Source organism: Microtus pennsylvanicus, chromosome 16 (genome assembly GCF_037038515.1).
Source record: "Microtus pennsylvanicus isolate mMicPen1 chromosome 16, mMicPen1.hap1, whole genome shotgun sequence".
Lineage (NCBI taxonomy): Eukaryota > Metazoa > Chordata > Mammalia > Rodentia > Cricetidae > Microtus > Microtus pennsylvanicus.
In genome coordinates, this window is record NC_134594.1 from 19,983,513 (window position 1) to 20,055,601 (window position 72,089).

The following is a 72,089-nucleotide window of genomic DNA, read 5'->3' on the forward strand; positions in this document are numbered from 1 at the left end:
TGGAGAGCCAAACTGAATATTTTTTCATACTTTTTATTGATTTTTATTGAGCTATACATTTTTCTCTGCTCCCCCCCCCCCCCCGCCTCTCTCCTTTCCCCTTCAAACCTGCCCCAAGGACCCATGCTCTCAATTTACTGAGGAGATCTTGTCTTTTTCTAGTTCCCATGTAGATTAGATATATGTAAGTCTCCCTTATTGTCCTCATTGTTGTCTGGTGTAGGAGATCCTTCTGTATTTGTGCTGTTTCAATGGTTAAATAAAGAAACTGCCTTGGCCTTTTGATAGGGCAGTACTTAGATAGGCGGGAAGACAGAACAGAATGCTGGGAATAAGGAAACTGTGGCAGATGCCTGAAATGCCTGAGACAAACATAGGTTAGAATCTTGCCAATAAGCCACAGTCATGTGGTAATACACAGATTTAATAGAAATGGGTTAATCAAGATGTGAGTTAGCCAATAAGAGGCTAGAGCTAATGGTCAAGACAGTAATTTAATTAATACAATTTCTGTGTGGTTATTTCTAGAGTAAACTAGCTTGGTGGGATGAAAAGCAGGCCCTCCCTCCTACTACAGTTGTCTAAATTCTGTGGAATTGTGTTTTGTAGGCTGTTTTTTTTTTGTTTTATGTTTTAAAACCACCTATGAGTGAGTACATGTGATAATTGTCTTTCTGTGTCTGAGTTACCTCACTTAATATTTTCTAGTTCCATCCATTTTCCTGAAAATTCAAAATGTCGTTATTTTTTTCTGCTGTATAGTATTCCATTGTGTAAATGTGCCACATTTTCCTTATTTTTTCTTCAGTCAAGGGGCATTTAGGTTGTTTCCAAGTTCTGGCTATGACAAACAATGCTACTCTGAACATAGTTGAGCACATGTCCTTGTGGCATGATTGAGTATCTTTTGGATATATACGCAAACATGGGATTACTGGGTCTTGAGGAAGATTGTTTCCTAATTTTCTGAGAAATAACCACACTGACATCCAAAAGAGCTGTACCAGCTTTCATTCCCACCAGCAATGCAGGAATGTTCCCTTTTCCCCACAACCCCTCCAGCATAAGTTGTCATCAGTGTGTTTAATCTTGACCATTCTTACAGGGGTATAAGATGGAATCTCAGAGTTGTTTTGATTTACATTTCTCTGATGACTACAGTTGTTGAACATTTCCTTAAGTGTCCTTCAGCCATTTTAGATTCCTCTATCATTTATAGCTTTCCCCAAGACATTTACCATTTCTGTGCTGATATTATCCTTTATATCCTTATATTTTGATAAACATTCTGTAACAGCTAAGGCATCATCTGCATGGTCTTTTCCAACAGTAAATAAACTGTTACATCCTCATTACAAACAAGGGTAAAGTCCTTTCCAAATATATCTCTTTTTATATTTTGGACCTGATTAATTTTGCAACCTCTATGTCTTTGTGTTTGAACAAATCATCAAAAATGATTATGTATTTCCTGAGTCCCTATTGTCCCTTCAATGGGTTACTCTTGAAGGATGCCACTCCCATATGATGTGGAAGAGTTCTACAGCAATCTCCATGGAACTAAGCAATTCAGTCTCCACCTCCTTGAAAAAACAAATAATTTTATACCGCTGATGATTTCCTAATGTAGAAAAAATATTTATCAGCTTCCAATATCCGATTATTCCCATGTTGCCCTGCCATTTAGAAGATTCCTTATCCTCTTTTCAAAACAGCATTGTACTATGTAGACCTAGCTGGTCTTGTACTCACACAAATCCTCAGTCTCATGAATGCCAGGATTACACCTGCCTCCCCACACCTAATGAAGCCACTCTTTCTTAGTCATTTTTGATTGCTGTCCATTACTCCCTCTAATTTCTGTTGTTTAAAAGGCTAAGATGTATTCCTCGACCTGATGATTTTCCTGGCTATAGACACTTAACTGGTGATACTTTTCAACATCATAGTTTTAAATATTTTTGTACTCAACATCAACATTTCTTTTCATTTTGTATTTTTGCTTACAGATTGCTATGTTAGATATTCTTCTTGATAGTAACAACATTAAATATTAAATGGGTCAACTGATCTGAAAGTGAACATTCTACCATCTCTTTTATATTACTTACATTTCAACCAATTGGGACTTCAGTTTTGAGTTCTACTGTCAGAAGAATTCAGAAATGTCCATGATTTTATTCTCAGAACTTACATACTGTCTTTTCACCAACCAACTTAAAAATATATCTAATGATTAATGTTGCCTGTAACTGTTCTTTCTTTAATTCCTCTGATAAACAGTGACTGTCTCTACTGTTCTTCTTAATACATTTAACAAAGTGGTCAGAGTGGTCCTGTAGCAATTATGAATTCAACTTCATCAATCATCTGCCCATATCCTCTCAAAAGTTCCTGGAACCTTAAAAATAAAAGAAAAGACCCTCAGTTTTTATGCCAAAGATCCACATGATGAACTGAACCAGTTCTTGCAGGTTGTCTTTAAGTTCTCCTTTTTCACTGTAACTCTTAGCCATGTGTACAAACAGACATGAAAACACACACAGAAACACTCATGCACACACAATAACACTAACACAACACACATATAAACACACATCGAGACACAAACACATGTGTGTGTATGCACATACACACAAACATATAATTCACCCACAATATTGTAATTTTAAAAATGAAAGAATAGGAATAAAGTAGTGTTTAAATTCATAGTTAGTTAATCTATCAAATCTTTCCCTCAGGACCACCTGTCAAATCTCATTGACTATTGTTAAGTATAAGGTGGTGATATGCAAATAGCTGTTTATTGTTTTCTGCCCTTGCTACAATAAATTAAGGGCATGTAGTAAAATGTTGCTTGTTGTTTCCCGGCAGCTTAGCCCCAGAATTATCACACAGAAAGTGAATTAAATCACTGCTTTGCCCATTAGCTTTAGCTTCTTATTGGGTAACTCTTACATTAATTTAACCTATATCTATTGATCTGTGCAGCTCCAGGAGGTCATGGCATACCAGCAAAGTTTCAGCACATCTGTCCAGCAGTGGCTCCATGGCTTCTCTCTGACTCCACCTTCTTCCTCACAGCATTCAGCTTAGTTTTTCCTGGCTATGTAATTTCTGACCTACTATTGGTCCAAAGCAGTTCTTTTATTCATTAATGGTAATCACAGCAAATAGAGGAGAATCACACATCACTTCCTCTTTTCTGTTTAAATAAAAAGAAGGTTTTAACTTTAACACAGTAAAATTACATATAACAAAATACGTATCAAGCAAGAATTACAGCCACAACATTTATATCTACTTTATTCTCTAAAATAACTAAGGAAAACTATAATTATTACTATATTTATAATTATAACTATAGTTATTACTCTTCAACACCATCAAAGCCTCCAGAAGGATATAATATTACCTAAGTAAACAGGAAATGCATTGTAATCAACTTCCAATACTCTAGAATTGATAAAGATATGTTGCTACTGGAAAGTCACCCAAACTTCATCTGTATTGTTTGGGCATCCATCTTCAACCAACAGGCCCATCGTAACCAAATGACTTTCTATGAAGCAGAAAAAACAGTTCCACCTATATTGGCAGCTTGTTAATCACTTTCTTCTGTGTCCTGCAGAATGTCTAGGAGACTCTATTCTTTCATGAAGCAGGAACACCAAAGAACTGTCAAACTTTTAGGCAAGTTCAGCAGTCATTTCTCTGTGGGTCCTGCATGTCCAGTTCACATAGCATATCAGCAAGCTCTGTAGGCAAGAGCAGTTTCTTGCACAAATGGCTAACCAACTCTATAAGGAGCCTCATTGATGCCCATCTTCCTCTTGAAGTAGATTGGTGCTGCCAGGAACAAATGTGTCTCACTGTCATGAAAAGTCCCAAGTCCTTAAAACATTTTAAATGCCATATTCTGTAGGTCTTTGAAAGATTTGAAGAATTCCTTTCCATCTGAAATATATCTCTATACTTCTAGAAAACCTAACTATCATGACTAAAAGCTTAACTATTATAGATATTACATATTAACCTATATTTCTTAATTATACATTATATTTTTAATGAGCTGCACAACCAAAATACCTTAGTCAAAATCAAAAATATGTATATATATTGTAACAAATTGATCTTAAATTTATATCAATAAACCAAGATCCATACCATTGCAAATCTTTATAGCATACAACCCTTTAAATGTAAACAAACTTTTATAAACAATGTTGTGTGGAGGCTTCTTGCTGGTTCCCAGCTGTGCAGCCCTAAAATAATCACACAGAAACTATATTATTTAAAACACTGCTTGGCCCTTTAACTCTAGCTTCTTATTGGCTAACTCTTACATGTTAATTTAACCCATTCCTATTAATCTGCGTATCACCATGTAGCTGTGGCTTACAAGGTAAAGTTCCACCTGGCTCTGGCAGAGCTACATGGCTTCTCTCTGACTCTGCCTCTGCCTCCTTTCTCCCAGCATTCCATTTAGCTTTCCCTACCTTGCTCTGTTCCTCTATAGCTCTGCTACAGGCCCAAAGCAGTTTCTTTATTAACAAACAATATTCATAGCATACTGACAGGAATTCCACATCATCTCTTCTTTTCTGTTTAAATAAAAAGGAAGGCTTAATCTTCAACATAGTAAAATTACATATAACAAAGCAGGTATCACATAAGAATTACAGTTACAATTTTATATCTACTTTATCTTTTATCATAACTAAGGAAAATTATATCAATTCTTCAACTCCATCAAAGGCTCCAGAAGGATATAATATTACCTAAATAAAATAGAATTGCTTTGTAAACCACTTCCAAAACACTAGAATTGACAGAGACATCTTGCTACTGGAAAGTCACTCAAGTTTCTTCTGTACGTTGGGGCATCAATTTTCTGCCTAAAGGCCCATGGTATCGAGCAGTCGTTTTCAGGAATCAGGAAATTTCAAAGACATATCTACCTATATTCGCAGTTTGTCAGTGACTTTTTTTCTGTGTCCTGTAGAATGTCTAGCAAACTCTTTCATTAATCAGGAACCCTGAAGGATTGTTTCACTTTTAGGCAAGTTTAGCAGTCATTTCACTGTGGGTCCTGCATGTCCAGTTCATCAAGCAGTCCAGGCAAGAGCAGTTTTCTGAACAAATGCCTATCAAATGCCATAAGGAGACTCTTTGAAACACATCATCTTCTTGAAGTAGCTTGGTGCTGTCAGAAACAGATGTGTCTCACTGATATGAAAAATCCCAAATTTTTAAGCATTTTAAATGCAATATTCTATAGTCTTTGAAAGGTTTAAAGAATGCCTATCCACCTGACATATATCCCTGTACATCTAGAAAATCTAACTAACATGACTATAAACTTGACTATTATAGATGACTATCTATTGCATTACATTTTTAAATGAGCTAGAAAACATAATACCTTAATCAATATCAGAAATATGTATATAACAAACCTGACCTTAAATCTGCATCAATAAACCATGATCCATACCAAAGAAATCTCTATAGCATATCCCCTTTTAAATAAAAAGAACATTTATAGATAGTATTTTTGGATATGGGTGTAGTTCAGTCCAAATTGCTTTCTGCTTTTTGTTTCCCACAGTAAATTTTAGGGATGTTCACAGCAACTTTTCAGGAGGTCTTTATCCATCAAACCATATTATTCTGGAAGCAAGGCACAGTTTTTTTCCTCTGTGGAAACAAAAAAAGAACCTCTTTTCCAAAGCAACATATCCTTAGACCCATAATTTTGAAGACAAAATACCTTTAAAGTATATATGTTGGTTACTTAGATCCCTCACAGTCAAAAAGTTTGAAGAAAATACAATAATATACATAATCCGGACTTGCTTTACATATTCCATCTTCATGTGGGTCTTATTTTTCTTTACTTCATGGCTTCTCTCTGACTCTGCCTTCTTTCTTCCAGCATTCATCTTAATTTTCCCTGCCTACCTATGTTTTGCCCTGCTATTGGTCCAAAGCAGTTTCTTTACTCATTAACTGTAATCACAGCATATAGAGGGGAATCCCACATCAAAGGGCAGAGACAGGATAGGGGTGAGATATTTTCAACATTATTATTTACAAAGTCTTTGTTAATTTTGTGAGAAAATTTTCTGGATAAACATTTTAATCAGCTTAAGTTATCTCCATAAAAGTAGAAAACTATTCTTAGATTGGAGAATTTCTCACTGTAGTGAATTCCAGCATTCACTAATTCCTGAGTAAAATGTAGATCCCATTTTCATGGAAAACTTGAGAGCATGAACTGATACATTTATGCAGCTTACTGTGTCTTCAAGACACATACTGATTAAAAGAGATAGAGTGAGTTTGCATTTTCTACTTTCAAAATTAACCATGTGGAAATCATGGTGATCACAGTAATTAAAAGTAAATGAATATATTTTAACATTAATTTGTATCTCTCATAAATGATATTCAGAGCCTTGGGCATTTCAGTGAAATAAAAAGTAGTATTTCAAAATCATATTTCATAGCATTTAAATAAATGTGCTTTTTAGAACACAGTAAAATCCAAATTTTATATAAATGAGGATATGCTTTCCTGAAATGAAGTAATAGTTTTGCAGAAAACAAAAAGAGATCTGCAATGTTTTGCAGAAGAAACTGGGATTACAGGCGTGGCATGCTAACCCTTGCTTTTTATGTGGTAGAAATCTGAACTCAGCTCCTCATACTTCTGCAAGTGATTATATTACTGAGTGAGCTCTATCTCGAGCATCTATCTTGAAATGTTGCAATGTCACAGAAAATATTACAACATTTCTTTATCTCTGATGTCATCTACCTATATTCACCTACTTAGTCTTAGAAACATTTATACTGGAAAAAATTTTGTATATGTGTGTATCTGTGTATCATCTTATGCTGTGTGTGTATGTGTGTTGCATATTTCTTTTTAATTAAGTTATTGCCCATGAATTCCTAATCTCTACCTCTTCCCATACTTGTGGAAATTCTGCCGTCATAAACCAAAAGGACGTTCACTCAGCTGTGTTCATAACAACATTATTCATAATAGTCTGAACACAGAAGCAACCTAGATGCACCTCTACCAAAGAATGAATAAAGAAAATGCACATTTAGTTGTTAGAGTACTACTCAGAAATTAAAAAAAAATTACATCTTGAAATTTGCAGGCAAATGGATAGAACTAGAAAAAAAGCCATAGGGAGTGAGGTAAACCAGACCCAGAAAGACAAATACAGTATGTAGTCATTCATAAGTGGATAGTAGATGTCAAGCAAAGAATAACAAGCATACATCCTACAACCACAGAAAAGCCTAGAAACAAGGAGGACCCTAAAAGAAACATACAAGAATTCCCCTGGAAAGGGGAAATAGACAAGATATCCTGAATAAAGTGTGTGTGGAGGGATCATAGATGGTAGGAAGGGAGTGGGAAGGGGAGGAGAAGAGAGGGGAATAGAGCATGAGGGATCAAGAAGGTCATGTTGGCAGGAGAACAGAGGGAGAGCAAGGAAAGCAGTATCTTGATAGAGGAAACCATTATGGGGATAGGGAGAAACCTCCCCTTAGGGAAATTCCTAGGAATCCACGAGAATGACCCCAGCAAAGAATCTAAGCAGTAGTGAAGAGGGTGCCTTAACTGTCGTTCCCTTTTAAGCACACTGACGACTACCTCCGCTATTATCATATATCGCAGAGCTCTTTTCTTATCAAGGGACATCTTGCTCAGTCCAGATAGGAGGGAGGACCTTGGCCGTGTCTCAAGTGATGTGACAGACTTTCTTGACTTCACATGGAAGGCCTTACTCTAAGGAATGGATGGGTGTGGGGTAGGTGAAAATTGGGGGAAACTGAAGGAGAGAAGGAATTGGAACTGGGATTGCTATATAAAATAAAAAATGCTTTAAAAATAAAATCAAATATAAGAAAACAAAAGAGAAAAAACTAATTGTTTTGAAAAATCTGAAAATTGAATTTTTATATAAACCTATTGATAGATAATTTTAATATTTTAAGTATATGATCTTATGTGCTACAGAAGATTAACTATTTAATCTTATATTTACATATGTATGTGTTCCTTTATATCATATATGGATATGTATGTGTGTGCTTATGAGAGCTCTTCCATCTACAAATTACATATAGTCACAGACCTTTTAAAATAATTATAGTCACAGACAGTTTTAAATGATTACGTGGTGTTAGCATTAAAACAATTTTGGATAAATGAATTCCTTTCAGCTGAAACAGCAGGTACAGACTCAATTATCATTTCTCCACAAATATCATGCTATAAAAGAATACGCTTCAAAATGTAATACATTTGTCATAAAAAGTTGAAAAATTGTGTTAATATAAGCAAAACAGCATGAAGGACAGGCCCATTATATTAAAGACCATTTACATAATCTGATGCATTTTGTATGTGAAGAGCAATTTTAGTGTGTACTAAAGGGTACAAACTTCCCTATTTGAACAAAGTGTCTTTACAAATCAGACCGAGTGCTTAGGAATAAAGGAAAATCATGGGGACTGAATTGCAATTTTTTTTTTTTAGTAAGCTTTCTGATCACTTTAAAGTACCTGTGTCTATTTATTTTTACTTAGGAAATATCACAAGAATTCATTGACACTATCAGATACAAGGCTCTTCTTATCTCTGAGTTTTAGAAGATTTAATTACAGCATGTGATGACAGCTAACCTTTTCTAATAGCAGGTTCATGTAATTGAACGAAACTAATTGAAGGTATAAAACCATGTCAGCATACTGGCTAATATAAAGAGGTTAAGACCCCATGGAAAATTAAGGCAAAATTGAATTCAAAGTGGCATTACATAATTAATCAAACCTCAGATTATTTTCCTACTAACAAGTATAAGTGGAAGGCACATTTTTATACTCATGAAATACCCTGCAAACTAATATTTGTGTAATGAAGTTTTTATCTACTTTACACGCCATCCACTTTTTTATATGCAATACATTGTTTCAATCAATATGTTCAACAATAAAATATGAAAAAATGATATTTATGACAGGTATCTCTGTATATATACACACTATCTATAACAGAATTTTAACAGTTTCCTGAATGTATATGTGTGTGTCTTCTTTGGGTGTGAATTTGTGTGTGTGTGGTTCTCTAGAACACTTTATTTTCATTCATTGGTAGATGGAACAACTTCCTTCAATGACAGAAGTGGAAGCCAATGGCCCACAACCTTATAGACATGCCTGCAATTCCATTTGATTTTTTGGCAAACTCTGGTTTCCGGTGTATTTGGGCTACTGGTGATAGTAACATATCTTTAACATGGATAAGTCAGATGACAACAGCTTAAACCCAACAATAGTGAAGAGGAAGCCTGAACTGGCCTTGCCTTGAAGTCAGATTGATGACTATCTTAAATGACATCATAGAACTATCATCTTACAACTGATGGAAGCAGATGCAGAGAGCTACAGCCAAGCATTGGGCTAAGCTCCCAAAGTACAATCAAAGAATGGGAGAAGTGAGAAAACCAGCAAAGAGGTCAAGACCGTGATGGGGATCCCCACTGAAACAGTTTATTTGAGCCTTCCAACTTTGGCCTGACAGAGTGGGAACCTGCGTAGGGCCAAACTAGCCCTCTGAATATGGGTGACAATTAGTTGTATGGCTGGGGCAGATTGTGGGGCCACTGGATTTATCCCTGTTGCTTGTTCTGTCTTTTTGGAACCCATTCTCTCTGGAATGATACTTTGTTCAGTCTAGATATAATGGGGGAGGGGGCTTGGTCCTGCCTCAAAGCAATGTGCTAGATAGACTTTGTTGACTCCCCCTGGGAAACTACTCACTGTGGAGTGCACGGAGGGTGGGAGTGTTGTGGGAGGGGGGAAGGTGTATTCAAAAGAAAATTTATATGAGTCGGTTCTGTGTCTACTATTTGAATCCTAGAGATTTAGTTCTCAGGTTTGGTGGAAAACTCCTCAGTTCATTGAACTAGCTTGCTGATGCTGTTCATGTTTTATAAGGAGGGATCTGAAAATAATTAATTGTATACAGTTGACTTTTTAGAAAAAAATATAATATATATAGTTCATAAAAATTTTTAATTGTTTTTTCTATTTGAATATATTATTAAAATTCAATCCATTTAGAGTTAGTTCACAAGGTTTTAAGGTTAGAAATTTGAGCTGGTGTGTGGTTTAGGGTAAGCACCCTTGTGGGATTCAGAATAACATGTGTAAGGTGATTGATCAATGTGTGAGTCCAAAAGACCATTTCTCAAGCATAGCTACACCAGGAATGGGAACAACTTTACACTTTTTTTTCTCTCTCTCAGAAAAAAAAAAAAAAAAAACACCAGATTTTCATTGTTTTCTTTTATGTCCAGACAGAGAATTGTTTTGAGATAATAGTCCATGTCATTTGCTAACATTTATTTACCTTTAAATTTTTCTTAATAAAATGTTTAAAAAGATAGAGGAGAGAGTTTACCCACTAAGACTCATTGAGCTAGCAAACTTGTCAAATCTACCACAGCAACAACGAAGGCCAAGAGTTTGAGGCAGAGCTCAAGTCCCATCAAGGAAACTGAATTGTTATTTATGGGCTCTGAAAACAGTAGTTTAAGAGTCACCTAGGAATATGAAAAGGATGAGATGAAATGCTATGCACAGGATGTATGTTTGTGAGTATAGTGAACTTGCACAGTGAGCTCTGTCATCTGGAAGCACACATTCCAAGACTCCTCAATGTCCTCAAAGGATGTCTGAAACAGCAAACATCACCAAATCTTAAGTATACTATTGTGTTTTTTTTTCACTCATATGTACCTACAACATTTAATTTATAAATTAGGTACAGTAAGATATTGCCAATATTAAATAAAGCAGAAAAGTCACAAGAATGCATTATAATGAAGTCATATCACTGTGACCTCTCTTCTTCAAAAGATCTTATATTTTATATAAAATACCAATATGTTTGGGTTCTAGTTCACCTAGGGTAGCTGAGACCAAAGATGATTTATACTTAGATAAAATCAATCAAAAATGATCACTTTGACAAAATGATCACTGTACAAATAGGCATCAAATTTCATTAATCCTTCTTAAAATGTTGAGTTTTCAAAGAAAAAAAAACTCAAGAGAGCATATCAAAAGAAAACATGGATATAAGAACACAGCTCACTGTGACAGGGTAGAAAAGATTCTTACTATTTTCCTAAAATATTAAAGTAAAAAGACAAAAATGAGTAAAAATGGATACCCAACACAACAGAAAAAGGATTTTTTTTTTTTTTTTTTGGAGGAGAAACCTGGAAACTGGTTTCCAATGATTCTATCATAGTCGCTTGACCCATTTGTTATGAACTGTTGCTGAGGTAGAAAATCTTGGGTATTTTGGGTTGGTGATGCAGAAGTGACTGCTCTAGCCCCGAAAGAGGATGTCACGTTAAGTGGAGGTCATTATGAAAGGCTCTAACCAATATTATTGTCTTCCTTTTAAAGAGGGGAAAATTAAAGTCAGACACATTAAGAGAAATATGTGAACACGGAAACCACGAACTATTAGTCAAAGAAAGAAATTCCTAACATGTCCTTCATGTTTAGCAAACAGAGATAGTCAGCCTTCCCTTCTCTAATTTCAGATATGTAAGATCCTTTTAGACACTGTGAACTTTGAGGAGTCAATTCTAAACCAGTAAGATCTCCAGTTTAAGACTGCTAAGACACACTTGAGATTGTATCACACAACATACTTTCACCTGGTATTAAACCTTTCTCTTCAGGGTTCAGAAGCCTGAACAAACATTTGTGTTAAGTCTCACCATTACTTTCCCTGCAGCTGTGTTCAGCTTTGCAAGGATCTTTCTCACAAAGACTTACTGAAAATGGTCTCTTTCCATCTTTCATTAAAGCCAAAGTCTTATGCATGACAAATACTATGTACAATAACATCTTTACATCTTTTTTGACCTTAGTATACTACAATATAATTCATATAGAATCGAATTAAATAATATGTTTGTTCTACCTTTGTGAGGTGGTAGAGGTAAAAAAAAATAAAGTCTAGCATATTTAATTATCATACAGAAACAACTCTTATTTTGTCACAGATCATAAAATGCAGTAAAATTAACAATACACATATTATAATCTTATTTTTAATGATAGAGTATTGTTAAATGAAATCATTAGCTATTTAAAATTCAGTGATGCATAAAATTTTATACATTTATATTTCTATATAAATATATTGCAAGAAAATTAATTTTATTGATAATTTGCATTTTAAGATAACGTCACATTTCAGTGTAATTTAATGAATGACGTAAAGAATTCTTGTATACCTCTAACTCAGGATTGCATTTGCTTTTCTATTGAGGAAATACCTGTTCATTCAGACAGGATTCAAAGAATACACCAAAGTAACAATTGGAATTATGTCCAGTTTGGAGAATCAAATAGTCCTTACTTACTGCACCATGGGTTAGACTTACTTATCAGAATGTCAATGATCAATAACTGCCATATTGCTTACAAGCATAACCCCAGGTTAAATAACACTATCCCTAACACTCTATTAGCATTTTTCTATTTATGCACTGTCTAGAAATTCCTGAGACCATGTGTATCTGAGACTGTATTACCAAAAAGAGGGAGAGAGTTGGAGGAGGGACTGCCTGTAACCTCAGGTGAGGAGCTAATAATGCTACTTTCTTTTTTTGTTTGATTATTTGTTTGTTTGTTTTCTGAGACATGGTTTCTCTGCAACAGACCCAACTTTCCTGGAACTAGCTCTATAGACCAGGCTGGACTCAAACTCACAGAGATCCACCTGCCTCTGCCTCCTTAGTGCTAGGAATAAAGGCGTGTGCCAAGCCTCCCGGCTCACCTTTCTTTTTTGAGTGATTGTTGAGAAGCCTAAATATGAGCATCTCTTGATATAAGTCACACTTGCTCTAATTCAGATGGAAAAGTCTCAAAGACAGAGCTCAAAACATCAATAATAAGCATGCACACTTTCTAATATATGTAAATATGTATTTACCACTTCTATGTAAAACATTATCCTGCTAGGGACTTACCAGAGAACTTCTTGGGAGCTGCCAGAGACTCCTTACTAATTCTTGAGCCATTGTATTTTATATAACCTTGAAATTACACACTAATTTTTTCATGTAGAGTTTGGCATTACCTTATAGACATTCAGTATTCTATATTGAATTACATTCTTCATGGACAGTTCAAAGAATATGGGATATAGTTATTGGCCAAATGTAAACATGTATTATTGTAAAACCACAGAAATTAGAAAAAATATCTGTGGGAAATGACTACTCATACCTTGTCATCAATCCTGGCAGTTTCTTTTTTTCTTTTTCTTTTTCTTTTTTCTTGAGAAAAGGAGAAAAAAAAAAAACAAGTTTCCACCTCCTCCCAGCCTCCCATTTCCTCTCCCTCCTCCCACCCTTCTCCCCCTCCTCCCACCCTTCTCAGTTTCTACCCTGGCAACACACTGCAGGTGTCTTTGTGGCTTGTTTTCCCAATTGTATTTAGAATATGAGTGAGCTGAAATATAAGCAAGCATTTGGGAAAAGGCAAATTTGATCAACAGTGAGTTCAATGAAATTCTAAGATGGTTTTATGACTCAAACTTAATGAACTTATTACTCAAACTTGGAATGAAAATAAACCAAGACTAAAATAAAACAAAGAGAAATTATTGTCATAAATTTGAGTACAGAAAAATGGAATTTTAGAATCTTAGGATGATAGTTATTGTCAAATTCTGGACACATAATGCTTGATATGAGCAATTTAGATTTGATGATCTGACAGTTAGATAGCCAAGCTCTTATTCATTTTCATGTTGATTGCATATTCTATTAAATTCAGAGTATGCAAAGAGCACTGGGATTCTTACAGGTCTGCCATTTGTCTCTGGACTGAAAGCCTTTTGTCAGAAATTTTATTTTAAGAAACATTTTTTGGACTTTGGTTAAGAAAATTGTTTTAGTTTTTAAATGATTTTCCCACTTTAAACTTTTCAATCCATACGAAAGTTATCCAAATATTTCCATTAAAGAAATATTATTTTATGGAGCTATATAGTTTCTGCAGCAAAATATTTTTTTCTATAAAATAATAACTAAATAAAATAAGTTTGAATATTTTGTTAAAGGTTTATATGAAACATTGTTCTACACTGATTATTCTGTAATATGTTTAAATGTATAATATTAAGAATATTATTATTTTGTATATTTCTTAACTATGTTCTATAAGTGTTATAATTAAAATTAGTAATGATACTAGGTCTTATCAATAGAGATATGTATTTAACATATATTAAAATATTTAATAAATTTGAATTTGCATTAGTCAAAATGATGAGAAGTGTATATTTTATAAAATTATCTAAAGCATATTATTTTTGTTTATATAACTACTTAGTCTCAAACATTTTACATTTTTTAGATTTTAAATAGAATAGCTTTACATTTTTTGAAGCAAGATTGAAGCTTACTAACAAAAATTAAAAGGTAATTTTTGGTGTTGAGAGAAAAGACAGTGCCCACCTTAGTATGGAGTCTCGTTATCATTTTTCTATTTTGATTAAACATATGGCCAAAGTAAAGTTTCTAATTTCAGATTTATTCTTGTGTCTATTTTCATATCACAATTTTATATATATATATATAGTAATCAATTTAAAGATCACAGTTTAAGATGCAATTATAGCAGTCTAATTTTTTTACTAATGTAAACGATATTGTTAGCATTTCTTAGTGGATCAAGTTTATCTTACACTCAGGGATAACAATGAAATCAATATTCATTGACAACATGCAATACATTTGTATCTTTACCATGTTCCTTTACCATGTTCAGTGTTAGTCAGTATTATATGACAAAATTTTCCTGGAAAATTTTTAAAGAAAAAATATGCATTGACCTCAGTTAAAATAATGGCTTTTTTATATTTCATAGTAACACTATATTAACTTTCTTATTTTTACTTATTGAATTTGCAAACTGCATGGCTGTTAAATGATAAAGTATGCTTTAGCTATACAACAGAGATTAAAATTAAAAAACACACAATTTAATGTATAAATGAGCAAAGAATATGCCTGAAATATCACCCCAAATTCAAAAACCAATAATAAAATTAAGTCTATAAATGCTGAGAGAGTGCTAGAGTAAATTTATTCAGAACTTAAACAATGTAACTAGTTGGTTGTGATCCATTTCTTATACTGATTTTAATTTTTTTCCTGTAAATTCCTTAATATGAAATAAATACAGGGGTTTATTCAGAATTCTGACTTACAGGTTAATATTGATGAATTGTTATTATATTTACATTTCATAAAATATTTGCTTTAGTAATCTATGAAATAAAATGTTTTATAAAGAATATCTTTGTTTTCAATGAAATATTTACACAGTAATCCTTGAATATTCCCTACATTCTGTTGAGTATCTTAAAATAGCTGACATGATAACGAAAATACATGTACAAGGTGGGTCATATAGCTCTTGCAGAATTCCATCCATAGTAGAAACAAAAATGTTAAATTCCTGGATAGCGGTATTGTCTGCAATTATCTTTGAGTTAGTTTATAAATTTTCAAATTTATTTATTTATTAATCAAAATAGCTTGCTTCAGAAAACTTTTGCATGCTTAATAATCTTGATTGACCAACAGGTCTCACAGTTGTGGCGTGGAAGGGAGCATAACAAAAGTTTACTTATATGGGAATAAACAAACAGAAGGGGTTATCCACAATCCCCTGCAAGCGCTGGGAACTGCAACCGAACAGTCAAGACGCCCGCAGTTTTCATCAGCATTTATAGTACACGAGACCACGCATAAAGTGGGCTGGTATCTTAAAAGTTATTAGCTGAAGGAGTTCCCACAGCATTTATAAGTACTTGTGATGTAAGGAAATTTTGTATATCTTTATGAAAGAATTAATTAATTAGAACAGATACCACATCTAGCTATATTCATGAATTTTCAGTTCCCCTAAAGAAAAAAATAGCGTCTTAAAAATGTGTGGTTGGGAAGAGTGGGGAAAGGGGATCCGCCTCAATGAATCATTTCTAATTCTATTTCCGTTCAATAATTTTCTATGTTTGAGAAAAATTTAAAGACTATGTATATAAATGGTAAACAACATTTTAATATTTTTATACCTAAAATTATTTTTAAATCCTTCTTGTCTAAGCCGTCAGTGTCATCTGCTTTGCTCTTGTATTGTAGCTTTGCTCATAAATGACATGTCTTTGGGGTTAGCTAGAATCCAGGCAATATGGAATTTCACTGGAATCCACAAGGATATCCCCAGCTAAAAACCCAAGCAATCGTTGAGAGGGTACCTAAAATGCCCTTCCCCTGTAACCAGATTGGCGACTACCTTAATTGTCATCATAGACTCTTCATCTAGTAACTGATGGAAGCAGATGCAGAAATTCACACCTAAATACTGGGCCAAACTCCTAGAGTCCAGTCATAGAGAGAGAGAAGAGATATTATGAGTAAAGAGGCCAAGACTATGATGGGGATACCCACAGAAACATCTGTCTCCAGCTAGTGGGAGCTCACTGACTCTCGACTGTTAGCTCGGAACTGCATAAGACTGAATTAGGCCCTCTGAATGTGGGTGACAGTTGTGTTGCTTGGGCAGTGTGTGGGGTCACTAACAGTGGAACATATCTGTAGTGCATTAATTGGCACTGTGGAGGAACACCTTGCATAGATACAGGGTGGAGGGCTTTGTTCCTGCCTCCAGTGATGTGAGGAGAAGATGGTGAATGGGCTGGGGAGAAAATGGGGGAGGGGGGCAGGAGGGCCGTAAAGAGAGGGAACTGGGACTGGTATGTAAAATAATATTGTTTAAAAATATTTTTTAAAAAGCAAAAAAAAAATAATTTCAGTTGTGTAAATATGAGCTGTTTGAATTTAGTAGAAAGCAGTCTTTCAATGTTTTATAGTGAAATTTTCATGCTTTAACGAAAGAGTATATTTTAAAGCTAATTAGAGAAAAGTAACCTCTACTTACCTGGAAGCCAACATTTTTCATCTTTATGCTGATCTATCTAGGTTTCAAGCAAACGAGCCCATTGTCAGAGTAAAGAATCTCAGAGGTCAGACTGGTTTTTCAACCTAGGCATAATTTAGTCTTTGAGGTTCTTTATCTAGAATTCCTTAAGAAACAAAACACTTGGCAAAAGAAGCTGAACAACATCTAACTGTTTCCCACGCTACTTAATTAGAAATTCCATAAACCTGAGAATTTTCTCTGATGTGATAAAAGGAATTTCGACTGTCTATTTAAGAGTCGTGGGATGGAAAAGACATGACCAATTAACCAAGTCATAGATATAATCACACCTGTCTGTGTAACAAGGTGCTGGTGGAGCTGCAGGATTCTAAAGAAAAAGCAGTGTAATACAGACTGTAGAGGGGGGTGATGCCCGTGGAAGGTCCAAAACCCAGGTGGCCACAGGAAACTGAAATATCAAAAAAAAAAAAAATGGAATCGTTCTAAGAACGATGTGAAAGAAATAGTTTTGCTGATGCCTTAATTTGACATATAAAACTCAGTTTGGTCTTACAATATCTAGATTTGTAGCAGAATAGATTTATATTGTCGAAATCACCATTTTTCAGTTTTTGTTAGAATATCAATTGGCAATAAATGTTTATTTTGAATATATCTTCTGAGTTTGCATGCATAAGAAAGTGCATTCTGAAGTCAGTAATTGCTTATTTCTTTTTTTAAAATTTATTTATTTATTGAAGATTTCTGTCTCTTCCCCGCCACCGCCTCCCATTTCCCTCCCCCTCCCCCAATTAAGTCCCCCCCCACTCCTCTGCCCGAAAAGCAATTAGGGTTCCCTGTCCTGTGAGAAGTCCAAGGAACCCCCACCTCCATCCAGGTCTAGTAAGTTGAGCATACAATAAGGACAATGAACCAGATTCCAAGAGTAACTCCTTGACTCATCGGAGATAAAGTTGGTGGGAATTCAGTAAGGAAGAAGGAGAGGCAGGGAAGTTTCCAATCTCCGATACAGTTTGGATACCTGTGGAAAAAATAAAGATAAAATCTTGTCTATGAATAGCCTTAGTTTTTGACTCATTTTAAGTCTCACCTGAGCAGCGAGAAACGTCAGGCAAAGTCTACATAAGATGAAGTATCACACAAACTGCAAATTAACCAAGCACTTTCCCAGCACAGGCCTTAACTGGTGCAGCTCAGGGAGTCTATGTTCCTGTCTAGAACCTGTGGCAGATTCTCACTGTGTTGTTAGTTCTAATTGCTGTGGGATTGTCATACTCACAGATTCTTCTCTTTTGTGAGAGTGGTGAGTGTACCAACATGGTCTGGACAGTCAGTACAACACTAACTGAAATTATTCAACACTGTTGAATATGCAGAGAAATTACATCAAATTATCAGGAGGGAAGGATGGACATCTAAGGTCATAGGGATACACTCTTATTTTGGAAAATAACTGATTCTTTGGTATTCACTTGTATTTTTTCCAAAGAAATATCCAAATATGAAAATTTTTGAATACAGAGTTGTCACATTGATAATCAGTAATTTGAAAAGTTGTTATAGTAACAAAAACACCAATAGAATGATCCTTAGGGTTTTGTTTTAATTGATTTTTCTTGAGCTCTACATTTTTCTCTGCTTCCCTCCCTGCTATTCCCTTCCCCTTCAAACTTCGGTTTCTTTCTATGTGTACGTGTGTGTGTTCATGTGAGTGTGTATACATGTGTGTGTGTGTGTGTGTGTGTGTGTGTGTGTGTGTGTGTGTGTAGGAGTGCACACTCCTAGGCACATAGGCATGGCTGGTTTGTGATGCTGAGAGGACAACCTTCGTGTTATTCCTCTCCTACCACTTTATCTTAAGGTATTGTCTCTCTTTTGTTCCCCGTTGGTTCCCTATGGTTGAACAGGTCTATCTGAACTCTAAGTTTCGATAAATCTGCTGTCTCTGCTTCCCATTCCTTAGGAAATGCATGCTGAGGTTACAGATATGGTACAACAAACATTTTACCCACCAAAGCAGCTTCTTTGTTCTTTTCCTTGGCTTTGCTGCCCTAGTAAATAGATTTCTGCCTTGATTACTCTGTGCCACATTGTTATGGGCAAGAACCTCTGGGAGTTGAATGATTCATAATCTAAATCTAAACTGTCTCAAAATTTCTTTTCTTTTACTCAGAAACACACTTCCATTGAATAGCCCAATGGGAGAACTAAAGTGGGGAGTTCCTTGTCTGTTTATACAACTCTTATGACTGCCAGTGTTTAAGTTTAGCTTCCAATTTCATTAGGAAGTTTACTGTATTGACAAGTGTTCCTGTTCATCTTGGTCCACTGACGACAACCAATTATACAACACCATCGTTATCACTATCCACTTACATAAGTGTGTTCACTAGTCTGCCTTACCAAATTTTCTCTTAACCATTTCTTTACATACAAGATTTAGATTTATCTGGTCAAATGCAATTTGTTTATTTAAAATACTTCTGTGAATCATTTTGACAAAATCAAACATCTTATTTGAATATAGTATAGTATGTCACATTCTGAAATGTCCATTTTAATACACTTAACCTTTTTCAATATGTAAGGGGGAAAGATGTACATGTTAGTACTAGTGACCATGAAGGCCAGAGGAGGATATCAGATCCCTTGTAGCATCCTTAGAGGAAGTTGTGAGCCATCTGAGATGATGCTAGTGATGGGAATTGGACTTGAGTCTTCTTCAGGAGTAATATGTTGCCTAACTGGGCCCTGGAAGATTAGTTTCTAACTTGCTGATTTGACATGTTTTGGCATAATACATGAAAGGATATTAAGACTAGACATGTTTAACTTAGCTTACAGTATTTATTAAGGCTAAAGATTTTAGTGATACAATTCCCATTAGTATAATTTACTGAGAAAGAGCCCCACCATATAACAGAAATAGCACGAATACACCTTCCTCCGCTTACATACCCTTCCAAATGTAAGTGAATAAATTAAAACATTACAGAGGAAAAGTGGGATTGGAACTTTATGATACTAAGCTTAAGTTCCTATTTGTTCTTATTTACGTCATTCTAGCTTTCATCACTTAGATTTCCTATAAAAGAGAAAAAAAACCATGGTGTTGTGTGATTATTCTACCAGGAACATAAACACATTTTGATAGCTATCTGTGTGTGTGTGTGCATGAGTGTTCACAGTGATGATATAACTATCAAGAAAACAAGAAATAGAATAGAAAAATTAATTTGGAAAACATATATAAAGGTGTAACATTTATCATTTGGACATCGTATAATTACCCTAGATTCAGCATAAAATTATATAAATTAATATATTATAATGATGAAGAAACTCTGCTGCACCTATTTCTTACCTGTCATTTAGGTATTCCTTGACTATATGGATATAACTAAAAACATAATTTCTTTATTATTGCTAGGTATTTGCTAAACTACTATATTATACTTGATTTTATTTCAATGCTTTTGAAATGAGTTATAAAAACAACTTTTCATCAAATCATACCTAAGAATCAAATAACATTTATGGCACTGGAGAATGTGTTCATAAAGATATGAATTAAACTAACCTACTTTGATATCATTAATCTTTACTATTTTTTAGTACATAGAGATGCAACCCTGTGTGGTAGCCATTTTCCCTTTCATGCAAATTATTTTATTTCCGGAGTAAATTAGTGAGCAGAAATTCACATACAGAAGGGGGAAAGAAGAGAGAGGAGTGCTGAATATACATTTAGGTTAGCATTGCATGCAAAACCAAATCTTGTCAGTACCAATAGCAGGTGCCTGAACGTACTAATTTGTTTCATCTTGTGAATTATGCATTAGCTTTCTCTTCCCTGTAAAGTGTCCAGAAGGCTGCAGATTCAGCACATATATAGAAAAACCAAAGGTTCTTATTTCTAGAAAGAAGCTGTTATGCTTTCAAATGCTTATGAATAAATATATAAAGGTGAAGAAAAAAAGAAAGAAAGAAAAGAAGACCTGGATGATCAGAAAATTAGATTGCATGATTGTTAGTTCCCTGTGACCTGTTACAAAAATCATGTAATTCCTTTTTCATGATTGCTGTTGCCAACTATAAACTATCTATGATATAGGATGAACTGTATATAGTATTGCAATCCTAGCAATACCTTAACATCTTTCATTTATATTAAACAAGACTGCCATGAATTTTGCATTTGGAATTACTAATATGAGTTTTCCATTAACAATTCTTACACATGCTCAAATCAATTTTATTAGCTTAGCTATACAAGGAAATCATATATTCTAATGGAAATTATTTTTTATTTTAATGATATTAGGTTAGTATACAAGAACCTGATTCACTTATAATTATGGAACCCATTATCATGCTCAATGACTATACGGTAAAAATAAATAAATAAATAAATAAATAAATAAATAAATATTATCTTGTTTGAAAAATTTAAAAACTATACCAAAGTAACTTTCTTGTCTATACAATTATCAAGTAAAAGCATATTAATTAATGTAAGAAGTGATGACATTACTCCAAAATATATGTAACATTATTAATAGGCTGTGCTTTTGTGTAATAACCAGGAATCCATTTCACTCTATGATGAACTCCTGCAATTCCTGTTTAAATCAAAAGAATATTTTTTGCATATTCTTTTCTTCTCTCCCTGGTACTTTTGTGCAACAAACAACTAACATTGTTTCTGATATCAGGTGGCTGATATGTATGCAATGATCAGCCTCTTGTTAAGTGTGGGGTAACATGATCCACCATTAATGAATGCAGTATTTAATAAAAACATTGTTGCCTCAGAGTCTTTTTAGAGGCAATCCTGGAAAGCCTTTGTGAAATGCACTGGCCAGGATGTGTGTCTCAGTGTGAGTTGAATTTACTTAAGTTTGGTGAGTAAAGGCAGTGGGGAGATTTGGAGCAGAAACAATCACATGGGATGTTCAACTGCATTGTGCTATTAGGAAAGGTTTTGTTGAGCTCATGGCATGCTTTGATTAACTGCCATTGAAGACATATTTTGTAACAGGGCTATGCCACGAGGCTATGTCTCCATGTTTCATAAAGTTCCTGGTTGGCCTTGAGGGAGGGTAAGTGTATAAACATTCACTTAACAGCAGATGTATGGACAAGCTGTGAAAGTAATGAGTAATTGAGTGCCGTTCAGGATTTATTTGGTAATCTTTTGACTTCAACTCCACCTCGTGTTATGATGAATGATGTCTCTTCCTCTAGTAGAATGAAATAGCAAACTTGGGCTTCAAGCAGGCGTGCTGGGATATGAGTAGCAGTTGCAGTGATTCTGTCAGTAGAAATGAACAAAGGTATAGGATATAAGCCTTCCCACTTTTATTTTTTGACAATGACTCTAGTAAATTAGCTGTATAAATTACAAACATTGATTTCTTTTCATGCTTATGGAGCAGATATAACTGAAGGAAGTGGGGTTGAATTCAATTATCTACTACTACTTATTAAAAACACACTTTCTTATGAAGCACAGTCTGTATTTTATTCTTTGTACTAATATGTAAAATGACCAAATGTAAAAGTGTTCTTATTAATTTTCATGGTCTTTTTAAAAGACAAAAAAATTATATTATAATTTATCAATAATGATCTGAATTTCATCGAAGACCAACTTCTACTCTCCTGTTTGATTATCCTAGTCTAAAAACAGGGTTCGGTAAATAGTACAAACAAGGAATGGCTTACTGAGCAAAGAACTCTGGGATTACAATTGATACTCTATTGTTCTTCAAATATTTAATTTTTTAATTTTTATTTTTTAAAATAAAATTATCACATTGTCTTGGTTTAGCTTTTTAAGTTATACAGATTCTATCATATATATTAAAGTAACAATTCAGGTAGTTTGAAGGATCTACAACATAGAGGATTGTTGTAGTTCCTCCACAACCTTGCCGTCATCTGTTGGGCTGGACTCCTGAGCTTAGCTTTAATCAAAGCCATCAAAGTATGGATTTTTTATCCTCTCTTTGCTCAGATGTGCCACACCCATCTTATGATTTTGGTGAATGAAATTCAGTAATGTAAGTGCTGGAACAGTTGTGCAACCCGTCAACTGAAATGGGTGGAACCATGTTTGTGACCTCTTCTCCACTCCATGTTTACCCTTGAGATAGCAGCAAACCTACTCTGAAGTGACATGGAGACCTCATCTTTATTGAACATTCCAGGAAGGAACATCTCTGTCCTCCATTACTTTCACGACACAAATGTCTTAAATTTATATTCCACACTGGGAGCTGACAAAACTTCAGCATGAACTCTTTGTGGAATTGTGTTCCAATAATTATAAAATGCTACAAACAAGGGTACGAGCACCTAGCCTCCAAAGTAATAAAACCAATGCAAACAATATTAATTGTTTTTTAATACAATACTTTAAGAAATACCAAGTTAAAAACACACACATACACAGAAAGAAACAAATCACTATATTAATGACTCAGAGGCTATTAATACTTATTGTTCTTACAGTGGACATGAATTAGGTCCTCAGCACCCACATGACACCTTACAACTATCTGTAACACTCATACACACAAAAATAAAATAAATCTACTAAATAAATTGATAAAAATGAATATAAAGGGAGACAGGACCAGCATAGTATTGAGCATATCACATAGCTGAATACAAGCATCTGTATTCCTCTTTTTAGAGAAAAAGTATTCTTAAAATTGTTTTGCAAATGAAGATATTGCTTGCCTAATCACTGGAATAAAGACAAGATCTCCTGAGTAAATTGGGAGCATGGGGTCCTTGGAGGAGGGTTGAAGGGGAAGAGGAGAGGCAGGGAGAGGAGCAGAGAAAATATAGAGCTCAATAAAAATCAACTAAAAAAAGAAATAAATTCTGAAATAAAATGTATGCAAACACGGACTGAAGAAACGTCAGCCACAGAGGTAAAGAAATTCTTATCTGAAAAAAAAAGCAATACACAAAAACGTCATTAAGAGGATAGAGCCTTATCACACAGTAAGATATAATTTCCATAATTTAGTAGTTCTAACAATGACACTTACCTGTACCCCAAAACACTGTAAGTTTTTTGACAAAGAACTATGAACAGGAATGACAAGAGGTTGACAAACCTAAAAAGAAGAGTTGATGTGCAAGATTCAGTTTTGGCCTAAGACAAGTCAAACAATTAAAAAGTAAAAATACGTAAATGCATGAATATGACCAAAAGGGCAAATTCTATAGGTGTGTGTTGAGGTTTGCCTCTAGAGAGTTCCACAGCTCTATTTATTTTCTTTTTAATTTTTAAGTTATCTTTTGACAAAGACTTCTGCAGTTACAGCCGGCTTGGACTCGCTATGCACCCAAGGGTGGTTTTGAACTCTTGATCCTTGAGCCACATGTGCTGGGATTGCAGGATTGGATAACGTGCCTGCGAGGCAACCTCCTTACAAAAGTTCATGAGGATTCCGAAGGATACTGCAGCAGAGGTTATTGCATTTATTTGATGTATGTTACTAATATTTTCATTTAAATGAAGTTAAGAATCAATTCATGACCACTTTTTTCAAATAAATAAGTAAACACACTTCTCTCTCACATAGCATATGGCAGGCACACTGAAGTAATCCATTGCTGTGGCTCCCTCCATTACCACGCTCTCTCTCTCTGCTGTTCTTAATTTATCACTATGTCTATATGGTATTTCTCTACTGTCTCTCTATAGTCACTGAGAGACCAATTATATATAGTTTTGATCATTTACTAGTACAAGAATATATATCTTTTAAAAGAATGTATGCACAGGATAGCAACCACTGTTGACATCAAGTGTTTTCTAATTTTGTTTTGGTTTGATTTTGTTTGGATTTTTTGGTATCAGACTGAACAAAAGAAAATTCCCTGAAGGAATATTTTGTGAAAATCATAATTATAAACAGTTGCAGAAACCTTGAGGTTGTAAAATTAAGGTAAAACAGAAAGATTGATATTGAGTCTTGAATAAAACAGATATAAATGCCAGGATAAATAACAGGAAATAAGACACATGGTTGGACATAAAAAAGAGAAATGAGATTATTAAAGAAAGTGGATCAATGATTGCCCTGTTCCTACTTGTAAGCTTCTGTAATGCATCCACAAAGAATTTTATACTTCTATTATTTGAGTTTCATTTATATGCAGTATTGCTGAAGTACAAGAGAAAATTGATATCAATAAACTATTATTAAGCCTCTTGTGTTATAGTGTTCATCAATCCTTTCTTAAGAGAGCCATAGCAAATGTTTTATATTACACACACACACACACACACACACATCCTTCAGCAATTTCCAGGAATATAACTTTTAGCAACTGACAAAGAAGGAACTATAACATAACTTAATTAAACGGACATCAGTTTCATTGGTGTATTATACAGGACTAGGAAAAAGGCAAAGCTAAATGCAAGTACAAGGCTTTGGAAAACCAGACTGTTATCACAATGATGTTATAGTATACAAAAGTTATCTGCTAACTTATACTCACTTCTATACTATCAGAGTATTTACACTAAATAAAAGTACCATATTAGTCGTTTAAAAAATCAAATTTGCATTGCTTTAAAAGTGTTCTTCCCAGAGATCACATAAAATAAAAATGAAACTATATTGTCTCTTTCTCATTAGAATTTTTGCTCTATTTTTTTTATGTTGGTGCTTGACTAACAAATGCATATATGCACCTTTATTATTTTTGCATAGACAGACATTTAATTCAGTGAATGCATCCAACATATCACATCATTCAAATAAATAGAAAATGATGTTACATTGTGTGGAATTTTGCAATGGGAGAGAGGTATGTTTACTGACTTAATAATACACACATACACACCAACACACACCCGTTACCAGTCAGGTTTAGTAAATTATGTGACTACCTTTCTCATTAAAGCTCATGCTCTTTTGTTCTCATCCTGTGTCATTACTTGGAGATGACTGACCTTCATTTGAAATATCACCAAGAAAAAAAAAAGGTCAATTCCAAGATAAATTGATTTTATCACAGGGATACTTTCACTGTATTTCCTCTGGGGTACATCCTGCTAAAGACGTGTGTTTTAGGGAAATGGAACACACTGAATTGTCAAAAGACCCTGTGTGTCTGCATGTGGAATGAATTACTTACATGTGTAGAAGTGTGACAATTAGGATTGTTATAATCAATCCTAATTAAATTCCCGTTTCCTCTCCTTTTATTTTGAGCTCATTTTTGATACAAGAAAGACAATCATGAACACATGTAAGGCTGGTCTCTTAATCTATAGCAGGCTATGCTTCCATGTGAGTCGGTACAAAGTCTAGTGAGCAATGTCAAGAGTTAAAAATGGGCTTCAGGAAAGACCAGCATGTTTGTTAGTGCAGTTATTTGATGTAGTAGTTCAAAATGTTGACTGTTCTCATCCTTGCATGCTTGTATTTACCTGTTATTTTATTCTGTTGGGCTTTCTTTGACTATTATTTAATAAGAATGGTGGCACAAATGATTCTTGTTATTTCTGATATGGCTTAGTGTTAGCAGAATCTTCATTTGTCTACTAAAAATGAGTGTATGAAGGCACAAGAAAAAGTTATTCTTCTCCCATCGGAGTCATCATTCCACTCTACCCACCAAACAAGTCCCTAAAATTCACAAGTTCAGTGCATCGCAAGGACTGTTTAGAGCTTATTTCTACGCCTTGGCATAGATAAGAATAAATGAATTTAAGATCTATGATACAAAAAAGAAAACTCCTTTTCTAGTTCTTTCCCATAAATTTTAATACTAAAATCATTTATTTTAGGTAACATTTCATTTACTTACATAGTGAAGCTGTTTTAGATCCAGAACATACAACATAAAATGACATATAACATCCTTTTATGAGATTACTTACACGAGTTTTTATATAATAAAGGTGGTTTTGTTGAAAAAAGAGATGATGCTAAGAAATTCTTTAGTAGTGATTTCCAAGAGAACAGTCCTTCTTATCTTGGAAAGGATCACTGCAATAGAATCATCCAGAAACTTTTTAAGTTTTACTTGGAAATAAGGAGTACTTTAGGATAGCAATCATCTAAAATAGAACTCTTTAAGATGTTTATTTTTAGATTTCAATAACAAAGACCCCTATACGTTTTGTCTAAAATGAGCTGTAAAATAAGCTATACTATTAAAAGCACCATGCAACACTGAAACAAATGTTTCTGAATTATGTTTTGTGAAACGCTATGCATTTTCCTTCTCTGAGAGTTCTTTACAACTACAGAGGCTGCTGAGGTTGTTAGGACTCACATTTAAATTAAATGGAACTGTTAGGATTTCGATGTGGAGAAGGAAAGAGCTGATGGTGGAGTTGCTGACCTTCACAGTGGTGACACATTTACCTTGAATTGAAGGTTTAAGAACTCTCTTCTTAAGGTGTGCATTTGAGTGTGTGCTTGATTGTGTACACCAATTGAACTAATGTTTCCTTAATTAAATTTTGTTATGCTTCCTTCTTTATTTTGATAATTGCTAAATGTTAGATTCCTGACAATTGCTGAAGATGAGTGTGGTGGGGGAGGTGTATTTTGTCCATAAAGATTAGCTGAATTAGTACTTGACTTTCACATCAAGGTCAAATCAAGGAGCCTGCTCTACCTTTTCAAGTTTGTAGTATGAGTGAGACATAAAACTTTTAAAAAGAAGTGCAATTTTTTTCTGAAGATTAAAAAAAGAAATAAAATATCTTGTGAGTCTGTTTTGAATAGCATGCATTTTAGATCAATCCCAGTTATCTTTTATTTTAGAGATCACAGATTCCTTTCTATTTTCCCTCTAGACTAGAGATAGTTGCCATCGTGTCTCAAATGGACTTCTAATTTCAGATTCCTTGCTAAAAGCTATTCAGGTCTCAGTTGATATTTTACCTCCTACACACACATGTCTGGATATACCTTTTTCAGTCCTAAGCCACATAAGCTCAATCCAACATATCATATTGCTGCATTACTTAATAAAATAATTCAAGTAATAATGGGAGTCTTAATATGCCTTACTTTAAACTAGAAACATATTTTGATGTATATTTTAACAGAAAGAAGACTTCTGTCACTTCTTCAATATTTTTCTAAGTCAAAGAAATGTATTCTAATCTTGATATATCTAAGACATCATTACAAATGGTCCACAATATATGGCAAATATATGTATATTGTGTGTGACAGATACATTCAGAGAGTGCTTGAATTGTTCCTTTATACATTTATAGTACATATCATAGCCACACAGTTTTAAAATGAAGACACCTTCATTTTATTATATATATATGTATGTGTATATATATGTATGTATATATATATATATATTTGGACTAGAGCAGCAAATGAGGTACATTTTATGTAGTTACGAAAACAAGAAAGGAAAATCGTAGTCTGTTTTTATAAGAGAAGACAGAATTCATTTGGGGGACAAGGCTCACTGGGTAACAATACTTACTAGACATGAAGGCCTGAGTTCAAATCCTCAGGACCCATGTAAATGGACAGGGATGTCTGCGTATGTCTACATATGCCTGTACTCTTGTTCTGTAAGGACAGACACAATAAAATTGCTGGTACTTAATGCCTATCAGCCTAACTCCAGGATTATTAGAAACCTTGTCTCAAGGGAATAAGGCAGTTTGATAGAGAAATACATCCAATGTCTTCATCTGACCCTTGTTTGTATACGCTGTATACATGGAAACACATGGAAATTCACACATGTATGAATACACTCCCCACATATACACATACACACAAACAAATGTATAACTGACAGAATCTTTTGACTCCATACTTATATACCTTCTGTCCAATGTATAGAGCTTTACTGTGTACAAGAAACTTTCTCAGTACATTTTGTAGGGCTCCTAGTCAGCCACCTGCATAAATCATTTGCTAATCAATATCAAAGGAACCTTCTCCATCTTTCTAAGATTAGTAGATCTTTTAATTAAACTCGAGACTAATATGAGTTCAAATACGAAAAGAGTTTGGGAGAAGTTTCTCCTAGAATCACAAGAAATGCTTAGCATACTAAAATCAAAAACCGTTTTTATCTCATTGATAATTGAAGTTATAGATCTTATGCCAAATGGAACACCGAGAGGCAGACAAGTGTAAAGGAACTTAGCTTCCCAGCAGCAGGAACCACCAGTAATGGATCAGGTAGAAATAAGGCTGGCAGGTGATTGACAAGCTGCTGGAAGGATAAAAGGCAGTAGCTTCATTTTGAAAGAATATTTTCACTGAATTTAGGAGTCTGGATGATACAATTGTCTCTTTCAACACATGGAAAATGTTACTCAACATTTTCCCCTCATTACTTCATTGTTTCAGTTGGTTGGCTGCTAAGTGAATCACTGCATCCAATATTTAATTTGCAGTTTGTCTCTTGCTGTTTTCATTGTTTACTTTCCATGCTTGGCTTTCAGCATTTTGGTTCTGGGAAAGCAAAAGATTAGTTCTTCTTCTTTTTTTGTTTGTTTATTCAGCTTGAGGTTCATTCAACATGTAATCTCTTTCATGATATTTGTGAAGTTTTGTGCCTATTTCTTCAAATATTTTCTTGCCTTCACTCTCTTTTTTTGATATTTTGATATAATTAAAAGTCTATTAAACTATTTTTATAATTTTTCAAAGGTTTCCAAATGACATTTTTACCTGATTGTTTCTTTTCAATTCATTGGATGGTGTCTACTAGTCTATGTCCTGTCCTTCCAGAAGGAGTCATTATTTGCCAACAGTTCCTCAGCTAAGGGTGTGTCTTCCTACCCCTCCCCCATCCATGCTGGGATTTGATCTGGCTTGGTATTACTCATGTATCACAGATGCTGTTGTGTCTGCCAAATACTGTTTTTCTGAAGATGTCTACTTCCTCTGGCTCTTGCAGTCTTCCTGCCTCTCCTTTGCAGCAATCCTTGACCCTTAGAAGGTGTGGGGGATGTATTCTAGATTAGATGTACCATTAGGACAAAGTTTCATAGCTCCAAAATTTGACTGACTGTAATTTTCTAGAATAATCTATTTCAAAAAAGAAGTTCCGTTGATGTGGGGTTAAGACCACATTTACCCATTTATATAGGACAAATATTTAGAATGTAGTTAGGGATTATGCTGACTTAGTAAAGTGGTAATTGTTGGTTTTAGGTTCTTCTACAACATTTCAAGCCTTTACTTTTTAAAATGGATTTTATTTTTCTTCATGGGTGAGTCTGTGGGTGGGTGGGGGGAGCATACATGTGCTACAGTGTGCATGCAGAAGCCAGAGAGTACAGTGTGGAGGTTACTCTTTCTTTCCATCTCTGGTTTGAGGGTTAAGCTTTGGCTGTCTGTCTTGCTTCAGAAAGAACTTTTGGCCTGTAAGCCTTCTCATTGGTCCAATATTTTCATTCAATAATTGTCAATACTGAAATAGGCACTTCACATAAATGTATCATCTAAATTGGAAACATACGTATATGACTTTTCCAGCAGTTTTCGGAAATTCTGTCCAAATGCCCAGTCAAAATTCATTTAATATTTTTTATGAAACTCGTCAACAACTCAGAGCAGGATTTTAAAATAAGTTCACTAATTCACTAAAATCAAACAGATACTAATTGAATCTGCTGAGAAATGATAGTAGGAAAATATTGAGCTTTATTTTTTAGTCAACATGTCTCTACAAGAGGAGAAAATTCATAGGTTCTATAAAGCATTGCAATTCATAATATAAAATCATCATAAATGCTATATAGGGCAGTATTTGCTTGTGCTGTGGTGCAAAATATGTGTGCCCTTTCTTTAAAACTAAGGTTCTAGAGGCAATCCCCTCCAGTAGACAGGCAAACAGTTCCTGAAAACCCATAATTCATTGTGCATTTGATTTTCAGTTAAGATTTGATTTTTAACATTCAGAAACTTTTTCCTGTAGATGAACTTTCTCTACCTCCACATTCAGTTAGGCCTCTCCCGATGTGGTCATGATCTATAGCTTCGGAAGTTTGGCTCTACGAAATGCAGATTGAATTCAATGGAGTAAAGATTAAGAAGACATGTTCCAACTTACTGAGTTCTACAATTCATACTGAATATTAAATATTTCAATACTTATGGAGATGCTGATTTGTTCCTGGCTTGTATGCAGTTATCTCATCTGAATGTGACATATTTGAGTGCTGTTTACACCTCTACTGACTTTAGAGTTTGTTTTTTTCATTTTTATTTACTAGAGGGAACTTAACTGTGTTCACAATTTCATCAGGGTCAATCAGACTTTATTTAGATAGCACTTGATGCCCCCTTTGCATGATAATTGTCTGCTCATATTCCGAGACACTGCTAAGTATCCATCAATTCCTACCTATTTTTATGGCATCAAACCGTCAGGTGAATCTTTTCTATCTATGTTTATACCCCCCCCTTTTTTTGGTGTGGCACCAATTTTAATTCACCCATAACCAACAGTAACAAAAAATAACTTTTTGGTTAAAGATTTATTACATGTCTGAGCATTTAGCTGCATTTATATATGTACACCACATATGTATACTGCCACAGAGGCCTAAAAATTGCATTGGATCTCCTGAGCTGGAGTTGCGCACAGTACCACCTGAGTGCTGCGAACTAAACTCATGTCTTCTGGCCAAGCAGCCTGTACTCATAACCACTTTGCTGATTCTCCTGCCCGCAATACCTACAGACTTCCCCTTGTCTCTGCATCTGCTTGTCTTTTCCACTGAACACAATGAAAACATATCTACTTTGATTATTTTCTGTAGATTTGCAGAAATCTTAAAATATATCAAATGAAATTTAAGTAGTCAGTCATAAAGTATAAGATGTGCACATAGAAAAGCTGAAATATTAATATGAGATAAAAATCAGAAACTTAAAAATGCATATCTAAATCAAATTCATAAATAAAAAATCTTGAAGTTATAGCAGAGGAGATTTGACATTGGTGCAGTTTTTTCTTCTATATAGGTTATAAAATAAAATGATAGTTTCATTACTTTATTATAAGCTGCTACATTTTCTGAGTGTATCTCATATTATGTAGAGTTAATTAAGGCAGTCACAAATAATTTTATGGAAAGAACTGGAAAGGTAATTTCCCCAAAAAGACAGTTTCTTCACATAATGAGAATGAACTTGAAAGGAAGACAGGCTAATATTTTGATGCACGAAAACTATTTCAGTTGTTTTCATTCCAAATTTCACCCCTTGGTATTAGTATGTTTACTGTTTAAGAATGGGGCTTGTCCTGTGTAAAGCATAGCGTCTGGTATCTAATACATCATTTCTTTGAACTATCAGGTTTACTATTGTAACATTTACAAATCTTATATTCTTGACCTTATAAGCCAACTTGGGCTTTTGTCTAGGGGACTATAGAATAAATGTTAAATACAGATTTATGCAAATACATACATTACTTAGAAAGTTAAATGTTAAAGTGGTGCTTTGAGAATGGAAAACATGACAAAATTAAGGAAAATATGATAAAATTGATCAAGTAATATGAAGTTGAAGCATTTGCTGTACTTTTATTATTGCAGAGTTAACCGGAGGATTATTATCAGGTGCATAAATATAGATAACTAATTAATATCAGCAAATGTCAATACTTGAGAATTCTTGATTTTATTAAACTCGTGCTCAAGTATTAAATGGAAGTCTGTTCTACAACATTCACATTAGCTTCTGTTTTATCTCTAAAGTAATAAAGCAGTATGATAATATCCCAGAACATTCACTTCTTTGAAGTAGTTAAATCTGCCAGGCAGCCTTTAAGCAAGGAGCTTTTATCACACAAGAAGTCTACACCGCTACTCAGAGCAAGACAAAATGTTTAGGATATTATATTGATACATCCCACTAATTTCTTAATAAATGATTAATATAAAATATTTAAAGAAAAATATGAAATCCAGAGAAAACAAAATTCGTTATTTTTGTGCTCTCAAGCCTATTCTCATATTAGCACAATTTTTAAAAATTTTTTAAGTATTTAGACACCATTAAAATATTTAAAGTCTTAATTATCTTCAATGTCAAAAACAAAAGCATTCTTACTTATTTTTAACATTTGCCTATATTTATTCTGTTGAAACTGTATTTTTCTTTAAATACAGAGTATTATTGTGTAAACTAAGCTGACCTCAAACTCACAAAGATATACTTCCCTCTTACTTATGAATATCGGATTCCAGGCACACACACCACCTACCACTGGCAAAACACCCTATACAATATGTGTTCTTATCACTAGAAATAAAAACATTTCAAATAGACAAAAAAGAAATGGTACTAGGTGTTTTGGGAAGCATATTTTCCATAAACACATATCAAAATACTTAGATGCTTTGACTCCTTCCCCACCTGAGAAACCTAACTTCTAATTTAATGAAAATTAGAAATAAGTAATGGTCACCTGACTGCCTATTGTACTTTAATGGTCCCCAACACTTTTCCTAAACAGCGGAGATAGTGGAGAAAATAGCATCAATGTGCTGATATAGAAACACATTATAGGCCCAGAGTAGATTAAGAACTATGGTTTAGATGAAACAAAGGCATGGATTCTCTTAATTAGGTGGCACATACACAGACACACAGGCACAGAGAAAGGGGGGGGGCGGGAGGAGAGAATGAGAAAGGCAGAGTGAGAAATCTTGGCAGAGTAACAGTTTTGCATAAAAACTGACATGTGGAACTTATATGCATGCTACATTTCTCAAATTTATGGTTTTTATGCATCAGGATAATTGATAGGTTTTAAGCAATATGCTAGTGGAATGTTCAATCTGCTTACTTAGAATTTCCTTCAGAACTAAGGTTAGCAAAAGAATGTTTCTTATAGAATAAAATAAAATATTAAGGATATTTGATATTTTAAAAGTATGAAAATTCAGTTATTTTTAGAAATTGAGTAGATCAATACCAAGAAATATTTGGAACAGAAACTCTCCTTTAAAAAGAATAATCTCTCTTAAATTATTTTTATTTCCTCAATTATACTACTCCAGGCTTACTTTTGCAAGCAACAGAGTTTTGACTCAAGTAACTCCTGGTTTAAACTAAACACGTGATGTGTAATCTCAATGGCAGTGATGGTTAAGAGATTACTGTCTGAAGTAGGTCATGACAGTCTTTGACTCTTGTCTTTCCTATTGGTATTTATCATACTGTCTCATTCACTTTTTAATAAAAAGACTGATGATATTCCTTTGGAAGACACTAGTGGGGTAGGTTCAGTTTTATGGCCAAACATTTAATGGGAATTCTATTCAGTGAAACACAGACATGCACATATCGATATGACTTAGCAGTGACAGGGAAGAGAGTCATCTCAAATTGGTGACCTATAGCATTCGGTGTGATGCTACTGGTAACATATTTCACGTACAAGGATTTGATGTAAAATTGGTTGGCTCTAAAACAACCATAAACGTATCAAGAATATAATATTCTGATATATGTTATGCAATTAAGCTTAGCAAGAACTACCTTTTCATTTTCATGATAAAATCAATCAAATAAATGGTTTCATGGAATGCCTGCTCGGCCAACCTCCTGTCAGAAGTTATTTGGACTCTATGAGTTTCACAAAGCTCCTGTGGTTGAAAAAGCACTTTTCATAATCTTGGTTTAATCAGTATTCTTCTCACTCTTTCCTATAATTGCATTGTTTAAGAGAGGTTACCTAGACAAATAAACACCACTCTTAATGCTCATGATGGAGATTTTATTATGCAAAGGTATTTATTAATAAGTAAATAGCTGAGGGAGTATCTTCTTATCAAGGCAATTTTCCCTTTCTGCAGCTTTATTACATTCTTTTTCTTTTCTTGCCATGATTGAAAATGGCAGTGTTCAACACGAATGTGCATGGGGCCAGTTGAGTTTAGCAACAGGAAGCAATTAGACTTGACCAGATCAACTGAGAATTTTCAAAGATTTTGGCAGTTTATAATAATGAAAAACCTGTGTGAGCATCCAAAGAAAAAATGTTGACATAAGGAAAATATTTACATTTTGTTATTCAGGAAATTCCCAGTGAAATTATTCAAGCCTCATTTCATCTCTTATATTTGGTTTCAGATGAGAATCTGGAAACCTTCACAAACTAAAAATGACTCATACAATGAGACACCAAACTTCAGATTCACATGACGCCCAAATGTGTCCCCTTGGGAGATTTTACTCTGCTGCTTTCACTGAGTCAAATTTATTGTTGAATTAAGTAAACTTGAATTTAGAAATACACAAATCAAGTAATGGAAAATGTAAACATTGTAAGCAGGTAATTTGCTTTATCACAGGAACATTCCCAAACTACATAATGCTTTATTCATTTAGGGAAAATCTTTTATTTGTATTTTTGAAACTTTTATGCTTTGGTTTTTAATTTAATTTTTATTTTGAGACAGGTTCTCACATGCAGCCCTAACTGTTCTGGCACTCATTTCATAGCCCAAGTGGGCCTACAATTTCCAGGAAATCACCTGCCTCTGTGTCTTTAATGCTGGGATTAAAGGTGTGCACCACCATGCCTAGTTCTTAATATCTATCTATCTATCTATCTATCTATCTATCTATCTATCTATCTATCATCTATCTATCTATCTATCTATCTATCTATCTATCTATCATTTATACATCTATTTATCTATCTATCTGTGTGAATATTTGTGTGAGAGAGGAGGAGAAAGAGAGACAGAGAGAGAGAGACAGATACAGAGAGAGACATGAAGGCGTAAGTCACAAACAATGCCACACCAGTTTGGAATTATGATGGGTGGTATTTATTTGAAGGGGAAAAAAACTTACAGATCGCAGTCCCAGACAACAGCCCTCCTTGCAAACAGGAAGGGAGTCTAGTCACCAGCGGAGCAGAAAGTGAAGAGAGAGAGGAGCGGGAAGTGGCCGCTTTTTTAAAGGGAGAGAGACCATGCCCCAACGGGCCGGTATCTCAGTGGCTATAGGATGGAGGAGTGGGCGGACCTCCCGCAACAGAGACAGAGACAGAGACAGAGACAGAGACAGAGAGAGAACTATGAATGCAGGTCCCCACAGATGGTAAAAAAGAGGTGTCAGATACCCTGAAACTGGAGTTGCGATCCTTCCAAAGAGGTGCTAGGAATTGTATTTCGGTCCACAACAGGAATAATACGTGACCTTAAAAACTGAGCCATCTCTCATCCAAGTATTTTAATATATGCAAAATAAATTTCTAATTCTTTTAGTCTTAGACTAGGTACCCACCCACAAGCTAATTTGTTTTTCTCCTGTCACTATACTTATATCCCAAACAAAGTATCTAGCATTTCACAATTTAATGAATGCCAAGACTAAGCCACCAGCAACTCTTCCCTCAGAAGGGTATGGCATGTCTCCCTTCTAACTGGTGAGTCTGAAGACATCAATTTTTTTTCCCTTGGTGGCACTTTCTGAATAAGATTAGAATTCCGTTCCGTAAGTTATTTTCTGACACAAGGGAATCTTAGTAATCAGGAGCCAAGAAATACCACAAATTCACACCATGAAATGATTCTCATGCAAGAGATTCATTGAGGAGAAATACAGAAAGGTAGCAGGTGCCTCTGAATGGGTAAGAGATGGCAGAGGGTTGAGTGGATGGGGTCTCCCTTATAGGTTTATTTGGAGCATGTGCAGTGAATTGGTGGAAAAGAACAGCAGAGATGGGAGATTGTATAATGGTTAACTCTCAGTCAATGGGTAGGGATTTCCACGTCTCAGGAGTTCCATAGCAAGCAAGGGACAGTATGCTTTACCCTTAGCTTTGATCTCGGACTTGGGGTCTAGTCGGGGACAAAGTATTTTTCTCTGACTCCTTTTTCCTACATGTTCTTTTTTCTATAAGTCTGTACTGAGTACTCACTTACCTGAGGCCTTTCTTTCTTCCCTACATGTCTCCTGACTTCAGAATACTTGCAGATTGGGGGAAAAAAGAAAAACTCTAAAATTTCCATGATTGCAATGATGAATTGCTGTGATATTAAAGTAACTGGCCTGATTTCATCTGCAGTAAAGATTAGGTTCCCAAGAAGGTCATTTTTAATTTGAGACAATTGGTTGTGAATATGAAGATGAAAAAAGTAACAAGACAAAGACATTATCGGTGAAGTTCTGACTGGCACAGGAAGTAGGATGTGAAGTCATAGAGATGAGATATAGTAATAAATAGGTGGAGATAGAGATCGATAAGATGTGAGAGAGAGATAAAGGGGGGAGAGAAAGACACTAAGTCTGGGCTATAGTTTCTAAATGAGAGATGTGCAGGAAAGAAAAACCATAGACACAAAACACGAAGATGATACAGACTCAGATTTGGTAGTTTAGAACAATATAGTATGACAGTTTCAGCAGGAGTCTGGTATCTGATACTTGAATGATGCAAGTATGAATGGGGAAACCATTCAATAGCTGTGAGGTGCAACAAGCTTAGGAGAGCATGGTAGTATACACAGGCTATTGCTGGTGGCTAAGGGAGGAAAGGAAGGTAATAACAGCTGCACCTGTGGGCAGTGTTATACAGATGTGGCTATTAATTTATCTCGTACTGATTAACCCATGACATAAAAAAAGGTTGTTTGAGGTAGATGTGGGAATGGCATTAAAAAAACCTGCTGAAGGTGGGACACGTATTTAATAATTGAGTTCTGTAGTGTGACAAAGCTTTCCCACTGAAGATGTGACACACATCTACATATCCCATATCAGGAACCCGTGAAAAACCAAAAATATAGACACCACTATTCTCTAACTTAGTGAACTAACGAGTTTTATTGGGGTAATTTATGGGAGTATGGGAGACAGGTTGCTCACAGGAGTAGAAATAATTCAAAGACTGCATCACCAATGTCCACCCCAGAATGAGTGACAGCCCACAAAAGCTGGAACACACTTCACACTGCCCTTTCCAGATGTCTCTGATCTTAAACCACTTTTAGGCAACCCAGCTGGTATCTGTTTCTTCCAGGTGTTACTCTAGACTCAGAGTCTTTCTAACAGCTTTTCTTCTCTCTGAGTCTTCTTTGAAGTTCAGCTTCCTTCAGTCCGAATGTGATCAGTTTCAGAGACTTCCTTCCTACTTGCTTATGAGCTTTCCCTCAGGGTGGAATGTTTCAGTTTCAGAGGAAATTGATACACAACAGTAATTAACAGAAGATTAAATTCACTCTATAAATTACTCCATTTTGGCACACACAATTGAAGGCATTAGTTTTAATAAGAATAATTTAATAAGAATAATCATTCTTGGAATATTCATATGGTAAAATAAACGGATTAAAGAATAAAAATGTTAAAAAATGTTTTAGCTTTGTGTGTGTTTTGTGTGTAAAAAGAAACAATTTAACTTTATCATCTATAAATAATCCATCCAACTATTAAGCAGTGTTCTTAATAGATCTTACTGTTGATTACCATAACTGCTGTGATGGTTAACATAAAACAGTAAAACATTCTGTTTTGTTTTGCTTAGAAAATATACCTTCCAAAATTTGTATTACAAAATGATCATTTTGCTTATAAAATTTACCTTACTAGTGCAAATTACCATTAAATCTAACTCTCTAGAATTTAGAAGATTCCTTTTGGAACAATTAACTTAAGTCACCAATAGACTATGAATAGAATTAACAGAATTTTATTTTTGAACATCCAAACAAATAAACGTCCTTGAATAAGTACATGTAATTAAAACTGTTACATATTACAATCACCGGTTTCATGGTTTAGTGGATGACAGAAACTTCTGTGGAATCATAAGTGAATGAGCCTATTAGAACAAGGAGTAAAAATAAGCTACAAGGCTATGTAACAAAATAAATGAAGCATAAAGTGAAATAATAGAACAACAAGACAAATTAAATGTACATCTTACTTTTATTTGGCTGAATGATGTTCTTCCAGTAGGACGTAGTATAAACAAAAAAAATGTGCTTTTGTATGTTAATTTCATGAACAAAAGCATAATTAATAGGCCAGTTAACTTACTGTGTTGAAATTCATTTGATCAAATCAGTGTCTACTGGTTTCTTGTAGCAATTATCTGACACAGGTATTGTAACATAACTAGGAAAATTACAACACTTCTATTTTTACAGTGTGTGTTTATGTATTCACTTCAATGTAATAAAATAGTCATTTATTTTTAATATCTTGCTAAAATGTTTAAAATTCCTGAAAATCTGTCTGTATCCTTACCATCTAGGCTACTTATATTTAAGCATTTGTTGTTTCAAATCGACTGAATGAAAAAAAATTATTCTGCAGATTCTATTGATTTGTGAACAAATATTCAACAAACTAATGATAAACATGAATATTACTTTTTAAAAATAAGCAGATGTTTGAATAGTAAATACTATATACTGTAACTTGTGCTGGAGGTATCAAAATTTATCACAGCAGGTTTAATGAGGAGAGAAATATTTCCTTGACAGCAACTTAACAGTTATCAACCAAAATAGATAAAACAAATCCATATCCCTGAATCCAAAATAGAAACTAAGAAATACTAACCATCCCATTTGCTTCAAATGAACAAGCATTTCTTCATTTCCTTTAGAGCTTATGTTGTCAAAATAAATAGGAAAAGAGGCTCTGGTTTAAATCCAGTCTTTGTCCTGGGAGATATAGATTTAAGATATAACTACACAAAGTGTTAAAGCACACATAGGTGTCAGGTAGCTTGGCCCGGTGCTTCGCTGTAGATCTCTGTATCTGCTTCCATCAGTTGCTCATTGAATAGTCTGTGTCGAAAATTGAGGAAGTCATCAGTCTGATTACATGAGAAGGCCAATTTAGGCATCCTCTCCATTATTGCTTACAGTCTTAACTGGCGTCATCCTTGAGGTTTCCTGGGAATTTCCCTAGTGCTGTTTCTCAATACTCTTAATGGCTCCCTCAATCAAGATATCCCTTTCCTTTTTCTCCCTAACTGTTCTCTTCCCCTTCCTTGAGCATCCCATTTCCTCATGTTCTCCTCCTCCCTCACCCTCTTTTCTTCCCCTCCCTTTCCACCCTCTCTTCTCCAACCCTTCCTAATTTTCTTAGGAACTCTTATCTGTTTCTCCTTCCCAGGAGGATCCATGTCTCTCTTAGTGTCCTCCTGGTTACCTAGTTTCTCTGGGATTGTGGACTATAGGCCGGTTATCCTTTGTTTTAGGTCTAATATCCACTTATGAGTGAGTACATATCATGTTTGTCTATCTAAGTTTGAGTTACCTCACTCAGGATGGTTTCTCCAGTTCCATCCATTTGCATGCAAATTTCAAGATGTCATTTTTTCCCCACTAAGTAGCATTCCATTGTGTAAATGTACCATATGGTCTTCATTCATTCTTCATTTGAGGGGCATCTAGGTTGTTTCCAGATTCTGGCTATTAAAAATAATAACGCTATGAACATAGTCCTTGTGGTATGAGTGTGCGTCCTTTGGGTATATGCCCAAGTGTGGCATTGCTGGGTCCATAGGTAGACTGATACCCAGTTTTCTGACAAATCGCCATAGTGATTTCCAAGGTGACTGTACAAATGTGCACTCCCACCAGCAATGGAGGAGCGTTCCCCTTACTCCGTACCCTCTCCAGCATAAGCTAAGATTGATGTTTGGGCCAAGCTACCTGAGACCAGCCCAGAAGAGCAAGGAGCAATAATATAAGCAAATAGGTAGGGTCAATAACATGATGATGATACCCACAGCAACAGTTGACTTGAGCTAGTGAGAGGTCACTGAATTTGGAGTAATAGTAGGAAAACCAGCATAGAAGCAAATTAGGCAAACTGAATGTGGAAGACATTTGTGAGGCTTGGACTGTCTGTGGGGCCATTGGCAGTGGGATCATGATATTTATTCCTAGTGCTTGAACTGGCATATAGGAGCACATTCTTTTGGGACTGATACCTTGTTCAGCCTAGATGTAGGGAGGAGAACCTTGGTCTTGCCTAGAAGTAAAGAATAAGACATCTGTCACCACAGAGGTCAGACATCTAAATGTGCACTGCATTTGTGGCATTTGTGGCAGGTAGAAAACATTGTAGGTGCCATTGTATGAATTCAATTTTAGGTTACAGTTGCAAACTACCAAGATCTTTAGGGCTTGGCATGTTAAAAAAAGAAGTATGCATCAAAAATGTTTTAATAAAACCTTAAAAGTTAGACAATTTTCTCATCTACTTTGTTCAGAAACTTAAGTCAAAATGTAGAAAACGAGGCTTGGAATTTGAAATACCTAATTAGCAGTAAAGAATTTTTAAGAAAAGAGTTTTTGCTATTCATTCCACAGCCAGTTTAAAGAGATTTCTATTTAAAAAGATTGTGGTACTGTGTACTTCATGAATAACCTTATATTAATCAAAACTTGCAATTTTGGCTAATGTCACATTGTCATTAAAGTCGATGAGAAAATTCACTGAATTTTGCATAAATGTTTAATAAATTGTATTAGTTTTAAATACGATTACTGGAGGACCCGAGAAAAATGCCTTTCTTCAGGGCTCATGCATGACCAGCGGCTAATTCTTCAAGTTTGTCGTATCAGGTATGTGCTTTCTGAACTTCGAACGCAATTAGATCAAATTAAAAGTTTGATAAATGACACGAAATTTGGGGGAAACTTCTAGAGCATTTATTGAACATCCAATCCGAGGAGGAATGATTCATCTGCTAAATGAAGCAATGGTGGACACAGGAGCAGAGATGGCAAGAAGAGACACCTGGTGTCCCTGAGGTGACAAGCTTTCTCACACAGTTCAAGAAATGTACTTCTTACCTTCAGGTGACATTGAAAGTGTGCCATTCTTAAGGCTTTTTAAAGGTTAAATTGGCAGCAAATTTACTTTTGAAAGGTAACACAATGGAGCAAACCCAGAAACTCATAGTTCATCATTGGGAAGCTCTGGTATCCTTGCAGGTAATGGAGGAGCCATGATGGACTCAGTGACCAGTATTCTCTTACATAATGGGATGATGAGTAGACTCAGTGACCAGTTTTCTCTCAGATATTTTGAAAATCTATGTCTTTTGTATTATACTGATTCCCACCATCTGTCTACATAATTCAGTAATAACATCATAGACTGAAGAGACCAGTATTAATATTAATCATAGCTGTAATATTCTTCAACTATGATGATCTGCAGTTATAAATTGCAGGGTGGGCTTTCACTCACACACATCAATGATAAAATCTAAGATTTTTGCTTTTTGGGGGTGGGGGTTTAGTTTTTTGGCAAGGGCAGGTGAGACAGAGTTTCTCTGTGTAACAACTCTGGTTTTCATGGAACTCACTTTGTAGAACAGTATAGTATGACAGAACCTTTACATATTGATTAGTGTTCATTGCCAATTGGATAAAATCTAGAATTACCTGGGAGAGAGACCTGTGGTTCTGCTTGTGTGGGATTATCCTGATTACCCTGCTTTTTAAAAAAATAGAGGGTGGTCATTCATTCCACTGTGGGTACCACAATTCCCAGGCTGGAACCTGGAAAGTTTAAGAGGGGAAACGGTGTTGAGTACCAGGAAAGGAGTCATCGATTGTTCTCATCTTTCATCCTACAGATGTCATGTGACCAGCTGCCTCAAACTTCTGCTGCTATAAGATGAAAGGAACCTTTTCTTATGTTACTGTTGTCAAGAGTATTGTACCACTCCAACAGAAAAGAAACTAAAAAACTGCATGATATTGTGTTTGTTTAATTTTTATACACGCAAACTATACGGTTTTCTTTTGTAATGTCCTTCTACTGAAATTTTATTTTTGTGAAACTTAAATATAAAATATAAAATGTGTTAGATTCCTTTACAAAATACTGACTTTATCATTTTCTGTTATTTTAAATATGTTCAAGTTAACAATATACCCCCATATAAAAGTAAATAAACAGTTCAAAGCAGACACAATAACTACTGACATGATTAAAAATATTCTTTCATGTTTTCCAGGATAAAAAAAAATCTAATGCTTTTGACTAATTTTGGTTTCAAATGTTTTTCAATTTTTTTTCACATTTTGTTCTCTGATATTATCCTCCTTAGAATCGCAGCAACACCTAACAGAAAGCATTCTTGGAGTCTTCTTCTTTCCTTCTTTTTAAAATACATATTTCATATGTATTAACAGGAAATAGCATCATTATTAAAAAGTAAACTACTGGTGGAAGGCTTATTATTTTAAGTAATCAGTAAACAATGTTTAAATATAGAATGAGCCCTTGTTGACAGCAAGTGATTCCTTTTGTGTATTTTATGCATTTTTTTTCCTCTGGGGGTGCTTTTTAAGAATATGTTACTGCTTTTTAACCCCAGAGTTTTGAGAGACTACAGAGCACAATAATAGCACATTCCAAACCGTTTGTACTCCACTTGTAAGCAGCAAATTTAGGCCAACACCGGAAACAGTTTTCTTTTACCTCCTGGGATGAATTCTAGTTTCTCCCAAAAACTGAGACATGTGTACCAGTCCTCTGGTTGTTCAACACGAGGTACAGTTTTAATTTGTTTATATCTGTGACGTTGGTCTTCCCGAAGTTGTTGACTTGCTTCTACTTCACTTCTTCCGTCCTCTCACACAGATTTCCCTTCTTTGAAACATTTGTCTCATTAGATTATTTTATAATAGCATTCCTCCTCTATGAATATGACTCAGAAAGACTGTTGTATTTATGACTATGTGTGTTTCTAACAGTAGAATGTTGCATAAATCATGACAGCCATCGAGTCTTTGTTGGACTAATTTTTCCTGTCTTTTTGGTTATACAAGAAATATTTTTTCATATATTATAAATATTCTTTCATGCTGTGAGATGCTCCTTTCTTCCCCTTCTCCTTCTTTCATTGATGTTTATTAGTTGTTTATTTATACTATGGATATATTATATGTATATGTGTGTGTGTGTGTGTGTGTGTGTGCGTGAGTGTGTGTGTGTATGTATGTATGTATATCATTTCCTTTTCTCAGGGTATTTTTTTCACCTATTCTAGGATTCTGTCAATCGGAATGTTGATAATGAAGATTTAATACATACAAATATCTTGCTAAAATACAAGACTCACTTCCCCATGCCACTTCTATTCCTCAATACATATTACTAAAAATTCCCTTATTTCATACCTGACATCTTCAGCATGAGCTAAAATAAAACCCTGAGAATTTTTCAAAATTGAATATCTATATTTTTGTTATGTTTTGTTTTTTAATTTTTATTGGTGTGGTTGGAAGCTGTCTGCTAGCCTCTCTGTTTCTTTGTTAATGTTGTTAAAGAAACTATAATTGTAATGATGGCCATGGTAGAACATCTGGTTTGTTACTATTGCTACAAACAGGAGTCTGCTGATGTGCATTTCCTTGCAGCTCTCTGGCCATGTGCTACCCACATTGTGAAACAGTCTGAAGCTTCGATTAAAAAAAAGAAGATATGTGCTTCCCTGCTCCCCTATCCAACCTTCCTTTATCCCAATCATCCCATTTCCCCAAGTTCCCCCATCCTCCTCTTCTCACTTTTCTTTCCCCATCTCTCCTTACCTCCCTCCCACCCCACCCCGAAGATCCCAATTTTTTGCCCGGCAATCTTGTCTACTTCCCATAACCAGGAGGATAGCTATCTGGATTTCTTTGGGTTCACCTTCTTATTTAGCTTCTTTAGGATATCAAATTATAGACTCAATGACCTTTATTTATGGCTAGAAACCAATTATGAGTGAGTACATCCCATGTTCATCTTTTTGGGTCTGGGTTACCTCACTCAGGATAGTGTTTTCTATTTCCATCCATTTGCATGCAAAATTCGAGAAGTCATTGTTTTTTACCGCTGAGTAGTACTCTAATGTGTATATATTCCACACTTTCTTCATCCATTCCTCCATTGAAGTACATCTAGGTTGTTTCCAGGTTCTGGCTATTAGAAATAATACTGCTATGAACATAGTTGAACAAATGCCCTTATCATATGATCGGGCATCTCTTGGGTATATTCCCAAGAGTGGCATTGCTGGGTCCAGGGGTAGGTTGATCCCGAATTTCCTGAGGAATCGCCACACTGCTTTCCAAAGTGGTTGCACAAGTTTGCATTCCCACCAGCAATGGATGAGGGTACCCCTTCTTCTACAACGTCTCCAGCAAAGGCTATCATTGGTGTTTTTGATTTTAGCCATTCTGACAGGTGTAAGATGAAGGGAGCCATCTTAGGGTTGGCAAAAGACTTGGACCTAGAGGGGCTCCCAGATGCCCAGGGCGATGTCCCCAGTTAATTCCTGGGGCAGCTGAGGATAGGGAACCTGAAATGACCCTATCTTATAGCCATACTGATGAATATCTTGCATATCACCATAGAACCTTCATCTGGCGATGGATGGAGATAGAAACAGAGACCCACACTGGAGCACCGGACTGAGCTCCCAATGTCCCAATGAGGAGCAGAAGGAGGGAGAACATGAGCAAAGAAGTCAGGACCACAAGGGGTGCACCAACCCACTGAGACAGTGGAGCTGATCTACTGGGAGCTCACAAAGGCCAGCTGGACTGTGACTGAAAAAGCATGGGATAAAACCGGACTCTCTGAATATGGCAAACAATGAGGGCTGATGAGAAGCCAAGGACAATGGCACTGGGTTTTGATCCTACTTCATGTTCTGGTTTTGTGGGAGCCTAGCCAGTTTAGATGTTCACCTTCCTAGACCAGGATGGAGGGGGGAGGACTTTGGACTTTCCACAGGGCAGGGAACCCTGACTGCTCTTCAGACTGGAGAGGGAGGGGGAGAGGAGTGGAGGGAGGGGGAAAGGAGTGGGAAGAGGGGGAGGGAAATGGGAGGCGGGGAGGAGGCAGAATATTTTTTCTTTCAATAAGAAAGAAAGAAAGAAAGAAAGAAAGAAAGAAAGAAAGAAAGAAAGAAAGAAAGAAAGAAAGAAAAAAAGAAAGAAAGAAAAAGATGCCCTGCTTATTTGCCTAATTTCTCTGGGATCAATTTGGTGCTTTAACTTCAGATTTATTGTAGTGATATCTGGGATATATTTATTGAACTCAAACATTCCTCAGCAGTTACAATGTAACTTGGGAAGGAAGAGGTTGCCACATATGTATCTGTAAGCCATTATTTTCAAGGGGTCATGTAAGTTATTTAAATATCTACTCTTTCTTTTTCTTTTTCATTTATGTCTACTATACATAATACGTATAAAATGTTGTAAGAGCAAAAGTAATAATATTATTCAGACACAATGGAGATACACTACTCATCTCATGAATTCTTAGAAGGATGAGTGGACAATTGTAGGCTTTTACTAGACTCATGCTTGAATAGACACTTTTTCAAAGTATTTTTTTTTCAATTTATTTATTTATTAAGGATTTCTGCCTCCTCCCCGCCACCGCCTCCCAGTTCCCTCCCCCTCCCCCGATCAAGTCACCTTCCCTCATCTGCTCAAAGAGCAATCAGGGTTCCCTGACCTGTGGAAAGCCCAAGGACCGCCCACCTCTATCCAGGTCTCATAAGGTGAGCATCCAAACTGCCTAGGCTCCCCCAAAGCCAGTACGTGCAGTAGGATCAAAAACCCACTGCGATTGTTCTTGAGTTCCCATTCTTCCTCAGGTATTTTATTTACGGTTTCTATTGCTGTAATAAACAGCATGACCAAATGCAACATGGGAAGTGGGTATTTGGTTTACACATCTCAGGTCACAGTTGGTTGAAAGACGCACATCAGGAATGCAATACAAGCAAATAAATGCAGGAATTGAAGCATAATTGAAGGGAAACACTGCTCTGGCCTACCCCAATGGCTTGCTCAGCGTCTAATCTGAGCATACAGTCTACTATGGAAGACCAGCTGCTAACAGGTAGCACCATCCTCTCTTCACGTATTGAGAGCTGGGCCCTTTCACATCAGTTATGAATTGAGAAAATACCCTAGACTAGCCTACAGGTCAATATTATGAACACATTCCCTCAATTCTCTATTTTTAGATATATCTGGGTTTGTGTTATCTTGACAAGAACCAGCCAGCACAGGCCCCATAGAATGCCACTGATCTTTTTACTGTTTACCAACATTGTTTGGGGGCCATTCATATCTATCAAAAAGATTAGTTCTACTTTTTTCTGTTTGTGCTAGATTTTATATTCACTTATTTTTCTGTCACCAATTGTCTTTTCTAGCTTTTATGATTATCTGTAGTTCCGACTACCAGAAGCTGTAGGGGGAACGGTAGAAAACATTGCACTTGATGCTGTTTCCACACATTTCATGCCTCATTTTGTCTGTAGAAAAATGAACACACGCTTCTCAAACAACCATATCTTTCTCAAATAAATGTATTTTTATAGCCTAACTCTAAAGCTCTAACGAAACTCCAAGGCGCTCCAGTACTTTGGCTCACCATCAAGAGCAGTTCTGTGAGCAGCGCCTCCATAATAGAACATTACTTTTGTTATTTTATGACAATCTGCAGGCACTCAGGAGAACTGGATGGGCCATTCGTATAATTCTAACACATAATGCAAATGTCTTTGAACTACATGGTAGCATTTGTCTTAGTAGTAACATGAAGGTGAACCCCGAGTACGGTAGAAAAGCAAATGATTTATGGTTCATGGGAAATGGTTATGCCCCACCGGCTGTTTTAGTGTGGGGTTTTAACAGCGCTAAAGCATAAATCTACTGCCGATGAGGCTGCTCAGTTTTATTACTATTTTTCTAACTTGAGAATTTTCCTGTTGGGGATAGAACCACCTTGCCTGGTCGTTTATTACTCAGGCTTAAAGCTTTAGTTACAGAGTGAGGCTTAGCATACGGTGATATTAGGATTTCTTAGTTCTGTGGAATAACCGGCTGGCTCTCACAACCTTTTCACTCTCTGTTTTTATAGTTCAAGGAAAGAAATCACTAGTTAAATGAGAAATGCTAGCAAATACTCAAGACCACAGAGAGTCAGATTCTCGGTAGCAGAAAATAATGTCCAAGAAACACACACACATATATATATATATATACACACATACATATAAACTACAGTAGTCTTATTGATAAGCAAAAGAAGTAAAGTCTTTCAAAACAGACAGAGGTAAACCAAAGGGCAATAAATTACTAATTTAGTATATTTCTTCTAAGGCACACGAATGAAAGGGAAATTATGGCCTCCAGAACATGGAATATGAAGAAGGAGTTAAATCTATGTCTATGGATAGTTAATATTTTGGTTCATCTGATCAATGTTTTTTCTTGATACACGTTTTCTTTCCAATTGGATTCTATTGCTAACAATCCATTTATCTTAGCCCTATGCTTTGTTTTTTTATTCATTCAGACATAATGGAAGCTATATTTCTTAATATTTTGACTAATAAGCATTAATGTGTGTGTGTACATCATGCAGGTATTGACATTTTTCAAAATCATATTCTCAGTTTTCTATGGTTCCAAGTTTTGAAGTTATTTCTTAGAAAAAAGAATGTGTTCCTTAAAGCAACTGTTAGCCTCAGCCACAGATATATTATACAAATAAGTTAGAGAAAAATGTAGTTAATAGTTAATGCTAAAATAAAATGAACAGGTCAGATTTGAAATAATCTGTAAGAGGGTAAGTCTGAGATGGGGCTTTTAAGACTTTTAGTAATTAAATACTTAGTATCTTGCACTTATTTATAGACATGAAGAAGTTAATCCTATGTCACATTAGACAAGCTATGAGAGCATGTTCAATAGATCTCTGTGTGTGGATACTGAGAGGACCTTAGCCTTCAGTAGAGAGGTTGTTTATTGGGGTATATAGTTGATTTTGTAATCCACATTTATTCATAACTTATTAATTCTGTGGTTTTGGAACATCTCTTTATTAATTTACCCATTGTTTCCTAATCTGGAAAGGAAGAGAAATAAACCTCTCCAGGTGCCAAAATCTGCTAATGTAATTAAATGAATACAGCAAAATAATGCCTGGATAATTAACACTGGAATCAAGTCTGCTTTATTAAGTTAATCTTAGTTTTATTAGGAATATGGTATCATTTTTTCACCTGGACCTGTATAGCACTGAGTAGCTGATTAAATAGAAAAGTTGTTGCTTTTCTCAAACCAGCGCCCTGCTGAGACACTGTAAGCAAAATGATTAGACATAGACCTGTACTGACAATACTTCCTGGGGATCTGGGATCACACGCAGCCATCACTGAACAGTGAAAAGGTCACTTTCGTTACATGCTCTAGTGCCTAGCTAACACTCAAAGTTCACCTATCAGATATCCAGTTGAAATGTTTATTTTCTCTGTAAAAACAACAAAAAAACTTTTTGGAACTAAAAACACCCAATGAGCAAAGTTTAAAAGCAACACATTTTTAGGACTAGTGTTTTTTGTTTGTTTTTGTTTTTTTCTCTCAAGCCATAATTAATTATCTCAAGTAGCTAATTAAACTCTTTGAAGTACAACTAGCATAAAACTAGAGAGGTCACTTACTTTTCTGTGATTATTATGATGAGAGGCATTTCCAAGTTAACAAATTGAATGCCTTGGGGAAATGTAAGTAAGACTCCATGAAAGATGAGAATGCAATATGATACGAACAGTTTTAATACTTGGACAGGCAAGTCACTGCTCTTGTGTGGAGGGATTCCCTGATGGGTTACTTTCATGCTGCTATCTCCAAGGCAAGCAGATCACTTCAAAATAATGAAAATAAAGAATTTGTCAGAATGCAAAACAGGGCTTTAAGATGGACAGCTATGACTTTTACAATTCACTACAAGAAGGAAAAAAAAGAGTTTTATTTTGTTTTGAATTTTTGTTTGTGTTTGACACATGGTCTTTACATAGCTCTGACTGTCTGAAAGTCTCTATGTAGGCCAAGCTGTCCCAGAAGTCACAGAAATCTCCCTGCCTCTGTCACCTAACTACTGGAATTAAAGCTATACACCACTATAGCCAGCCTTTGGAAAGACAGGTATGAAGCACACTATCTAATTTCATTGTAAAATAATTTACTCTCACATATTATGGCACAATTTAGAGTTCTGCCTTGAATAGCACAGCTTGCTTCTGATGGCCTGATTGAAGTGGAGAGGGAATACACACACAAACACAAATGTAAGTAAAGAAAAGCTTCAGTCAGCAGGACTGTGCCCCTCTGATAGAGTTGATCCACCTATGCAGCAAGCTGAAATCTCAGCTCCTTTATGATACATAAGATAGGGGTATGGGTTAGTTAGTCAATACACATTCACACAGGACTTCAACTAACCTTTATTCATTCAACCAGGGATGCCTGGGTACCCCACAGAGTTGCTCTTGGAAGTTTTGAAACTCTAAGACTAGGGCCAGAGGCCAAAGAGATGGCTCAATGTTTAAGACTGTGTGTTGTTCTTATAGAGAATCCCAGTTTAGTACCCACCACTCACATTGGGCAGCTTAAAACCACCTTAACTCTAGTTGAAATGGATCTTCTGACACCCTCGTCTGCTCTCTGAAGGCATCCTCATTCACATGCATACCCCTACACACACACACACACACACACACACACACACACACATTTAAAAATTGTTGTGTGAAAGCAGCAATTCTATCATACAAATCTTGTACTGTTGTGTTCAAACTTTCCCCTTCTCTCTCATTTTAAGTGTCTCAAAAAGATACAATAAAGTTGGCTACAGGCCATTTCTCCATTTATATTTTCCATCACTGTCCTATAGATAGTGTGGCATATTTTAATGCGAATGTACCATCAGTTATCCCTATGTCTCAAACATTGTCAATCTGAGATGAGATGGGAACAGATTTATTAGCAAGACTGCAGACTCCCTTGCAGCTGCCAATTCTATTTATAATGCAGTTCAACAGAATTTTAAAACTGTGGTTGTAAGTGTACTTGGTGTTCTAATTTTCAACAGTTCCGTCCATCAGTTCAGATTCAGAACATTCTCTTTTATTCAAATCTCATTAACAACAATTATTCTACTATTAATTCATTTGGTCGTGATAAGTCCAAATAAAATGACATCATTATTCCTAGACTAATGCTGTACTTCAGAACCCTCCTGTTGATACAGAAATACTGGAAGTTTCTCTTGGCTTGGATGTCAAGTCAACTGGATAGGAGGGAGGTGTTTTGCTGACCACCAGTTTTTAACAAATAAAAACCTCTTTTACACTCCTGAAGTGCTTCTGGAACTCTTAAAACAACAGCTTACATCCTTGAAAACAAAGTCAAACATGTTGAGAGACTCAGAAGAAAAATGGCATTTTTTTTTAATAATCTGAAGTCAATTTTAAAAAGGCATATTGTAGGAAAGTTTGAAAGGTAACTGAATGCACAAGAGTCCTCACTACACCTACGAGGCATGTAACCTGCTGTGCTAGAACCATTCCAGCTTAATTTTCTCAAGTGCAAAGCCTGGTTTTTTTGCTTTGTCTTTGACATTTACATAAAGAGAAACAAGCACATATATGAGACATCATTCACTGTCAAGATTAGAGAGGGGAAAGGAAGCAGGACCAGTGAGATATTGCTATTGTCAAACTTACCAGGAACTGAACAACAGAGGTAGCTTTATGTCCTGTAGGGTTCCGTGAGTTTGGTAGAGTGTCTCATCTTCTGTTACAGAGGGAGAGCCATCACATCCCTCTGACCCATTTCACACATCTACTGTCCACCATATCACTTTCCACTCAGGCGTAATGGTTTGTATGTTATACCGTTTTCTGTTGCTGAACTTTGCTTTTCTGATGAAATTTGAGAGAAATGATTTCTATCACAATGGTTGATTCTATTGAAAGTAAAGAATTTTCTGTAATTTCCATGACTCACTAGGGACCATTCTTGTAGCTCCAGAGAAACCCTAATAAAATTCAGGCGATTTTCTCATTTTCATGTGCTGAAAGAAAATATAAGCATTAAATCCAAATTATTTGACCAGAGAAATATATGGATCTCAGAATGTCGCTTTTGCCAATAAGTTCTTCCCGATACACAAATGCGAACAATTGAATATGGATGAAAGTATTTGTATGAACTCACGTGGTCATCTGCAGCTATAACAGTGTCTCCTACCTTTGTAGGAGACAATGCATTGTTCTTTCTCATGTCATTCATGCAGTAATTCTTACATTATTAATTATTATAAGTGCATATTATCATTCTTCCCTTTTTGCTTATGATTTTTCCTAAAACACTTAAACATAATATGAGTTTTGACTTTTCATTGCCTGCAGCCTATTTTAATGGCATTACCAGACTACTGCAATTTTCTAGGCAACGACAAAAATACTCCTTTCAGAAATCACAACATGAGAAATTATAAAGTTGTCCCTATCATTTTACTTTTAGTTTTACTATGTTGTTATTGTTAGGAAAAGATTATTCTAAGCAGACCAGGCCAGATTGAACTTTTAAATTCTCCTCCTACCCCACTTAAATAGCTGGGAATACAGGTGTGTGTTACCACATAGGGCCATTTATGAGTATTTCAAAGGCAAAAATTTGAAAACTTCTGTAGAATTTTAACTGATACTGAAAAGTTTGGATTTGTCCCTAATAACTAAGACAGTTGAGTATGCTAGAACAGATACTTTTTTTCTGATCCCACTGAATGCCCTCTGATGTGACTTATCCAGAATTTAATTATGAAGCAGTCATATACTACTCGTTAGTGGTCTATATCTCTGCTACATTCCGCTTTCTTCAGCAAGAGTTCCTATTGCTTCTAAGTGTCCCTATTAATAATTTTGCAGTAAAAGAATTTTATTTTTACACCTGGCTTTAGGAGTAGTTCAGTGTGCTCCTATATCTTTGAGGACCAAGTTCTTAGAGGTTCAAACACTGTAAGGTAAGTTTTATTGTGCAAATATAAGTTTTACAACATGGCATTATGAGAGCCATGTAGACAAAATGCAAATTATATTGAAATAATCTACTATTTCTAATACATCATGTAGATCCTTTTTAATGAGAAGAATAAGTTCTACATATTTAACAATATCCCTCAGTCCAGCTCAATTTCATCAGCCATCGTCCCATGTTTCACACCAGACAACTAAAGTTATTGATCCTATATATCTGCTTTCTTGTTTCCTTCTTTCTGCGTTTTCCTCCTTCCCATCCTTCTAAGGTTGTTGATTTCTTCTTTGTCCGTATGTTTGACTTCATTTTTTCACCTATACTTCATCTCTATTACACATATAATTGAATCCTACAAAGTTGTTCTTTCTTTCTTTGTTGTTTTTGCTTTTATTTGCTTGTGTTGCCTCTATTATTTGCTTAACTTGGCATAATGCCCTCCATTTCCATCAGTGAGTGGATGACAAATGATTGGATCTCTTTTAGACCCTCAACTTGTGTGTATGTGTGTGTGTGTGTGTGTGTGTGTGTGTGTGTGTCTGTGTCTGTGTCTCTCTCTCTCTCTGTGTGTGTGTGTGTGTGTGTGTGTGTGTGTGTGTGTGTATGTGTGTAGCAGCAGGCTGCTTGTTAGTTCCCGGCTGCTTAGCCCCGAAATAACCATACAGATACTGTATTAATTAAATCACTGCTTGGCCCGTTAGCTCTGGCTTCTTATTGGCTAACTCTTATTGCATAATGCTTTCAGATGCAATAAGTTATTATTTTAATTTTTAGACTGAGATGTTGGGGTGTTTTCCAAGAAATCATTACTAAAGCAAAACTTAACTCCTCCCCCTGTCCGTTATATTTCATCTATAATGGCATGGATCATATAACAAATAATGGATTTTAGTGTATGGGGTCTGACAGAGCTCTGACTTCGCATTCTTGAATGTGAGCTTTCAGGTTTATGATAAGCAGTGGTAATTCATCTCCTGAAACTTGAGTCAGTTTAGTAGAACTTTTTTTAATTTTTCTATTCAAAAATTTACACTTCCTCCCCTCCTCCCATGCCCCTCACACACCCCCACTCCTCCTCCTGCTTCCCCCTCCCTCCTTAAGAGAAGACAGGGTTCTTTGCCCTGTGGGAAGTCCAAGGCCCTCCCACCTCCATCCAGGCCTAAGTAGCTGGGTATCCAAACAGACTAGGGTCCCAAAAAGCCAGTACATGCGGTAGAAACAGGTCCCAGTGACATTATCGATGGCTTCTCAGTCTGCCCCCATTGGCAGCCACATTCAGAGAGTCGGATTTGATTACAAGCTCGTTCAGTCCCTGTCCAGCTGGGTTTGGTGAATTCCCATTAGGCACGCAGATGGAGATAGAGACAAAGTCCCTCATCAGAGCAGCAGACTGAGCTCCCAAGGTCCAGTTGAAGAGTAGAAGGAGGGAGAAGATGACCAAGGAAGTCAGGACCATGAGGGGTTGGTCCACCTACTGAGACTTTTTTTTACATTTATCTATGTATCTGCTTTATATTTTGTCTGTGTTTATCTGCTTTGTTATTGGTTTTGTTTGTTTGCTTGCTTCTTTGTTTTTATTCCCTTTTCTATCTAAACTGGCCTGGTTCTACAAACTTGGTATTGTTTTTCTTTCTCAAAATTAGAAACAACAAGAAAAATAACTAAAAAAAATTTCTGAATAAGGGATGTCTATGCTGAATTGCATTTGTTATTTTTATTTTTTCCTTACTTCTAGGTTAATACTCATAGGTTTTAAATTTAGTCGCATGAAGTAGAAATTTAAGTGATTCAATAACAAAACAAGTGTATTTTAGTTTTATGTCTTTTTGTTCCTAAAGTTTTATTGATTTATATCTAAAGTAAGTTAATTAGTGGAATTCATATAAATATGTTTTCACTTATGTCCTCATAAAGACATTCTGAGATAATACTTAAAGAATAAAGTCTACTATAAAAATGAATATATTAATCAGTGAAACAGGACAGAACTTCAAGAAAATCTCCAATTATCCACTTATCCAATTATCAATTTATTTTTGACAAAGGAATCAAGAATCTACAGTGAGGAAGAGACAGTCTTTCTAATTACTACAACTAGGAACAATTGGAAAAGACATGGAGAAGAATAAATGTGGTTTCTCACAAGCTATCATAATGGATCATCATAAAAAATTAACAAATAAAAATTCTTAGACTCATACTGGTCAAATGTGAAGAACAAAATAGTCAATGCTCTGCGATTGGGTGTACAGCCTTTGTGATGATTTCATACCTGAGATGCTAAAGCTCGCAAAAGTTAACTAGAGATAAAAATATTAAGGTAACTTTTTTTTGAAGAAAAGATGTGAGCATAGAAAAGAAAGAAACAGAGGGAAAATAATGAACTGCAGCTTAAAAGGAAATATTTGGAGAAGGGGCTAATTTCCAAAATGCATAAGGAATCCAAAGAGTCATTAACTTGAAATAGGGCAAGATAAGATATATGGGATGATTGGAGGTAGAAAAGGGATTGGGGAAATGATGGATTTGTACTAAGTAATTTTAAAACTGCAACATGCAGAGAAAAGAGAACACAATGAAAAATTGTGAAATGCACTTCACAAAGCATGTTAAGGATGATCTACAGATTTATGACAAAATGTTAAGCCACTTTAGTAATTCAAACAATTAAAAACACAGTGATACTCAGGTAAAACTTGACACTCAGTGAAAATGAAACTTAATATCTTCTGGGAATCATCAACAAGGTTTTTAAATATGAAATGGAAGTTATGAAATCATCATAGATTCAGCTATCCTACTTCAGGTAAATGTCCAGAGGAATTGGAATTGGTGTCTTGCCACATACAAATTTTTCTGTGTTGAGTTAGGTTGTAGTTATCAGGTTTAATGGCCACATATTTCAGAGTTACTAAAGTAAATTAGCAATGCTCTCACAGTAATTATTACTTAAGCAAATTCGTCAGACAATAAATTGGTCATTATATAAGCTTAATATTTCTGCAGTGTACATAGATAAAAATATTATTTTGCATGATATTGTTATCATACTTAGTGTTTGTCAATAAAAATGAATTTTAAACGACAGCAAGTTTGCCTCACAAGCAAACACATTTGAAATGCAAATTTGACTGGGGTTCAAACTCTAGAATATATATGGAAGTGGAGGGAGGGTAAATACCAACACTAGAGAGCTGTCCACTCATATGTATATATAATCAACCGTGGCACACTTTTGCCCATAATTCAACATACACCCCTCCTCAAAACACTCACACATAGAGATATTGAAAACACACACACACACACACACACTCCATCATGAGGGACATAAACCCAATATCAAGAATAGGGAGAGATGACTTTTTAAATTGCAAATAATTGTCATCCTTAAATGATTGAATTCTCATAATAGCTAATAATAAATTAACAGTATATATTGGCATATTTTTATCCATTGGAAGACAGATGTTTTCTTGATACAAACATTGATTCTCAATATGGCTTTAGTCACTGTGTATACCTGAGCCAATGAGTCTTGATATTGACCTCAACAGTCATTAATTCCTACTTCATGTATGCACAGCCATAAATCATCGTTATCTGACACTCCACTGTTTCTGTTTTCTAATTTCCCAAGACATCACAAATCAATACTTTTCTATTTACAAAATGAAGAAAACAGTTTATTCTGATACCTAATTTGTAGAACATAGCATTTTCAAATAGCAAAGTTGAAATGCAAGCATTTCTCATTCCTAACAGCCCTTACAGGATACTATGTGATCAAGGGAACTGACACCTTTGAATTTTAAATAATGTGTTCCATAATTGATGATGGAAGCACATTTTTTTTCTTTCTAAGTGTGAAGGCTACATAAACAAATAGGTAGTTAAGTTATTTTGTTCAGAGACATGCCACTTAAAGCAATATTACAAATGCAAACCACTTGCAATTGAATTAAGCAATTTAACCTGAGCCATAAAATGAGTAGCTGGAAAGCAGAGTTAGGAGGTAATTGCCAGATTTCAGCATCCGTCTGTCCCATTCTCGAAAACTTTAGAAGTGTTATGACAGTATTTAAAATATAAAAAGCTGCACCTAGATAAAATTGACTCATCAAAAGAAACATGCAGCAAAGAGACTACAGAATGGGCTTGGAAAATTAATGAGGCCTGATGCTCTCCGCCTAAATTATTGTCACACACTAATTAGTGATGTACGCCGATTTGAGGCTTTAAGCTTGTTCCTTTGAAGAGTTCCTTAAAATTGTATTCAAAGGAAAGCGCCTCTTTAATACAACTGTATAATTTTCTGTTCACTTGGGAAACAGAGCCTCACAGCGTAACATTGCTCAGATGCAAGAGCTGACTTTTAATGGAGGTGCTAATTATGAACATTCCGGAACAAGCCAATGGCTGCATCCTTTCAGATGGATATAAAACAATAGTGCACGTTCCAATAAGCACTTGAAGAATTCAATAATCTTTATTAAATATATAAATATGCATGTTAAGCAAAAGGATCCCCCTCCCCATGATTTATTATTAGCTATCTAAAAAGCGAAGCTGGAGGAAAGCAGCATTGCAAGGCATGAGAAGGGAATCTGGCTACTAATTAGAATGTAAATGTATTATTATATCACTAGAAAGGAGTTACTTTATATTAAAAAAATGCTGAGCATAAATTGGCCACTCAAAATATAGATACATTAACCTTTAACTCACAAGGTACAATAAGAATAAAGAGCGTGTAAACTAATGAGATGCCTAAAAACGACTTAAAGGAAAAGTCTAGAAATGGTCTGATATTAATAGATATAAGTCAGAAGAAAAGAGTATTTGCTATAAGGTTTGGAACATCATATAGTTTACAAGAAAACTCACATCAACCTTACTGTCACTATCTGCGTGACACCCTATTTGCTACTTTTTCCCTGCCAGCTTTCTCGTGACTTTGAATGTAATCTTGAGTCCCCTTTCTCAGTATAAAAACTCATTACTGCTAAGGTGGGAAAGGAAGGACCTTACCTTGGGAGATAAAGTGATAAACTAGTTGAGACGTGAGTCAGCCTGTGTCCTTGGCAAGGCAACCTTCTCAGTACTGTGCCCTTCACCTGTTCAGTCAGAGATTACGATGAACTCATATTGAAATGTTTAGATTATACCCTTGATATTACAGCAGAAGTTTGCTGACATTAGCAGCTGTGGGGGTGTAGGTTCTTTTTTATATTTTGTGGACTTCAACTAGCAATAAGCTATACTTCCTGGGAGCTGATAGGAGACAAAACATACCCCCCCCAAAACTGGGGAGAAATGAATAAAAAATATTGCATTTTGGAAAAGTCAGGCAGTGATGCCAGGATCTGTAGCTTTTTTAGCCCCTTCTGCTCAGCTGCACTTCATTGTGATGTGAGCTGACTTCCTTCTGTCCAGCTCTAAGACAGCGGTGACAAAGAGCATTGGTAACAGCGAGCTCTGATCTTCGGTGCTATTAGATTCTTCACACTTTTTTGTCATGTCCTCCAAGAATCTATCATGGTTCTGTTTTGTTTTTTTGTTTTTTTTTTAATCCTTTCAGTTTCTTTAACATAGCAATGCCTTCAACAATTCTGTCAGACTGAATTTCTCTAGGTATTGCACTTCTTTAAACTTAACAGTCTAGCTTTCTTGAGAGATGGCTGGCTGCTATACTTTGCAAGTATTTTTTGTACCTAAATATAAAATAGTGATAGGTAACATATATACAATGGAAAAAATGCAGAACTATATTTATTTAATTTAATAAACAACGGGATGCTCTTATAATATTAAAAAACAATGAATGAATAAGGATAAATGATTTTTGTATGTGTATGTAGTATGTATATTAGTTTGTGTGCTTATATATGTGTGTACATGTGCATTCTTGTGGGTACACAAGAACGAGTTTGAGCATAAAAGCTGGAGGCTAGTGTTGGGATGACTTCCTCACCTGCTCTCTACGTTCTTCATTTGAGACAGAGTCCCTCACTGAAACTGGAGTTCAACAAATAGGTTTAATTGACTGGTCAGTGAACCCAGGCATCTGGCCAGCTCCATTGCTTTCAGATTGATATTCCAGGCGCATGGCATGACACCTGACGTTTTGTAAGAGATCTAGAGTATCAAACTCAAGCCCTCATTTTTACAAAGAAAATGGTTTCCTGACTGAGTCATCTCTCCAGTGCAGTAATCTTGAAGGTAGTTTAAATCCACCCACTCTACATGTACATCTTTTGGATTTTGCCATCTGTTTAAAATTTTACACAAATTTAATCAGTCAGTGTCTTTTTAAAAATCTTCAAAGAAGGCTTGAATGTGCTAAAAATAAACAAAAACTTTTAAGATATCATGTATCTAGAAAAATATTTCCAAATATATATATATATATATTGAGAATTGTAATAGTGACCCTAAGTGAAGATGCCATTTTTGAGAAACTTTCCTTTGGTTTGTAAGCCCCACTGGGGTTTTTTTCCCATTCAACATATTTCTTTTTAAAGTGTTTCATATTTTACTTCCTTTTATTCTGAATATTTGTAACTCGCTGTGATAAAATTTAATGGGATTCGTTATGCCATTCCTAGGAACATTGCTAATTATCAGAATTTGCAACTAATGGACTAAGCAGAAGGAGAAAAGTTGCAAGTATTCACAAGATTTGTATTCTCCTAACCATGATTCTCCATTTGTATGGCTCAAGTGTAAAACCACAAACAATGGCTGTAAGAGAGATGCATGTTCGTGAGTGAGGATTTCCCAGAACCAATGCAGACAGAAAAATGCTGAGGTGTTTTGAAATTAAGGCCATGGCTATGGATCTGGGTAAAGTAAGGCAGTCAAAAAAGATCAATTGCCAGTTCCACTATAGGCAATACACCGAAGAGGGAGAAAGAATTCGTTTTTTGATGTCATAAATGAGATGAAAGGGATACAAACACCTCTCAGGAACACAGGAATGCTGCAGCTTCACCCCACCTCCAAGAGTAAACTGTCTCAGGAATGCCAAAAAGCGATATAAACTAGTAAATCCTTTTCTAAATAACATTTTAAACTCACATCTTATTAATTTTTGTCATTTTATGTGTATGTTTTTGTTTGGTGGTTGTTGGGGGTTTCTTCTTAGGGTGTTTTATTTGTTTGTTTGATTGTTTGTTTGCCTGTTTCTGGGAAGGCTGGAATGAAACTCTGGATCCCTCCTGTCACCTGGAATGAGACAAGCATACACCACTACATCCAACTCATAAAACTGTATTTATTTGGTTAGCACTGAAGCAAAGAAGAACAACTTTGAATATGAATGTGAACCACTGGACAATTAGTTTTCAAAATATTTATGATCAAATACCATTTTTAATGTTCTACAGTCACAATGGAACAAATTAAAAACACTTTGTAGAGTTCAATTAGAATTACTTCTACAGCCATATGTTGAATATTTTATATTGATTTTTTTCATTTTGATGGATTATCTGCAAACTACCAGGACAGTTCTAAGGGGGAGAATTCCAGATGCACAGGGTTTGAGACAGAGGGGACAATGAACAATCACGAGCAGCTGTGTATTATTATTTCTCTATGGGAAAGGTGAGATATTGTTAGTGTGTTAGTTGGAATTAGCTTTAACTACAAGTATTCAGAATATTTGCAAACCAAAAAATTAAGCAATACAGCAAACCTATTTCGCATATAGAACTAACACAAGCTTCTTGGTACAAATTTCTTTTTATACTTTGTGTGTGATTTCAGGAACTCATCAGTGTGGTAGAAAGTAATTGAGCTTCTGAGCTATTCACCTTTATTCTCTCTACACATCATATATAATACTCAGTTTGGTAGTAACTGATCTTCTTCTAGATATAAGATAAGGAACAAAGAAGGGATTCTAAAGATGTGGCGTCAGTATCTAAACAGTGGACTGTTGTTTATCAAGGGGAACATATGAGGGGAGGTCTGGGTTAATCAGATAAGGACTTTAAAAGACATCATGGGCTATCTCTAGTACAGCTTGCACACTGTTAGAAAAGATTGAAGAATATTCAGTATAGAAAATGGCCAACTCTAGTATCTAGGACCTTGGTTCAATAACTTCTTGTAACTCAAATTTGCCTTCAACTATACAACCTTAAAAGAGGAGAATGAGCAACAGATGGGACTCTAGCATTTATTATTGTTCCAACAAAGTGTGAACTGAGAACCATTGCTACCAAAAATATATAAATACCAAATGGCTGCTACTTCTAATTTTTATCTCAAATAATTTTAATTTAATGATAAATGTCTTCACGTCACTTATTAAACAAATGAAGGAAAAGATACATAAGAAGATAAAGAAGAAGGAAGAGGACCACTGTCTCCCTTTAAGGTCACTTCCTAAATTTGAAGCAACAATATCTCACTCATGGTTGAGTCACTAAAGTGTTGCCATGTTCACACCTAACTATTGCATTCTTTATTCTCTATAACTATAAATGGTTCATTACTAACAAAATGTGAGAATAGGTAATCAAGTGAACTGAGTGTTTCTCCCTCAATTTTGGAATAAATGGTATGCTCAGGAGAGTAACGTTCTGATGGTGTGCTAGAACAGAAACCAGAAATTGACCAGACAAAAGACCTCCAAACACTGTGAATGTAAAAAGATAGAACTTGAGACATCCCTTATATGAGGGAACTATCAAAATTCATGTCTCTCACTGATAATTCTGATGCTGATGTGATAGCTGTTTTCATATTTAAAAAACACACTATTTTATAAATAATAAAATGTTAATAGCCTATTAGTACTGACTCTGCAGCAGCAATATTTTCCTCTGAGTACACTTGTGTTCTTTCAATTTATGTCTGGCAAAGTTTTAAAGAAGCAGATGACAGCTTGTGGTACTTCTCAACTTCCACTGTCATATAAACTAATTCCTCAAATTCCTAATAGACTACTGATTCTCTTTCTTTAGAAAATATTAATATTTCCTCATTGGTTATCACTAGACCCTGTCAATATTAGTCTGAATAAATTTATTTGTATTATACTTTTTAGCGCTTTGGCACCATGTTACCTGCAATGGTCATTCTTGGTACTAGACACTGGAAGTTCTCAGCAGAGGAGTCTGAAAGGCTGAGTTACCCTCTAGGCTCCGAAAGAGAATATGTCAGTGCGGCTGTCTCACTTTCCAGGGACATCCAGAAGCCAGTCCATTCTGTATACAACGTCCACATACATTGTCATCTGATACTATCTGTGTCAAAGCTCCCTCATTTTATAAGGGCATGCTATTTACAATGATATTTATTGTAACTTGGTTATGTTTACAAAAACCAAACATCTAAACACAATTGCAGTCATGGAGTTTGAATAGTGGGCAATTTTCATCTTAGCATGACATCTTAGTAAAAGTCACAAAACTATATTCATGTAACTGTCAGGTGTCGTAAAGATACAGTTTGCAGGAGGACGACCAGCGTGGTAGGTAAGATAGGATAGTTCAAAAAACCAAGAGACATGTCGTTTAAAGGTTTAAGTGATTTTGATGATTTTTTTTGAGAAATATGCTACATTCAGAGTAGCAGAGTATATTGCATTGGGTCTTCTGAACACCCCAGGAAAACATCCATATTGTAACATCTTCACAATTCCCAGGTTCACAGGATGGGGATAGTAAGGTATGGAGAGCAAGCTGAGAACATTAGGAACTGATTCTCTCTCTCTCTCTCTCTCTCTCTCTCTCTCTCTCTCTCTCTCTCTCTCTCTCTGTCAACATCTTCACAATTCCCAGGTTCACAGGACGGGGTAGTAAGGTATGGAGAGCAAGCTGAGAACACCTGAAGGGATCTGACCCAGAGACACAAAGCTGCAGGATCTCTGCAATTCTTGTTCTTATCACATATCTCCCCTGCTTTCAATTTCTCTTCCAGTGTCTTCGTATATTGCTGGTTAGAAACGGGTCTTTATTTTCATTGCCTTCCAGAATTCATAGCACAAATACTTTGTGAATTTTTTTTTAAATCATAAAAGGGTTGTAATGACCTGGTGTGGTAGAGCAGGAAATGGATTAAAGGACATGTCTAAGAAGCCAGCAAAAATGGATTACGTAGAAGCAAAGAGTTAGACAAAGACTGAGTTTAATTGCTTGTCAGAGAAATATCCAGATGTTAACAATTTTGGTACTATTTATCCTTGTAATGGGTACCATGATCATACAAAAACAGTGGGCAGACCCACTTCTGTAAAAGCTGCCAAATAATAAATTGTCGTATATTTGACCACATCTGTTAATAATATTCATTTGCTGTAGGCAATAATTCTGTAAAACATAACACCAAGACAATATATATTAAGAAAATATAGAACACAGTCAACGTTTTGTTGTAGAAGACTGTACACACAGAATTAAATGGAGTTTTCCTCTGAACAAAATGTTTTTACAAATGACACAAAAAACAGGGAACAAGTAGTATTCAGATATTATATGCAGGAAGCTTTCATTTGCTTTTGATATTTGTTTTCAGCATTTCACACTAAATTAGAAGGTATAAGATTGTCTTCCTTTAACCTAAGAGTTTGCAGGAGTGTTCGCTGGCACGTTCACCTGAGCTCATCAATACCTTCTGACGTGCCGCCTCTCACAGAACACTGCAGAGGAAATATGGTCCCTGAATAGGGTAATTGTTGAGAGCTCTGCTTTTCTTTTTGCTGATTTTACATTATAAAACTCCTCTAATTTCCTGTAGAAGATATAAAAAAAGTCCTTGTCGGGAATACAGCAGGGGTCTTTTGAATTTTATCAGAATCACTCTTATTTTCATCCTTAAAATGTAAAACATTCTTGACCACGTTCATTCTAGGTCATTGACAGTTCTGTTAATTATGTGGGTGCATCTTAATTTGAAAATTGTCTTTTTAAAAGTTAATCCTGCTTGAAAGAAAAAAAAAACAACATTTTTCCATACCCAGGAACTGCTAACGTCAGCCATTTGAGTCTTTAACTCCGTCATCTCATATCTAAAGCTTGGATCTGAGATATTCTTTCACTTGTATTTGCTGATCCTTTTCCTTTCCCTAAGATTGCGATGTGCATTTCTCTTATATATTGCATTTCCAGTACTTTATTATCATCTTAGTCTATGATGACAAATATTCCCCAAATTAAATTCTGATTTTCTGTAAAAAAAAATCATGTCTTAAGAATAATTCCTGGGGCCCTTTCATTTATTTAAATAAATGTTGTATTTAAGTCCTTTCTATAACAATGAAATACTATTTCTATAATGTCTTTGAATTCTTGATTTTATATGATATTACATTTCTATTCATCAGTTCTTAAAAAGATTTATTGTTTGTAAAGTTCTTCATATAATTTAGCTATGCTAGTTTCACTTCTTAGCCATACATGTAAAGCATCACAATTCACAATTCATGAGAAAGAAATTAAACAGTTGTTTATGAATTTTTGACAAAGCCAGACAGTTTTACATAACATTACTAACACTTAAAGAAAATTTTAGCTTTAATACTAAAGAACAATTTTTAACAAATTCTTAGAAGCAAAGATTAATTTTCATTGCCTTCATTATAAAAATGAATAAAAAATGATATCATAAAATGGTAGACAGGAAAAACTAGTAAAAGAACAAGACTGAAGGAATAAAAAATAATAATTCTATTTTAAAAGCCCACATATTTAAGCCAAAAAACTATAATTAAAACACTAATTTTTATGTTTGGAAATCATGTTTTCCAGATGTAAATATTTATTTTCTTATCATATATATGCATGTTTAATTATTTTTCATTTAATGAAAATAGATTCAATTATCAAATATATATCATGGTTCTCATACTTCCTCTCCACCTCCTCCCATCCAGATCCACTACCTTTCTTTTTTTCATTAAAAAACCAACAGGTTTCAAAGGGATAATAAAAATAAATAAAGTAGAGTAAAAATTATAATACTTTGGAATTTAACAAAAGGAAAAGAGTCAAAGAGAGGGCATAAAAAGTAGAGACCCACTAGCTCACATATTGAAAAATCCAATAAAATCACTAAACTGGAAACCATAGTATATACACAGAGGACCTCATACAGGCCCGTGCGGGCCCTCTATATTCTGTAATTTCATTTGAACTCAAGGAAATCATCATGATTTAGAGGCCATTGTTCTCTTAATATTCTTCATCTCCTCTAGCTCTTAAACTCTTTCTGCCTTCTCTTTCATGGATGTCCATGAACCTTGAGAGGAACTATTTGTTAAAACCATTCTATTTAGGTCTACCTTTTCCAGGGTCTATTACTGTCTGTGTAAAGTCTGGCTGTTGGCACTGTGTTTGTCCCATCTTTTGCAGGAATGAACATGACTGATGATGACTGAATGAGGTACTGATCTACAAGAATAACAGAACATGATTAGGAGTGATTTTATTGATATGTCTTTCTTCTTTACTCTCTCTCTCTCTCTCGCTCTCTCTCTCTCTCTCTCTCTCTCTCTTTCTCTCTTTGACAGTAGTATTCAGTTTTATCCTACGTCCCTGAGATATATTGTTTTCAGGTTCTTGTTCACCTAATCAACATGCAATCTGAGACATTGTTCTATTCCTGTGAAGAGATATTATGGCCAAGGCTACTCTTATGAAAGAAAGCATTTAATTGGAGACTTGCTTACAGTTTCAGAGGTTTAGTCCATTATCATCATGGCATGGAGCATGGTGGTAGAAAGGGGTAGTTCTGAGAGCTATGCCATATAAGGAGAGGGAGAGAGAGAGAGAGAGAGAGAGAGAGATGCCAAATCCTCAAATTCTTCAAATTCTATTAAATATTTCATTTCCTTTGTGACTATGCTTTCATCTATGAGCCCTTTAAAATACATCTTCCAACAATGTCATGTCTCTTAATCCTTTTAACTATATTAAACAATTCCTCTCTCTCTGAATAAGCATCCAAATATGAGCAAGCAGAGGGGCATTGTTACTAAACCAACTACATTGGGTACATATTCCATCTTCTGGAGTTGGGCTAAGTCAAATTAGATATTGATTAATTGTTCCCACAAGCTTTGTGTTCCCATTGTACTAGCATATCTTACAAACAAGACACCATTGCAGGTTAAAAGTTTTATGGCTGCATTTGTGTTTACATTTTTTTTTTTTTGTGATAGCATGCAGAGCATTTCCTGTGCCAATGACACTAGAACATAGGCATAAAGACCCTCTTTAGGCCTTGTTGTACAATGAGCTGTATAGGTGTTGTTTTCAGCAGCAGGGCCTTGCCTTTAGTTTGTGGGGGACAACCTCTAATCTTAGCAACAGCCTGGCTTGTTTAGGAATTCCCATGGAACCACTTTGGCCAACAGTACAATTAAATGTAACACAATCTCAGGAGGTAGACTCTATTTGTTGGCAAGTTGGAACACTGCATTACCCAGCATTTAATGATTTAAATAAGATCACCTTCAAATATGCATATACCTTAGGAAGCTTCTACTGTATTAAGTTTCCATACTAACATTCAAATGGCCCTTAATTTTATGTCTCTCTCTGTGTATGCCCACCCTCATCCTCCAATTCTCTTCCCTATTTGCTTCTTCTAATCAAGCTGTCCCATCTACCCATAAATATCAATTTTGTTTCCCTTTTCTAACTACCTGTCCCCAAGACCCTTCCTCTATACCTAGCCACTATGATTCTACCAATTACAACATGATTATCATTGATTTAATAGCTAATATTCACATATAAGCAAATATATACCTTTGGGAAACATTTTTCTTCTTCCATTCATATACCTGTGTGGTGTAGGAGGTCCTTCTGTTTTGTGTTGCTTTCATTGGTTAATAAAGAAACTGTGTTGGGCCTGTTGATAAGGCATAACTTCAGTAGATGGAGAAAATTAATGGAATGCTGGGAGGAAGAAGACAGATTTGGAGAGATGCTATGAAGCTGCTGCCTAGACATGCTGAATCTTTGCCGGTAAGCCACTGCCACATGGCGATATACAGATTAATAGAAATAGGTTAAATTAAGATGTGAGAGTTAGCCAATAAGAGGCTACGGATAATGGGCCAAACAGTAATTTAATTAATACAATTTCTGTGTGGTTATTTTAGGGCTAAGCTAGCCAGGCAGCCAAGACAAACAAGCGGGCCCTCCACTACACTTGTGAATTACATAATTTTAATTTTAAATGACTAAATAATACTATATCTTATAAACATATCGAATTTTATTTATCCATTCTGTTGAGGGACATCTAGATTGTTTCCAGTATCTGACAATTATAAATAGAGTAACAATGTGCATTGTTGGGCAATTGTCTCTGTGGTAAGTTTCCTTTAGGTATATGCCCAAGAATAGTACCTTAGTTAGGGTTTCTGTGCTGTGAAGAGACACCATTAACATGTCAACTGTTACAAAGAACTTTTAATTGGGTAGTTTACAGTTCAGAGGTTCAACCCATTATCATCATGGTAGGATACAGCAATGCGAAGGGAGACATGGTGCTGAAGTAGGAGCTGAGAAATCTCCATCTTTGATTCTCAGCCAACAGGAAGTAAACTGACTAAGACACTGGGTGTGGCTTGAGCACATATGAGACCTCAAATCCCAGCTCCACAGTGACACACTTTCTTCAACAATGTTACACTTATTCTAATAAAGTCATGCCTCGTAATAGTGCAACTCCATATGAGTTTGTTGGGGCCAAATTCATTCAAAATGCCACATTTCACTCCCTGGCTTCCTAAGCGTATAAGAATATCATAGTTAAAACACATTATTCTAACTTCAAATGTCCCCTTAATCTATCACAGTCTCAACAATGTTCCAAAGTTCAAAGTATGCAATCTCTTAATTGTATCCTCTATAAAAATAAAAGTTAAAAAGAAGATCATATATTTCCCACATATAATGGCACAGGATATACATTACCATTCCAAAATACAGGAAATAGAACATAGTGAGAAAATACTGGCTTAAAGCCAGATCAAAATCCATCTAGGCAAACTCCAAACTCTATATTTTAATGTCTAATGTAAAAATTCTTTTCAGATCTCTAACTCTTTTCAGTTTTGTTGACTGCAACACACTTCTTTTTCTTGGTGGCTTCCACTCCCAGTTAGCAGCTTTTCTCTGCAGGTATCCCACATCTCTGGCATCTATAACATCTTGGAGATTCCAAATCAACCCAGGCTTTAACTTCACAACTTCACACAATCTCAACTTCACAGTTTCACACGATGGACACTCCAGGCCTCCATTCAGGGATATTCCTAACATGCCTGGCTTCAGAAGTTTTTTTTTTTTTTTTTTTTTTTTTTTTTGGTCATAGAGGCAAATTCCATAACTCCTTAAACCAGAATCACATGGCCAAAGTTGCCAAGTTCTACTGCTGGTTGGGGTTAAAACATGGCTTCCTTGGTCAATTACATCTTCACCAGCTTTCTGTTTTCAATGGTTACCTTCAACACCTTGCCTTGACTGTCCTTGAACTTTCTCTATATGCTGTGAATAGGTTTTATTCCCATTGGTTAATAAAGAAGCTGCTTTGGGCCTATAGCAGAGCAGTATAGGGCAAGAGAGGAATTCCAAGCAGAGATAGAGGAGAAAAATGGAAACAGATGTTGGAACTTTACCACAATCTTGTAGTAATACAGAGAATAATAGAAATGGGTTAATTTAATATGTAAGAGCTAGCTAGAAGTATGCTTAAGCTATTGGAACACAATATTTCAACTAATACAGTTTTTACATGATTATTTTGGGCCTGGGCTGCCAGAAAATGAACAATCTCTGTCTATTTTTGTAGATCAAATTCCACCCAAACTCAGAGATCTACTAGCCTCTACCTTCCAAATGTTGTGACTAATGGCATGTACCACCACACACAGCTCTAAGTTTTTTCTTTAATTCCTTTTCACTGGTTTAAAATTTAGCTGTGTGAGGTCTTACCCTGAGACAGCCACTCCCTTTATGCCCTTTCTTAATCTGTTTATCTCCTTGAGCATACAACTTATCTCCATTCCACGTCCTGATGCTCAATGTCTCCTTAAATCGTACATTTTGTAGTTTTCCTTTAAAGAAAGAATAATAAGAATTGCAAAGGAAAAAGGACAAGTAACATATAAAGGCAGACCTATTAGAATTACACCTGACTTCTCAAAGGAAACCGTGAAAGTCAGAAGATCCTGGTCAAGCATTAAGTAGACATTAAGAGACCATGGAAGCCAGGCTAGACTGCTATGCCCAACAAAATATCCAATCACCGTAGAGGACGAAAACAAGATATTCTATGCAGAATTAAACAATACCTAACCATAAATTCAGCCCTGCACAAATTAATAGAAAAATACCTCTAACCCAAAAAGTAAGCTAAACCCACAAAAACACAGACAATAGGTGATCTCACAGCAGCAAGTCCCAAAGAAGGAAAAAGCATAAACATCAACAACAAAAACAAAAATAACTGGAACTAGCTATCACTGATCATTAATATCCCTTCATATAGATGGACTCAATTCACTTATAAAAAGACACAAGCTAACAGAATTGAATATAAAAACAGAATCCATCCTTCTGCTGCATACAAGAAACACACCTCAATGTCAGAGACAGACATTGCCTCAGAGTAAAAGACAGAGAAAAAAATTCCCAATAAGATGGACCTAAGAAACAAGCTGGTGTAACTATCCAATATCTAACAAAATAAACCTCAAACTAAAATCAACCAAAAGAGAAGAAGAAGAACATTTAGTACTTGTCACAGGAAAAATCCATCAAGAGGAAATCTCAATTCTGAAATCTGGGCCCCAAATACAGGGACACCCTCATATGTAAAAGAAACCATTACTAAAGCTGAAATCACACATTAAGCCCACACACTAATATGGGAGACTTTAACACCCCACTCTGACATGTCTGTCAGAGTGAAACATAACAGGGAAATAAGAGAGCTAATAGCATTTAATGGATTTAACAGACATCAATAAACATAAAAAAATACCTTCTATTCAACACCTCATGGGACCTTCACAAAAATAGGTCACATAGTAACAAAGCAAATATCAATAGATAAGAAATTGGAATAACCTCATATATCTTATTGGACAATTATGACTTAAAGTCAGAATTCAACAGTAACCCTAATTTCAAAAAACCCAAAAACACATGGAAATTGAACAATGCTCACCTGGATCACCATTGGGTCAAGAAATAAATAAATAAAGAAATAAAAACTTTCTAAAATTCAACAAAATGATTAAACAACATACCCAAACTAATGGGACACAATGAAACAAAATAAGCATTATTTATTTTTATAAGGCCAACTCAATGACCAGGAAAAGATTTTCTAAATAAAACACTGTGAGCACAGGCATTAAGAACAGAACTCATGAAACTGAAAAACTTTTGTATAAGAACTGCACACTAACCAACAGCACCACAACCCACAAAATCTTTGATCTACATGCTGTCTTGCTTAAAAAATATGTTAGGGTGCAATCAAGCTTGTGGCAACCAACGTTGATTTGACTTTAGGCCCACTCCAAGAGATGGAACCCATACCCAACAGTGCCTCAGTAACAAAGAGCCAGAGAATAGATAGCCCAGGGCCCTATGGTAGAACCAAGTGCTGTTGCTCTTTAACAAATTAGTGATGCACTGACTCCTAATGATATTCTGCTAGACAAATATGTCAGTGACTTATTCAGCCATCATCGGAGAAACTTCCTCTTATGAGAGATGTGGTGTGAGAGGTATTTCTGTCTGTGTATTGCTTTTATTGGTTAATGAATAAAGAAATGCTTTGGACCTATAGCAAGGCAGAACGAAGGTAGGCAGGGAAAGCTAGACAGAATGCTGAGAGAAAGAAGGGCAGAGTCAGGGAGAAGGCATGGAGCCTCAGCCAGAGATAGACGTGCTGAAACTGTGCTGGTAGACCACAACCTCATAGTGATACACAGATTAATAGAAATAGGTTAAATTAATACGTAAGAGTTAGTGAATAAGAAGTTAGAGCTAATTGGCCAAGCAGTGATTTAATTAATACAGTTTTTGTGTGATTATTTCGGATCTAAACTATCACAGCGGCCAGAACGAACAAGCGGACGCTTCTCTTACAGAGATGGAAACAAATGTAAAGACCTATAGCTAGACATTACTGAGAGAGAGAGAGAGAGAGAGAGAGAGAGAGAGAGAGAGAGAGAGAGAGAGAGAGAATTGGAATACACACCTCTAAATAGGATGTGTAATCAAACCACTGCCCTCAGAGCTCAGAGAACCCCCTAAAATGTCAGGAATGTAAGAACTAAAGAGGATGGAGGATACTGGGAGAACAAGGCCCTCTAAATGATTAGAGCAAAAGCACATATAAATTCATACACACTGAAGCAGTAATCTAAGGGTCTACAAGGTTTTGTACTAGGTCCTGGGCATTTATATATAATATAGCTTTCAGTTTAGTAATGTTATAGAAGTCCAGGGTACATGAACAAGTGGAACTCTGATTCTTGTGACTTTTCTTGGTTCTCTTTTCCTTCTGTTACTTTGCCCTATACAAATTTGATGCGATAGTTTTTGTTTTATCTTATTCAATTTTATTTTGTTATATTTTGCTGTTTTATCTTAGAAGACTGTTCTTTTCTAGTGAGTGACATAAAGGGAGCAGATCTGTATAGGAGGGGAGTAGAAACTGGAGTAAAGGAAGGCAAAGCTAATCAACATGTATGTATGAGAAAATAGCTACTTTTTAAAAAGGGGGCAAATAAAAAAAACAGAAGATGGCAAACAAAATATCTAAAAAGCTTTTGTCCAGTAAAGGACAAAATGACATCCTACAGAACTGGAAATGATTTTTACCAGCTACATATTCAATACAAGGCTATTATACAAAATATATAAAGAACTCAAAAACTAGATATAAAGAAAAGACTTAACCCAATTAAAAATTTTATGTTTACTTATTCGCATAGTTTCAGGAGTTTTTAAAATTACACATTCAGATTCACATGTTTATGTGGCGACAACATTTGTGGAGTTCAATAAGAAAGCCTGGATGTAGGTTCTCTTCTTATATGTGTTTTATGGACTGTATTCAAGTCATTGGGCTTGCTCAG